General features: G+C 43.7%; 1 protein-coding gene and 1 non-coding gene across 3 annotated transcripts; both read left to right on the top strand.

Moving 5' to 3' along the window:
* The first annotated feature begins 16142 nt into the window (after nt 1–16142).
* On the top strand, nt 16143–16303 carry LOC121496391. The gene has a single exon (XR_005989211.1). It is a non-coding gene; the product is annotated as a U1 spliceosomal RNA (small nuclear RNA).
* A 28395-nt stretch (nt 16304–44698) lies between these two features.
* LOC121494854 (zinc finger protein 709-like) lies at nt 44699–71687 on the top strand. 2 transcript variants are annotated; one of them, XM_041761852.1, is made up of 4 exons: nt 44699–44934; nt 68271–68397; nt 68595–68655; nt 69379–71687. In XM_041761852.1, the coding sequence occupies exons 1-4, from the start codon at nt 44932–44934 to the stop codon at nt 71111–71113; spliced, it is 1926 nt and encodes a 641-aa protein (XP_041617786.1). In that variant the 5' UTR covers nt 44699–44931; the 3' UTR covers nt 71114–71687. The 2 variants fall into 2 exon arrangements, with proteins under 2 accessions (XP_041617786.1, XP_041617787.1); XM_041761853.1 differs by lacking the exon at nt 68271–68397.
* The last annotated feature ends 402 nt before the right edge of the window (nt 71688–72089 follow it).

Raw genomic sequence — 72089 nt, 5'->3', positions numbered from 1 at the left:
GCCACCCAGGGATCCCTATAAAACAATTTCTTGCTGTAGAAATAATAGTTACTATTTTTACTGTTTGACAGAAAAAAAAAAAACTTGTGGATTTTCTTGAACAAGAAAAATGTCTTAATTTCCTTTCCTCCTTCCTTCCCCTGTAGACACTGAGTTTAGTGATTTTGCTGGATTCTTCATTACTGGTTTTGTGTCATTTAAAATACCTCTTGTGGCCCTGAGCAATTACAATGGTGGTCAGAGGCCCCAGATCAGTGTGTCTCTGAAATAAGAGCCCCCTGGCCCCCAAGACTACAAAGGGAAGTATTTGAAAGAAACCAGTTGGCTCTTCCTGAGGAGTCTCCCCTGCCGGTGTCCTACCGGCTCACACCTACCTGAGAAGTATCCTTTGTACTAAGAGAAGCAATAGAGCCCTATAAGGTGGGGATGCAAGTACATATGGGAGGGTAGGGGGGATTGCAGCACATATGCCTTATGAGATTGTAAGTGGTTTGAGGGGGGCCTTTTTCTAAACAAAGGATTTGAATCTTGCATCACATTGTAGGTGCACTCAGTGTAATTTATTTACAATTTACTATATTGAGAAAGTCTGCAAAAGTCAGGAGATGCCCCATGTCCTGTTCGTTAGTTTTGAAATTTTTCCTTTTGTGTGGTTTACACTTTTGTAACCATTATTGTTTAAAGGAATGAGATCTTAGAATGGTTTCTTATGTGCAAAAGTTAAAATTAAATCAACAGTGTTAAATAGTAAAATATACATAAATTTCTGTATTTTACTTATTTTTTTAAAGATTCACTTATTTGGGAGAGAATGAGAGAGCATGAGCAGGAGTGGGGGAGGGGCAGAGGGAGAGAATCTTTCAAGCAGACCCCAACATGGGGTTTGATCCCATGACCCATGAGATCTTGACCCTGGTGGAAACCAAGAGTCGAGCTGACTCCAACCGACTGAGCCACTCATGCGCCCCTATATTTATTTTAAATAAATCTGTAAGATGGGAAAGTCTAACTCAAGAAAATCACTCTGAACCTCTCCTGCTCCCTCCAGCACTGTTATTCCGGCCACTCCCAAATACACACATTGGATCATTTCTTGAGCCTCCTAGTAAGGTTTCTTTATATCCAACAAGCAATTGTGAATGTGTATTTTTCTTACCAGTGTTTGTCCTTGTAATGAGCAGTCAAGCTACATTTTTGGATGTTTGAATGCTGACAGCTTAAGCTTCATCCAGCCCTCTGCACCTGAACCTGCATCCGCCCAGAGCTGATGAGAAAGCCTGGGTGGTCTCTCCTCTAGAGCAGGAAGGAGACTCCAACCAGAAAAACTCCTACCTGTATGCAGATTTCTTGCCCCTGCCTCACTCCCCAATCCTAGTGAACTCCATACCCAGCCAGGCTCCTTTCTGTTCTTTGAAACCATTTTAGAGCTGCCCACCCTGCTCTGAGACCTCTGTATGTGAGTCCTAAGCTTTTTCCTACTGTCTGGGTGTCTGTGTGTGTTGGGGGAGGGGTCTACATAGCTATATCCCTCAACTTTTTTTTTTAAGATTTTATTTATGTATTCATGAGAGACCAAGAGAGATAGGCAGAGACATAGGCATGAGGAGAAGCAGGCTCCCTGTGGGGAGCCTGATGTGGGACTCGATCCCAGGACCCCAGATCACAACCTGAGCAGAAGGCAGACACTCAACCACCAAGCCACCCAGGAGTCCCCCCCGCTTTTTAAGATTTATTTGAGAAAGAAAGAGAAGGGGGTGGGGCGGGCAGAGGGAGAGAGAATCTCAAGCAGACTCTGCAAGGACACATGGCTCTATCTCAGGACCCTGAAATCAAGAGTTGGTTCAACTGACTGTGCCACCCAGGAGCCCCTACCCCTCAACTTCTGAACCACTCCTGTGCACATAGCCAAAACAGTTGATGCTGTGAGTACCATGTCCACACATGACCACCATTCCATGGATCTGTCTTATTCTGGGTTGCACACTTGCTCTGCTGCCTGACAGTGGCAAACACTATTAGATGCTGGGGAGTTCATGCTGTGTGACCTGTGGTGCCTTATGTTGCACTGGTGACCCTACCAAGTCTCCGTTCTAGATATAGCTGACCATAGTTGGCCATTGTAAAAGTTTGAGGCATGCCCACCTTTACATGTGATGACAAAGCTATTTGTCCTAAACCTTAAATAAAAAGAACCTGCTCACCCTGCTCAGGAGCCAAGACTTTGGAAATTATTCCCTGTGGTCTCCTTATTTGCTGCAAATAAAGTTTCCTTTATGTGACAACTCCCCCTGGTGTAGTCTCTGTCTATAACTCACCAAGGAGCAAGTTCATGCTAGTTTGTTTACACGTTCTTGTCTTAATGCATTAGCTAAGACACTTCCAATACAGAGTTGACTAGGATTGGTGAGAGGGGACAGGCTTGCATTATTTCTGTGCTACCGGAAAGCATCTATTTCTTCCAGAGTAGCGCACTTGTATTAGACAAGAGCCTACTTGATATAGAGACAGGTATGGGCAGAGGGGAAGCATTCTCTACTCCGGTGGTTTACTCTCAATCTTTTAGTGAGCCTATGTCTGCAGGCTTGACATTCTGAGATATAATAAGATATTTGGCCTTTGTCCCCGATTCCTTGCAAAAACCTCTTAAAGTGCTTGGAATTGCATGAGTGATAAGGGTGACGGAGTATCTTTTTTTTTTTTTTCTTAAAGATTCTACTTATTTATTCATGAACGACACAGAGAGAGAGGCAGGACACAGAGGGAGAAGCAGGCTCCCTGCAGGGAACCTGATGCAGGACTCAATCCTAGGACCCTGGGATCACGCCCTGGGCCAAAGGCAGACGCTTAACCGCTGAGCCACCCAGGCATCCCTATCTTTTGTTTTGTTTTATTTTATTTTATTTTTTAATTTTATTTTTAAAAAAGATTTTATTTATTTATTCATGAGAGACACAGGACCGAGAGAGAGGCAGAGACACAGGCAAAGGGAGAAGCATGCAGGGAACCTGACGTGGGACTTGATCCCGGGTCTCCAGGATCACGCCCTGGGCTGAAGGCAGCGCTAAACCGCTGAGCCACCGGCTGCCCTCCTATTTTTTTTTTTTTTTAGTTTTTATTTATTTATGATAGTCACACAGAGAGAGAGAGGCAGAGACACAGGCAGAGGGAGAAGCAGGCTCCATGCACCGGGAGCCCGACATGGGATTCGATCCCGGGTCTCCAGGATCGCGCCCTGGGCCAAAGGCAGGCGCCAAACCGCTGCGCCACCCAGGGATCCCTATTTTTTGTTTTAATGAGGAAACTATTGGCTAGTTTTTGTTTTGTTTTGCTTTTATTTAAATTCAATTTGCCAGCATATAGCATAACACCCAGTGCTCATCTTGTCATGTGCCCTCCTTAATGCCCATCACCCAGTTGCCTTACCCCCCACCCACCCACCTCCCTTCTACAAACATTTATTTGTTTTCCAGAATTAGGAGTTTCTCATGGTTTATCTTCCTCTCTAATTTTTTCACCACTCAGTTTTCCCCCTTTGCTTATGGTCCCTTTCACTATTTCTTATATTCCACATATGAGTGAAACCATATGATAATTGTCTTTCTCTGACTGACTTATTTCACTCAGCATAATACCCACCAGTTCCATCCACATCAATGTAAATGGTATGTATTCATCATTTTTGATGGCTGAGTAATATTCCATTGTATACCACATCTTTACCCATTCATCTGTCAAAGGATATCGTGGCTCCTTCCACAGATTAGCTATTATGGATATTGCCGCTATAAAAATTGGGGTGCAGGTGTGCCATCATTTTACTACATATGTATCTTTGGAGTAAATAGTAGTGCATTTGCTGGGTTATAGGGTAGCTCTATTTTTTAACTTCTCGAGGAACCTCCATACTATTTTCCACAGTGGTTGCACCAGCTTGCATTCCCCCCAACAGGGCAAAAGAGTTCCCCTTTCTCCCCATCCTCACCAACACTTGTTTCCTGTCTTGTTAATTTTAGCCATTCTTACTGGTGTAAAGTGATATCTCATTGTGATTTTGATTTGTATCTCTCTTATGGCAAGTGTTGACCAGCTTTTAGATAGCTTCAGGATGAGGTTGGACACTGGAAATACCAAACCTTAACTACAGGCTTGGAATGTTCAGGCCCAGCTCCCAGCCTCTGGAAAGAGGACAGGAACTAGAGATTGAGTTAATCACCAATGGCTAGTGAATCCCCATGAAAACCCTGAAAGACAGGATTCATGAGAATTTCTAGGTTGGCAGACACATGCAGGTGCTGGCAGGGTGGCAAGCCCCGCATCACCCCCCCCCACACACACACACACACTTCCACTCCCCTCACCCATATGACCACCTTACTTTCATCTATGGGTCACTACCTTTGTCTGTTTCTGAGTTGTATCCTGTAGAGCAAACAGTATGCAGTATAGTTCAGTAAAGGGCTTTGCTGAATTTTTAGAATTGTTTCAGTAAGTTACCAGCTGTGATGGCACATGGAGGGAATCTGAATGTGTAGATGGCTGAGCAGAAATGTCAGCAGCCTGGCTGGCTCCCCATCTGTGGCTGGCATCTGAGGTGGGACCAGTATGTGGGACTGAGCTCTTCGCTTGTGGAGTCTGACGTGAACTCTGGGTGGTAGTGTTAGAATTGAATTGAACTGTGGGAAACCCGTTTGGTGACACAGAGTTGGAGAAGTGGCACTGGGACAGACACTATGTACTTGGTGTCATGGGGGTGGGGGGCTATGGGAAACCTTGTCATCCTCTGAAGTGTTTCACCTTTGAGAGAAGACTAAGGCTAGGACAGATTCAGTATGGCTAATCCCTTCCTCCCAGGTCATTTAGGCTCTGGGAAAATCCCAGTCAGTTACAGTCTTGTGAAATAGATTGTGTTGAGGCCAGAAAATTTTGGACATATTTTAAAATGGCTACTCTTTGGCCTTTCTTTCTAATTTTGGAGACAGTGCTTTACCCTGTGTTGGAAAAGTTGTTGATTTCACGTTTCTTGACTCTTGTCTTCTGAGGACTGGAAGCCAGCTGCCAAGCTCCTTACATGCCCAACCAGAGACTAGAAGTGTCTTGACTCCTTCTTTTATTGATGTTTGACTGCTGACAGCTTTAAACCCTCATCTCTCTTTCTTCCCCTTGTGCCTCTCATCTGTACAAGGGGATAAGACAGCCCTGATGGTCCTTCCTTTGGTTTTGGCAAATGATTCAATCCACTGTCCTGCCCCTATGCCCCAACTCTCACCGTAGCCCACCCCCAAGCTCCAGGAAAAAACCCAGGCCAGTCTCCTTTCCTTGATCTCCCTGCTTGAAAGGCCTGCTCTGCCCTCTCTGTACACTTGGATTATAGAGGTAAGAAACACTTTCATACCCTCTAGACATGTGTGTGTTGTCAGTGGAGACATCTGAACCAAATCTCGGGTGGGGGTTCACCTGCACATGCACTGACCATAACAGTCATAGAATGGATAACCTGTTGCTTATTTTGCAATCCTTTTTGCTTTATTTTTCTATTGATAAGTCCTCCAGATGTTTTGACTCATCCTTGTATGAATCTCTAAGTACAAATGCACAAAAAAATTCTGGAACATTGATGTAGGGGCTGCTGAGCAAACGGGCAAGAATGAATTCTTGAGATGTTTTTGGTGCAAAAAAGATGCATTTCTGAAAGCACAGGGACAGGACCTGTGGGAAGAAAGAGCTGCTGAGGGATTGTGAGGAGTAACTGATTACACACTTCTTAGGTAGTGGGGGTTAGGGGTAACATAAGTCTCTAAGGAATTTTTGTATGCCGAAAGCAGGGTCGCTAGCACTTTGGAGGGTAGCTATTGTTAAGATAAGGTTATTCTTTCTAGTGAAGCATTAGTCATGAGACCCTTGAGATATGTGTCAGTGGGCCATATGTTGAAAGATGATTGGTATCATATCCTGAGGGGTTGCGGTTATCAGAGTCAACTGACACTAACCAGAGCAAATCTACATTGATAAAACATTAAAGAAAATTCTTAGGGCCACCTGGCTGGCTCAGTTGGTTAAGCATCCAATTCTTGATTTTGTTTTTTTTTTTCAAAGAGTTTTAAATTTTATTTTATGATAGACATAGAGAGAGAGAGGCAGAGACACAGGAGGAGGGAGAAGCAGGCTCCATGCCGGGAGCCCAATGTGGGACTCGATCCAGGGACTCCAGGATCACCCTGGGCCAAAGGTAGGCACCAAACCACTGAGCCACCCAGGGATCCCCCCAACTCTTGATTTTGGCTCAGGTTGTGATCTCAGGGTTGTGAGATTGAGCCTCACATTGAGCTCCGTGTTTCCCTCTGCCCCTCTCCCACTTTCAATTTTTTTTTAAATTTTTATTTATTTATGATAGTCACAGAGAGAGAGAGAGAGAGAGAGAGAGAGAGAGAGGCAGAGACATAGGCAGAGGGAGAAGCAGGCTCCATGCACCGGGAGCCCGACGTGGGATTCGATCCCGGGTGTCCAGGATTGCGCCCTGGGCCAAAGGCAGGCGCCAAACTGCTGTGCCACCCAGGGATCCCCCTCTCCCACTTTCAAAAGTAATAAACCTTTTAAGAAAAAAAAGAAAAGAAAATCCTGAGGGAGTTATAGGAGTGTTACGCCCTATATGTCTCAGGGATTTATCAGTGGGCTGCATGTTGTAAGGAGACTTAATTTCAGCTACGTTTCTCTTGCCTTGTTCTCCCCATCAGACATTGTTGAAAAATTTCTGGGCTGTAGATAGTGATCAGGTCATATTATAGGAAATAACTGGATTGTATCACTCAATCCTCAACTATTCTCGCATAACTTTCTGAATTGTTCACAGTGGTCTTTAGCACTTGGGATTATTAAGTTGACTAATTTTTGTTCTAACCACTGAAATAGAGCTGTCCCAGTTACCTAACGGGTAAGGCACTGGCATCCTAGTCACTCTGATATGGGATCTACTGGGCATTTTATTGGCCTGTTACCTCATTACCAAGGTGATGAACGTTCTTGCAGATATGATCTTTCATCTTCTGTTAGATATGTTTTGCTGATTTTCCCAATTTTGTTTTATTTTTTTAAAGATTATTTATTTATTTGTTCATGAGAGACACAGAGAAAGGCAGAGACATAGGCAGAGGGAGATGCAGACTCCCTATGGGGAGCCTGATGCAAGACTCCATCCCAGGACCCCTAGATGAGCCAAAGGCAGATGCTCAACCACTAAACCACCCAAGTGCCCCTTCGCATTTTAAGTGGTGTGTTTCTTTTCACCCTTCAAATTAACCCTTTTCCTGGGTTAATTTGCTGATATTTTTCTTTTCCTTTTTGTTTATCTTTTTGCTATCATTTTTAAAAAATTTTTTAAAAGATTTTATTTATTTATTCATGAGAGACAGAGAGAGAGAGAGACAGAGAGTGAGAGAGAAAGAGAGAGAGAGACACACAGGCAGAGGGAGAAGCAGGCTCCATGCAGGGAACCCGATGTGGAACTCAATCCCAGGTCTCCAGGATCATGCTCTGGGCCGAAGACAGGTGCCAAACCGCCGAGCCACCCAGGGATCCCCTAAAAAAAGATTTTTTAAAATTTATTCATGAGACACAGAGGGAGAGAGGCAGAGACACAGGCAGAGGGAGAAGCAGGCTCCCTATGGGGAGCCCAATGCAGGACTCGATCCCAGGACCCCGGGATCATGACCTGAGCCAAAGGCAGACGCTCAACCACTGAGCCACCCCAGTGCCCCATCTTTTAGCTATCTTAATTTTAATGTTTTGTATTTGTCAGTCTGTGGCCTTATAGCATATTTTTGCTTACAAGACAATGCTTTCTCTATTCTTGTATCAAACTTTTACCAGTGACTTCTACAAGTGTCTTCGTTTTATCTTTCATATTTAAATCTACAATGGAGGGGAACCCTGGGTGGCTCAGCGGTTTAGCGCCTGCCTTTGGCCCAGGGCACGATCCTGGATTCCTAGGATCAAGTCCCACGTTGGGCTTCCCGCATGGAGCCTGCTTCTCCCTCCTCCTGTGTCTCTGCCTCTCTATCATGAATAAATAAATTTTAAAAAAATAATAAATCTACAATGGATTGGGTATTTCCCATAGAATAGAAGGGAATATAACACATTTTTCCAAATAGATATCATTTTGTCTCTGCCCCATGTGTTAAGGTGTTCATGGTATGTGCCATTGCCCTAAAATGCCTGCTCTGTCCTTGACCAAATTTCCGTATTTAATGCCAGCCCATGGAAGACACTTCCTTTACCTTGGTCTGTTTTTCCCTCTGCTGTGTTATCTGGAATACCATAGGTTAACAATCCTTGGTGTATGTTAGGTAGACCACCACCTTGTTCTTCTGAAGACTTTGTCCACTTGTCAGAATTCATTCCTCATATTAGGTCTGGAGGAAAACCTAAAGACTCTTTGTGGGGATTTATGGAATTTTACAAAGATACCATTTGCAAGAGATGACATCTGGGTGACACTTCATTCTTAGACTACATGCAATCTTTTCACTTATTTGATTCTGCTTTGATTGACATTTTCCGATAACAATTTCTATTTTTTCTCATGCATGTCATTAAATAGCCTTTATTAGTCTTGTTTAGTACTGAATCAAATTTGGTGTGGAAGAAACCAGGAACAAGATCCCAAATGTTATCTAACACAGGATGGGCTCTGTTCTCCAAGTAAGAAATTGTGAGCACACCTGGGAATTGTTGTCTACCAGAGAGCTCAGTAGAGACTCGGGGCTCAGAATTTTTTCTGGGGGCTGATCCTGTGGGCTTACTGGCACCGTGTGCCCAACGTGTAACAAAGCTACTGACCCTAAAGGAGAAAACAGGAGTTTGGTATCTCCCAAATAGTTTTCATAAAGATTTCAAGGCACTCCTATCTCTGAGGTGTTGGGTCACTCCCCAAATCCCAGTTCCCAGATACCAGGGACATACAAGTTTTGTGAGGAAGCGTTTCTAAGGACCTCCTGATGTTGACTTCTATCGGCAGAGTAAGGTGTAGAACTTTGTTACGGTGGATGCTACAGAGTTGTAGAAAAAGTAATTGGGGCGGACCCAGGCAGCTGACTTTACTCTTTGAACTCACAAGAGAAGAATTACTATTCTGCTTTTTGCTCTACTGAATACATCATCTCTAGCATCAAAATTGCTGAGTAGGAGCCTTTTCTCTGTTCCCTGCCATAGAACATCCATGGGCTATTTATCTCTTGCAGGAACCAGCATTTAAGAGAATTATGCCTCTGGGGGATTCCTATGCTTGGGATGGTTGTTCTGCTGCTGTGCTCCACATGGGAGCTCTCAAAATGAGAGTGGCTGGGAGGACAGCCTCTATAGAGGGGTGGTCAAGTACAAGTATCAGCTGTTGCTAAAATTACAATAAGGGGATTTTATATTTTTTTGAGAAAAGCACTGTTGAAATCTTTGTGTTTTGTAATCATGTGCAAATTCAGCATCAAAGGACTGTGAATTTCAGTGAATGCCCTTGCAAATTCCAAGTCTTTACTTGTTCAGCAAGGTCATCAAGACCCAGGTTACAGTGTTATGAACCTGCTTGAAAGACCATTTCTGTGATCTTATCCCAGTCTTATCTCATTATACCCTGAGGCTCACGAGTATAGGGGTATTGTAGATGTCTAGGTTGTTATGATGGTGTTCTTCCTCATGTCTGAGCTCTAACTCTGAATAACTCCCTAGCCTCGTGAAATGAGACAGGGAAAAGAAGGTAAAACAGCATGATAAATATTACATGAAAAAATTATAATTTACTCCTCCACAATGTGGAGGAATGTGTTCATTTAGCTAGTTGGATCTGACTACTAATGACCTGGAGGACTTCGGGACAATCTGGCCAGCTGGACCTTGTTACAAGTTAGATTTCCACAGGCCTCCTGGTTTCTCATGTTTGAGAATGGGACTAGAAGAAAAAGCTTCCAGCCCTTCACTGTGCTTTTATTCATTAAACTCCAATCAGGGGCACCTGCATGGCTCAGTTGGTTAAGCGCCTGCCTTCAGCTCATGATCCCCAGGTCCTGGGGTCCAGCCCCAAGTGGAACGCGCTGTTCAGCAGGGAGCCTGCTTCTCCCTCTGCTCTTCTACCACTCATGCTCTCTCTTGCAGTCTCTCTCAAATACATAAATAAAATAATTTTAAAAAACTTAAATAATATGTGGTGCTGTGCTTCATTAAGTGCTTTATGATATGGTGGTATTAAAGGAGGAGATTGAGGGCAGCCCGGGTGGCTCAGCGGTTTAGCACTGCCTTCGGTGCAGGGCCTGATCCTGGAGGCCTGGGATCGAGTCCCACGTTGGACTCCCTGTATGGAGCCTGCTTCTCCCTCTGCCTGTGTCTTTGCCTCTCTCTCTTTCTCTCTCTGTCTATCTCTCATGGATAAATAAGTGGAATATTAAAAAAAAAAATAAAGGAGGAGACTGAAGACTTTCTTACAAGGTTTTGATGTGCTTAAAATGGAAATATCAATTTTATTGGAATATCATTTATCCAAGTTGTTCTGTACCTGACAGTAAAGACCAATGAAGACTTGAAGGGATCACAATAAAAATGTAGCAGGGGTAGGCTCTTTTGAATTTGTCCCAGAAGAAACTACAGAGATGTGATGCAGGAAAACTTCAGGAACCTGGCCTCAATAGGTAAGGGTGGGGACACCTGGGTGGCTCAGTGGTTGAGTGCTTGCCTTTGGCTCAAGGCGTGATCCTGGAGTCCCAGGGAATCCCACATCGGGCCCCTGCATGGAGTCTGCTTCTCTCTCTGCTTATGTCTCTGCCTCTCTCTCTCTCTGTCTCTCATGAATAAACAAATAAAATCTTTTTAAAAAAATAGGTAGGGGTGGGATCCCTGGGTGGCGCAGCGGTTTGGCGCCTGCCTTTGGCCCAGGGCGCGATCCTGGAGACCCGGGATCGAATCCCACGTCGGGCTCCCGGTGCATGGAGCCTGCTTCTCCCTCTGCCTGTGTCTCTGCCTCTCTCTCTCTCTCTGTATGACTATCAAAAATAAATAATAATAATAATTAAAAAAAAGACTGACGGTAAAAAAAAAAAAAAAAATAGGTAGGGGTGATGGCATTCCTACTTGCTTATGAGTCCATTCAAGAACCAGTGTGAGTTGCTCATCTATGCTATTCCAAGAAGTGAAATGTGGAAAGGGAATATGTTGGCAAATAAACAAGGCATATGATCATAGCTATTCTTGGACTTAGAATCTAATAATTTTAAATAATTTTTTATAATTTATTAAGTTATAATTTAGTGATTAGATATTAAATATTAAATATATTTAATTATTATATTTATTATAATTTATATGAGATTTTGGCCCAGGTCATGATCTCAGGGTTGTCTCTGTGCTGGGCATGGAGCCTGCTTATGATTTTCTCTCTCCCTCTGCTTCTCCCCCCACCCTTTTTAAGTAAATAAACAAATTTTTATAATTTATTTTTTTTAAGATTTTGTTTATTTATTCACGAGAGATACAGAGACATAGGCAGAGGGAGAAGCAGACTCTGGCAGGGAGCCCAATGTGGGACTCGATCCCAGGACTCCGGGATCACACCCTGAGCCAAAGGTAGACGCTCAATCGCTGAGCCACCCAGGCATCCCACAGATTTTTATAATTTATGCTGAAGAAGGCTATTGTTCATTTTAGGAGAAAAATGACAATGAAGGTCAGGATGAAAATACTGGGACAAATCTGAGGTGAGTCCTACTTACATGAGAAAGCAAGGTCCAGGAGAGAATCTAGAGAGTTCATGATATTTTAAAATAAGCAAATAAAACAAATCAGCCCAGCTTCAAATTTGCAGATTCTTAGAATACTTTCATTGAAAATTTTTTATCAGGGCAGCCTGGGTGACTGCCCTTCAGCCATTGTCAATCCATTCAAATGCATGAAAGGATGCTCACTGGACAGAGACCCTATGAATGTAAACACTGTAGGAAAGCTTTCATTTATTGCAAAATTTTAAAAAGATTTTACATTTTTATATTTACATATATATATAAATTCCAATTTTCTTTCTTAATAAAACACTACATTTCATTGGCTTGAAGAACCTGGTTTCATAACAGTTACCACATACTTTTTAAAGATATTTTCCATTTATTTTTACTTTTTTTTAATTTTTAATTTTTTTCTTTTTTTAAAATATTCTATTTATTCATGAGAGACACACAGAAGAGGTAGAGACATAGGCAGAGGGAGACTTATTCTTTATGCTGTCAATCAAGCATATACTCCAAACCAACCACTGCCTGCTAGACTTCCATTTGACCTGAGCATTGGGATCTACAGTTGTTTCCACAGTTCAACTTTGAAGATCTAGCACAGTTTGGATTTCCTGCAAGTCATGCATCCACCAGGAAACAGATTTATACAGTCGTGATTGAGGGTCTAAGCACTACTCCTTTCTCTAGATTGTATTTAGATAAGGTCTAATTTATATAGTAAACACCTTGTTCTGTTAATACCCCTGGTGACTGTGTGTTACTGATTCCACTATGAGAGCTACATGGTGCAGTCCGAAAGAACTATGTGGGTGTTTTTTCTTCTTCTGCACTGTGTAGTGACTGTTGTGACCTAGTCCTTCCCTGTGAAAATTGATACCTTCCTCATAACGTGTTACTTATGTATAATTCCTCCAGTATGTTTTCAATTAAGTTGGATTCTATGTGATTAAAAGTATGTGCATGCTTTTCTCTAATGAATATTTCCATACTTTTTTCTTAGAAATATGTTTTCCATGCCTTTGTATGCTAAGAAATATTATGTTTCTTATTTCCTATGGGGACATGTCCAGTTGAATTTTCATGGCAACTTGCAGTAGTCTCCATTTAATCATTATACATTTTAAATCAATATTATACCTTTGTAAAAGTTCAAAAGTGATATTGTCTCAAAGGCTAAGTATTTTTTCCTCAAATTGTATTTTTTATTTTTTATATTTAGATGTAACCAATATATGTATTTTTTCAAACAAAAGGTCTCACATGTTTATTACTGAACCAACCTACTGGTACAGAAACATAGTAACAGAGAAAAATCATTTCCCCCAACAAAATATGTCTACTGTTCCAGTAGTAAGGATGTTTACAGAGTGATACGAGCACGTGACTTTCATGTTGAATAAATATGTGTGCCATCTTACATGAGTTCTCTTACAGACCCAGCTGGGTTCTTCTCCAGTGCCTCCTTTTGGAGTTGTGCCTCATTTTATTACTAGGCTTTATCTGAATCTGCTGGGGAATAGAAGATTCTGCTTTTGTTTCTTGGCCACGAATCAATTGATCCTGGAAGTCTTGTGAGAAGACATGGGTGAAGAACAGTCAACTGCCCACACCATGATGGCGGGGAGAAAAGGAGAGAATCCAAGATATTTTTTAATAGGCAAAGGGATAAACCATCACTGGTTCATTTATAGGATGAAATATTGTTCAGTAATGAAAAGAAATTAGGTTATCAAGCCACAAAGACATGGAATAACCTGAAAATTATTGCTAAGTTAAAAAAGCCAATATGACAAGGCTACATACTATATGATTCCAAGCTGGCACTGTGGGGAAGCTAAAAATATAAGACACCAAAAAGATCTTTGGTTGCCAGGAATTTGGGGGCAGGCAGGAGGGATGAATGAATGACTAGCAGAGCACAAGAGATTTGTAGGACAGTGAAAGTATTCTGTGATACAGAAATGATGGAGACATGCCATTTTACATTATCCAAAGCCCAGAGATAGTGTGACATAGAGTCAACCCTAATGCAAACTATGCACTTTCATACCTCAAAGTTGGCTCTTCAAAGTAGCAAATGTACCATAGTAACACAAGATATATAGGATAAATGAGGGTGCCTGGCTGGCTCAGTCAGTAGAGGATATGACTCTTGATCTTGCGGTCATGAGTTTAAGCCCCATGTTGGATGTAGAACTTACTTAAAAAATAAAAATTAAAAATTTTATATATATGTAATAGATGGTGTCCAGGCAGAGGGGTTATGTGGGAAGTCTCTGCACTTTCTGATCAAGTTTTCTGAAGACCTAACTGCTCTTTAAAAAGAAATGAAGTTGGGGTTGCCTGGGTGGCTCAGTTAGTTAAGCGTCTGCCTTTGGCTCAGGTCATGATCTCAGGACCCTGGGATTGAGCCCTGTGTTGGGGCTCCCTGCTCAATAGGGATCCTGCTTCTCCCTCTCCCTCTGCCTGCCGCTCCCCTTGCTTTTGTTCTCTCTTTCTCTGTGTCAAGTAAATAAATAAGGTCTTAAAGAAAAAAAAAAAAAAAGGGATCCCTGGGTGGCGCAGCGGTTTGGCGCCTGCCTTTGGCCCAGGGCGCGATCCTGGAGACCCAGGATCGAATCCCACATCAGGCTCCCGGTGCATGGAGCCTGCTTCTCCCTCCGCCTCTGCCTCTGCCTCTCTCTCTCTCTCTGTGACTATCATAAATAAAAAAAAAAAAAAAAAAAAAAAGGTTGGGACGCCTGAGTGGCTCAGTAGTGGAGTGTCTGCCTTTGGCTCAGGGCATGATCCCGGAGTTCTGGGGTCGAGTCCTGCATCGGGCTCCTTGCATGGAGCTTCTCCTCCCTCTGCTTATGTCTCTGCCCCCCCCCCCTCTCTGTCTCTCATGAATAAATAAATCAAATCTTTTTTTAAAAAGGTGATTTCCTCTTGGGGGGTTGGCGCATCCTGTCCCTGCCTGCCTGTTCCAACTATCCATCATTAGTACATACTAAGAGAACATCTTAATGTGTGGCCAAGTGTGATGACCCCTGGGTCCAGTCCTTCGTCAGAGATATCCTTTTTTTTTTTTTGAAGATTTTATTTATTTATTCATGAGACACACACACACACACACAGAGGCAGAGACACAGGCAGAGGGAGATGCAGGCTCCCTGCAGGGAGCCCCACACAGGACCAGATCCCAGGTCTCCAGGATCACACCCTGGGCTGAAGGTGGTGCTAAACTGCCGAGCCACTTGGTCTGCCCCATCAGGGATATCCTAATTAAGAAATGAAAGGGCAGCCCGGGGTGGCTCGGCGGTTTAGTACTGCCTTCAGCCCAGGGCCTGATCCTGGAGACCCAGGATCGAGTCCCGTGTTGGGCTCCCTGCGTGGAGCCTGCTTCTGCCTCTGCCTATGTCTCTGCCTCTCTCTCTCTCTCTGTGTGTCTCTCAAGAATAAATAAATAAAATCTTTAAAAAAAAAAAAAAGAAAAAGAAAAGCAACAGATGGGCCTGAGCTCCATGATGTACGAACGTGGTGATATTGTCTCAAAGGCTATGAACTCCTATTGTTTTTGTTTTTCTTTTTTTTTGGGGGGGGGGCTTGTGCTCCCCTTAAACGCACTAGTACTCGGGAAGTGCCTGGAATAGGGTATGTGCTATGCAGATAGGGCGGGCACTTCCTTTTCTTTTTTTTTTTTTCTTTTTAAATTTTTTTTATTGGAGTTCAATTTGCCAACATATAGCATAACACCCAGTGTTCATCCCGCCAAGTGCCCCCCTCAGTGCCCATCACCCAGTCACCCCAACCCCCCACCCACCTCCCCTTCCACTAAGTCCCATTGTTTTTCACTCAGGTACTCCTAAGGAGCTACCCAGGAAGCCCAGAAGTCTGGGAAAGAGGAGACCTCCTCCAGCACCTTGGTGTCAGACAAGAGTTTGCAGAAGGGCAGGGCACTCCCTCCTGCAGATGGCTATCCCAGAGGTCGAAGGTTTGGCTCCATCACGTCTCAGGGAGAGTCTGGGTAGTGAGCTGAGCCTCTAAGGTCCAGTTTCCAGGGCCCAAGGCAAAAAGGAAGGTGGGATAGGTGGTCACAGGGAGCTATCCACAAAGTAAATAGCTCTTGCTAAGTGGAGGTATTACTCTGTTAATGACTTATAGTAAAGGGCCTAAGGGCATATTTTTACACCAGAAGACAATGGACCTCTTAAGACCATCTTGGATGACTCCAGGAGACTAGCGAGGAAGTAAGTGAAGCCTCCTTAGAAGAGTCTCTGTGGGTGCTACCCTGGGTGCCAGTTGCTTGGCAGTTTGAAAAATCTCCAGCATTTTGTGGTAAGAGTGTTGAGTCATGCTGGGCCCATGTGCAAGTAACAACATAAATGGGTTAAAAAAAAATTGTAAACCTGGGAGGGGAGACACCTACGATTATGAAGGTGGTTTTCCCAGGGCAAGGCTGATTCATTGCACTCCGGATGTGCTGGCCCCCGTGATTTCCCCAAATGTAGGAAACTAGACTATATAATTTGTGGTAGTGGGGGCATTCGTGCTTTCCCCTAAAAAAAATTATAAACAAGAAATAGCAAAATAAATCAGTAGATGTTGTAGGTGCTGGTGAGAACGTCAGGTATTTCTTCATGGCACCCTGGAAGGAGCAGGGTGCCTCAGATTAGCAAGTCATTTCCAGAAATATAACAAATTGTCAGAGCCTCAATTACACACATGTGGCAAGGTCTCATAGCTTTTTGTCATCTCTTCTCAGTGACTGTGTGTCCTGAATATTGTCAGAGGACGATGTCACTAATGTAATGTGGCACCCGTTTTCTTGGAGAGCTGGGATGCAGTTCCAATCGTGCCTGCAATGACTGTGGGAGGGCAAAGCTGTTGAAGATCCATGAGGATAACCCAGTAAAGGTGTATCGTGTCCCTTCAAAGTGAAGGCTATTGAGACAGGCACTGAACAGAACAGACCATGCTGAATCCACGATGGGGCGATAGCTGCCTGTTGCTGATCCGAGGGTGTTGGTAATTTCCATAGATCTAGGGACTAGGCATAGAGGTCTGTTGGGTGCAGCCACAGCTACAGGGTGGTGGTGATAATCCACTGGGAGGTCTCATCTGTTCCTTCCAGATCTAAGAACAGGCCAAATTCGGCTGCTCAAAGGAGAGATACCAGTAATAATCTATCCTTCACCAATAGGCCTTGTATATGGTTTCAACCTTTCAAGGGCCAGTACAATTTCCACTGGGCCATATTAGCCACTTTATTTGAAGGATAAGGTTCATGGGGTCCCATTTTTCCAAAATCATTTGTAAGTGGCAACGGCTTTATTTAATTTTAGTTTACAAATCATTTGTTCAGAGCTTCCCAGCTCACTATGAGTTATTATAGGACAGTGGGTGCTATGACCATGGGGGTTTAGACAGGATCATAGAGGCCGCTTTCAGGCAACAGGCTTGAGCAGTGGAAACTTAAACAAAGGAAACTGCCCCCAGTGACCATGGAGCTAAATGAAATAGGCCTATTCAGTGACCCACCTTGAAATAGCAATGGGCCCTAACTGACCAATTACAACCACCCTATAACTGTGACCACTCACCATTGCCTCGAGGTGGACAGACTCTGCTGTCCTGCCCACTGCTCCCTTGCAGTGTATTCAATAAACTTCTATCTCTCTCTTTCACTCTTTTTAAGATTTCATTTATTTGAGAGAGAGAGAGCCCACAAGCAGGGGAGGGGCAGAGGGAGAGGAAGAAGCAGACTCCCAGCTAAGCAGAGAGCTTGACAAGGGTGGGTGGGGAGGGATCAGTCCTAGGCAGGATCATGACCTGAGCCAAAGGCAGCTGTTTAACCAAATGAGCCACCCAGGCACCCAGAGACCAAGTACTGATTAACTGAAGGTTTCTGAATTAGTGCATTACATCAGAGAGCAAAATTAATCCAGAATTTTACCTTGCAGAGGCTAAAAGCCAAGCAGTGTGCCTTTATCTGCTATGTCATGTAAATAAAGTTTCCAAACACCCTCCTCTCCTTGGGGCCAAATGGAAACTGAGTGTTTTCTGGATTTCCAATTTGTCGAACTGGTCTTTTGTTTCAGTATTTTATTTTATTTTTTTAAAGATTTTATTTTTTTATTCATGAGACACACAGAGGCAGAGACACAGGCAGAGGCAGAAGCAGGCTCCATGCAGGGAGGCCGACCTGGGACTCTATGCAAGGTCTCCAGGATCAGGCCCTGGGCTGCAGGTGGCACTAAACCGCTGAGCCACCCGGGCTGCCCTTTTGTTTCATTATTTTATATATTAGTTCCTTATTTTTGACCATCCCTGTTTTCTTTTCTTTGTCACTAGATATACTTCACGGGAGGGGGTGCCTCTCTACCCTGGCATTTACACATTTTCCCTCCAGAGCCTCCAAGCAGCACCATCAGGGTTAGGAGTCTCTCCCATGACAACTGGTCACTTTACTGGGTTTAAGGTTTAAGGACCATGCGTTTATGTCAACTTTGAACTAATCCCTTTGCTGGGCCAGGGGGACCCTGAGTGTTGTCCCCCGGAGCCTGAGGCTCAGGATCTCTGCTGCAGTAGAGGCAGGGGCCCAAGTAGCAGAGATAAATGAAGGGTCCCAACCAACTTCTTGATAGCAGGAGTGTGGGTGTGGACTCAGCCTGCCACCTGCTGGCTGCCTTTGACCTTTAATTTCTCTACATAAATGACTATTTCAAGAGTGACCACTTGATGGGCCCTCCTGGGATGGGAGGATATATAGTCTCCTGGGCCACCCCACCCTCAGGGATACAGGGCCAACCCAGCCTCTGTGACAGAGGTCACAGCTTCACCCTAACACAGATATAAACCAGCAAATACATCTACCAGGACCTCTTTAAGGAGGGCCTCAGTCTTACATGCCTTCTCTCAAATGCTTAGGGATTTTGTAAACTGCCAACTCTGGTAGGCTGAACACAGAACTGAGGCTTGGGAGGGTCACCAGTGTGACACAGGGGGAGGGCAGCACCGGTGACAGCAGGAGCTTCTAGCAAGGAGCCCCCCCAGAACATGCTGCCATCAGGCATCAGAGCAGGTGAGCAAGTCAGAGCAAGAGAAGCAGATCCACAGCATAGCAGTCATGTCTGGACAAGGCTCACGGGGGCCAATAATTATGGTCACCTGCACAGGAGTGGCTCAAATGTTAAGATAGATGACAGTGAACACCCCTTCCCCTGGCCCTGACACGCACACACACACTCACAGAGGGTAGGAACAGGCCTAGGGTCCACAGAACAGGACTATCAGGGGAAGGTAGGCCGGTCTCTCAAGCAGCTCTGAAATGGCTTCAGGATGCAAGGAAGGACAGCTGGCAGAGTGTTCACTGTGGGACGTGAGAGAGGAGACCACCCAGGCTTGCTCATTGGCTCTTTTTTTTTTTTTTTTTTAAAGAGATCTTCTTTATTTATTCATGATAGACATAGAGAGAGGAGGGAGAGAGGCAGAGACACAGGCAGAGGGAGAAGCAGGCTCTCTACCGGGAGCCTGACGTGGGACCCGATCCCTGGTCTCCAGGATCACGCCCTGGGCCGAAGGCAGGCGCCAAACCGCTGAGCCACCCAGGGATCCCCCTCCCTCATCGGCTCTTCCAGCTAGAGCACAAGGGGTGAGGATGGAGATGTGGGGGAGCACAGAGGGCGGGATGAGGCTTAAACTGTCAGCACTCAAACACCCAAAAATACAAAGTCTGACTGCTTGTTACGATGAATAAGTGCATTAGAAAAACATGTATTTACAATTGCTTGATTTTATTCTTTTTTTAAAAAGATTTATTTATTCACGAGAGACACACACACACCCAGAGAGAGGCAGAGACACAGGCAGAGGCTCCCCAGGGCTCAATCCCGGATCCTGGGATCACGCCCTGAGCCACCCAAGCATCCCACAACTGCTTGATTTTATTTTATTTTTTAAGATTTTATTTGTTTATTCATGACAGACATAGAGAGAGAAGCAGAGACATAGGCAGAGGACATAGGCAGAGACATAGGCAGAGACATAGGCAGGCTCCACACAGGGAACCCCACGTGGGACTCAATCCCGGGACCCCAGGACCACACCCAGGGCCAAAGGTGACGCTAAACCACTGAGCCACCAGGGCTGCCCAATTGCTTGATTTTAAATGAAGAAACCCAAACAGGAGCCTCACGAATTGATCAACACAGTATATTTGGAGGGTGGCTGGAGTAACAGCACTGGGGGGACCAGGAGAGGTTCTCAGTGATTTTGTTCTTGTGTTCTCTCTCTGTCAAATAAATAAAAATCTAAAAAAAAAAAAAAAAAGAGCCCAAGTGCTGAGGGAAACCAGAGCCGAAGGGCTGCCCTGGTCAGTCAATAAAGGAATCCAAAGGAAAGAAACCCTGGACTCAGCACAGATGAGCAGCCTGCTTCTGGAACACAGGACAGAAGGAAGCCATATTCAGAAGGTTCCACATTCTAGACTCTCCTGGTGGAGACAGAAGCCCTGGAGTGGCTCAGTCCCTGGTGATGGAGGGTAGGGACACCTGAGCAGTCACAGGAATGACCTCTGGGTGCCCCGCACACCCTCCCCTCCTTGGAGCATGACAGATCCGCTCCATCCCTCAGGCTCCTGGCCTAACAGGTGAGGAAACTCTCAGCAGAATTCAACTCAAGGTTCTGACCCAAATAACTGCCCCAGTCCCTGACCCTAATCCAGAGTCCAGAACTGATTGTCAGACTTTTTAATCTAAACAAATTGCCCTATACTGCGGATGCAAATCTCTAACTAACCTATGGGAGTTTTAAAGCTTCGGAGAACCTCTGTGGCAACTTCAGAAAAGGCATAGGTTTCCCCCCACCCCGCCCCACCCCTACAGGTGTATTCCTAGCCCCCCCCTGGGGGGGGGGCTCTGTAGCTTCTCAGTGTAAAGGGCTCCTTCTCCTGTGGGTGTGAACAGGTAGGATGTATGGAGGCGGAGGCTCTGAGGAAGAGCAGCCGCGACTTCAAGTATTTACCCCTCCAGGCTCCAGGGGGGTGGTTCGCTTAGAGCCCGAGACCTCTGCCCCATACTGGAGTTGCTTCGGACAACGAATGTTATTTTATTTTTATGTAATCTCTACACCGAACATGGGGCTGGAACTCACAACCCAAGATTAAGAGTCACATGAGGAGTGCTATTTTTTATTTTTTAAAGGATTTTATTTATTTTTTAAGATTTTATTTATTCATGACCGACACAGAGAAAGGCAGAGACACAGGCAGAGGGAGAAGCTCCTCAAGGGGGAGAGGCACTGGATCTGGGGCTCCAGGACCATGCCCTGAGCCGGATGCAGATGCTCAACCACTGAGCCCCCCAGGTGCCCCAAAGATGTTATTTACCTGAGAGAGCGCACAAGCATGGGAGCTGCGGAGGAAAAGGGAGAAGCAGACTTTCCACTGAGCAGGGAGCCCAATGCTGGCTTGGGCTTGATCCCAGTACTCAGAGTAGACGCTTAACAGACTGAGCCACTCAGGCGCCCAGGAGTGTTATTTTTAAATTTTTACCTTTTTATTTTAGCAGAGAGGGGCAGAAGGGAAGGTGACAAGGACAAGCAGTCCAGTCATTCATCATCCTCCCGAGATACTCAGGCGCCCCATGTCCAGTGTTATTTTAAATGACACAAACCCAGCCTTTGAACACTCCAGCAAAATTTTTTTTTTTTTATTTTTTTAAATTTTTATTTATTTATGATAGTCACAGAGAGAGAGAGAAAGGCAGAGACACAGGCGGAGGAAGAAGCAGGCTCCATGCACCGGGAGCCTGATGTGGGATTCGATCCCGGGTCTCCAGGATCGCGCCCTGGGCCAAAGGCAGGCGCCAAACCGCTGCGCCACCCAGGGATCCCCTTTTTTATTTTTTTTTATTTATTTATTTTTTTTTTTTTTTCACTCCAGCAAAATTTATGTGGAAAGAGGGAAGAAGGGATCCCTGGGTGGCTCAGCGTTTTAGCACCTGCTTTCTGCCCAGGGTGTGATCCTGGAGCCCCCGGATCGAGTCCCACATCGGGTTCCCTGCAGGGAGCTTGCTTCTCTCTCTGCCTGTCTCTGACTCTCTCTCTCATGAATAAATAAATAAAATTTTTTAATAAAAGGGAAGAAAATTGTAAGGCACTTTGCTAGCTCAACAAGAAAGCCCCCCAAGTATCTATTGCATTCTGAAAGGGAAAAAAAAAGTTATTTCCATTGGGAGAAATTTTTATACACCATTAATCATAACTGCACACAAGTCTGCAAATTTAAACCCTTTAAATCCTTTTGAGCTCACCCCAAATGAAAGAACAGAGTTCAAAATTTTACTAACCTGATCAAAGGAAGATTAAAGGGAAATAAATAATATTTAATACGTGCAATATAATCTTGGAATATTTTTTCCCCGAAATTCACCAATTTGCCTCTTTGGAAATATTTTACACCGTGGTTTTTTGTTTTTGTTTTTGTTTTTGTTTTTTAAGATTTTATTGGGCAGCCCTGGTGGCGCAGCGGTTTAGCGCCGCCTGAAGCCCGGGGTGTGATCCTGGAGATCCGGGATTGAGTCCCAACTCAGGCTTCCTGCATGGAGCCTGCTTCTCCCTCTGCTTGTGTCTCTGCCTCTCTCTCGCTCTCTCTGAATAAATAAATAAATAAATAAATAAATAAATAAATAAATAAATCTTAAAAAAATGTTTTATTTATTCATGAGAGACACAGGCAGAGGGAGAAGCAGTCTCCCCACGGGGAGCTCCAAGAGGGACTGGATCCCTGGACCCCAGGATCATGCCTTGAGCCACCCAGGCGTCCCTTACACCGTGTTTCGAGTTGTGATTACATACATTTTTATTTATTAAAAGCTGAGACTGGGCAGCCCGGGTGGCTCAGTGGTTTAGCACTGCCTTCAGTCCGGGGTGTGATCCTGGAGATCTGGGATCGAGTCCCACGTCGGGTTCTCTGCCTGGAGCCTGCTTCTCCTTCTGCCTGTGTCTCTGCCTCTCTCTGTGTGTGTGTGTGTGTGTGTGTCTCATCAATCAATCAATAAATCTTAAAAAAAAAAAAAAAAGCTGAGACTAAAGGTAATAAATCTGGTAACTCAGGTTGGGGTAACGCTGACAGCACAGATCACCCAGGAAAGTTTCAAAGACTAACCTCCCCCCAAAGGACCTCCCACAGGATGTCTGTGCCCAGTAAAGATCCTGGGAGGAGGGGCACAGGATTCCCTACAAGGTAGTTCCACGAGATTATTCTTGGCGTTTCTCTCAAGTAAAACAGCCAGAGATAAAAACCAAACCTGTTAAAGGGAGTCCTCCACCGACCGCGGAGGACAGATCGTCGCTGATGCTGTCAATCCGAAGAGCGGAGTCTGCGTCTGGGGAGGCGGGGCGGGATCTGGAAACAAGCATTTATTGCCAGTCCCAGGAAAGGACAGGCTGGGACACAGGGTCGTGGATTTGATCCTCTGCTTCCCAAACATTTGGAACACTCAGGAGAAAACGGGCGCCCCCAGGAGAATGGAGAGACTGAGGAGCCCACAGACCACAGCACCGCCCGCGCACGAACCCGGGAGACCGAGTCACGACTGTCCCCTGACGACCCTCCCCGTGGTCACCGTACGATCCGGGGAGATGCGGCCGCGCGCAGGGACCGGACGCGACGCCGGGGTCCCAGCTGCCGGCCCCGCCCGCACGCGGCGCGCGGGAGGGGACTGAGGTCCGAGCGGCGCCCCCGGGGACTCGGGTCCACAGACTCCGGTGATGGTGGGGCGGGGGTCCCCGCCACTCAGTGTTGAGGTCGTTTCAAACCTGCCCATCAGCCCCCCGTCAGGGCACCCCAGGAAGCACGCTCACCACTAGGTTTCCTGGGTGCCCCCGCGTCCTTCCTATGACCCCGACGACCAGCGCACATCCCTGCACGATAGGAGCGACGGCACAGCAGCTTGGGACCTGGAAAGGCAGGCGACCGCGCCCTGCGGCGCAGGGAGGCTGGAGGTAGCCGCGCTGTCTGGGGGGGTGGGGGGGAGGGTTGTTGCAGAGGGGCCCCCCCCACCTGCACCGCCCTGGCCCGGATCGGATTGTTTGCGACCCAGCCCCCCGCCACCCACGCGTGTGACAACTGGTCTGAGGTTACCTGAGCCCCATGGGAGCCTAGAGTAGTCCTCTGCAGGGGGGTTTGCATTGAAATGGAAGGCTCGCGACGCCTGGGTGGCTCTGCTGCTGAGCGTTTACCTTCCGCTCCCGGCGTGAGCCCAAGATCTGGAATCGAGTCCCGCGTCGGGCTCCCTGCGAGGAGCCTGCTTCTCCCTCTGCCTCTCTCTCTCCTCTCTCTCTCTCTCTCTGTGTCTCTCATGCATAAGTAAATAAAATCTTTTTAAAAATGAAAAATAAAAATATTTATTTATTTATTCATGAGAGACACAGAGAGGCAGAGACACAGGCAGAGGGAGAAGCAGGCTCCTCGCGGGGAGCCCGACGCGGGACTGGATCCTGGGACCTCAAGATCGGAAGGCAGAAGCTCACCCACTGAGCCGCTCAGGCATCCCGAGATCTTTTTTTAATGCATTTTTTGGACTGAAGGAAGAAAAAATAAGAAAAGATTATGTAAATGCAAGATGTACCTGGAAAATATTAATATGCGCAAAAAAGATTGGATTGCAAGACTATTTTTGCATTACAAAACTCTTAAAGCATTTGTCTAGCCAAGCCTTCCTTAACTACCAGGTTCGTAGGAAAATTACTTTCAACACACAAAGTAGAGTATTCAGCGTCCATCAGGGAGGGCTCTCTAATTCAGACAAGTGACAATACAGAAACCACAGAAAAGGATGGATGGTGAGCACTTAAAATACATAAATAAACATTTAAGATGAAAGCAAACATGGGGGGCACCTGGGTGGCTCAATGGTTGAGCGTCTGCCTTGGGCTCGGAGCGTGATGCTGGGGTCCTGGGATAGAGTCCCGCATCGGGGCAGGCTGCTTCTCCCATTGCCTATGTCTCTGCTTCTCCCTCTGTGTCTCTCATAAATGAATAAATAAAATCTTTAAAAAATAATTTAAAAAATAAAATCTTAAAAGAGGGGCGCCTGGGTGGCTCAGTGGTTGAGCATCTGCCTTCCGCTCAGGTCATGATCCTGGAGTCCTGGGATTGAGTCCCACATCGGGCTCCCTGCAGGGAGCCTGCTCCTCCCTCTGCCTGTGTCTCTGCCTCTCTCTGTGTCTCTCATAATAAATAAATAAAATCTTTTAAAAAATAAAATCTTAAAAGAAAAAAAAAGCAAACATGGGTATGTAGGGGTAGAAGAAATGTCCTCCTTTCCTCCAAGCCTCTTACAGCTGGTTTAGGAATTAGGTTGACACGAGCGGATTAATAGGAGAAAAACCAGTTTTATTATGTGTACAGGGAGACCAGTAATGAAACCGAGACCCAAAGAAAACACAAGTGCAGTCAGTTTTTATACATTTTAGACAGACACATTTCTAAGGAATTGACAGTATAAAGAAAACAGGTATTTGGAAGGTTGTTTTGTTTTTGTTTTTGTTTTGGCTTTTCTTTATTTTTTTTAAAAGATTATATGTATTTATTTGACAGAGCACAAGCAGGGGGAGAAGGCAGGGGAAGGGAGTGGCAGGCTTCCTGCTGAGCAGGGACCTGATCCCAGTGCCCGGGATCCTGACCTGAGCCGGAAGCAGCTGCTTAACTAACTGGAACAACCCAGTCACCCCTGAAAGTTTTAATTAGTAAGGAATTCTAGGGGTGCCCTGCTGGCTCAGTCAGAAGAGCATGCGACTCTTGATCTTGGGTATGAGTTTGAGCCTTATGTGGGGTGTAGAGATTCCTTTAAAATAAGTAAAATTTGGGACACCTGGGGGGCTAGCATAGCAGTTAAGCGCCTACCTTGGCCCGGGGTGTGATCAAGTCCCACATCAGGTTTCCTGCATAGAGCCTGCTTCTCCCTCTGCCTGTGTCTCCGCCTCTCTCTTTGTGTGTGTCTCATGAATAAATAAATAAGATCTTTTTTAAAAAATAAGTAAAATTTAAAAAATAATTCCTTATCTTAAAAAAAAAAAGATTTTATTTGTTTATTCATGAGAGACACAGAAGGAGAGGCAGGGACAAAGGCGAGAAGCAGGCTCCCTCTGGGGACCCTGATGTGGGACACTCTATCCCAGGACCCGGGGATCATGACCTGAACGGAAGGCAGACACTCAACCCAGGCGCCCCCCCAAAAGAAGGAATTCTAAACAGAATTTGGGCTGAGGTAGTAGATTAGAAAAAAAGTAACAAGGTTTGTTTCTATGGCTTTCTTATCCTTAAAGTCCCCATTTCTGGTGATAAGGATATCTTTTTACTTCTTAGTAGAGGGATGGTATCTTTCTTTTTTCTTTCTTTCTTTCTTTCTTTCTTTCTTTCTTTCTTTCTTTCTTTTTCTTTCTTTCTTTCAAGATTTTATTTATTTATTTGAGAGAGAGAGAGCTTGAGAGAGTGCACACAAGTGGGAGGAGAAGCAGAGGGAGATGGAGAAGCAGGCTCCTCGCTGAGCAGGGAGCCAGTCATGGGGCTCAATCCCAGGACCCTGAAATCACGACCTGAAGTAAAGGCAGAGAGATGCTTAACCATCTGAGCCACCCAGGTGCCCTAGGAGGGTACTTTTCATATGGGAGATTTGTTTCATGTCTAGGGGGAACAGAGGAGGGGCTGGGTGTCCTTGTACTGTTCTGTCCACTTCCCAAGTAGTTCCAATTCAAAATCAATATGCCATTGAGGTACATTTTAGGGCAGTCTGCCCTGGGCCCCCCTACAGGTATGGGGATGGAAGACAAATGTACAAACACATTCTGACAAGGTGGAAACCATGTAACTGTGAGAAGAAAAGGGAGCTAGAGAAATGGGGGATGTATGTAGAGGCCATCCGAGGGGATTTAAGGGATCGAAACCCAACCCTGATAACCAGATAGTGACCAGTTAGATAAGAAAACAGAAAAAAAGACATTAGAAAGAGATAAGTACAAAGACAACCACTAGAACAAAAATGGAAACTTTCTTTGTGGTGTTTCTCTTGATGGGCTGTGGGGCAATGATCCGTGATCCATCGAGTGGGTGGAAGTGACAAGAATTTACCTGTGGCAGAACAAAGGAGATTATCCTCAAGGGAGCAGCAGGCAGGACAGCAGAGGACAGGCTGTCTGCCACAGGGCAGTGGGTGGGGGCTGTATGTAAAGAGAGAAGGTGTGGCGGTATGGTGACATAGGAAATTCTCCCTTCCTTGGGAACTGTGCCTGGTTTTATGTAGCCCACGGGTGAGTTAGTCTATGGGTATTTTGAGGTGGGTCCCCCATGGGCCTGTTTGTCTTCAACCTGGGGGTCACTTGTGTCTTGATCAAGTTTCCATTGATTCAAGCCTGTTGTCTAAAAGTGGACTCTACATTCTCAAATTGCAAAAAAACACAGAAAATATCTCAGAGAGAAAAACAAAATCTAGGTAATTGTAAGTCTTTTGATATCTAGAAAAAAATGATACCATAGTCACAAAAAGCACACCTACTACCCATGCTTTGGTACCTACAACTATTACTTTCTTTTTTATTATTTTTTAAAAAGATCTTATTTGGGGGTCAGTTGGTTAAGCATCTGACTCTTGATTTCGACTCAGTTTGTGATCGACAGATGGTGGGATGGAGTCCTGCGTCAGCCTCTGCACTCAGCGCAGAGTCAGTTTCCCATTCTCTCTCCCTCTCCTTTGTCTGCCTATCGCCCTGATCACGTGAGCCAGAAAGAAAGAAAGAAAGAAAGAAAGAAAGAAAGAAAGAAAGAAAGCCTTTAAAAAATCTTATTTTGGGGGTGCCTGGGTGGCTCAACAGTTGCGCATCTGCCATTCTCTCAGTCAGAAGAGCATGTGACTCTTGATCTTGGGTGTGGGTTTAAGGTCGTGATCCTGGGGTCCTGGGAGCAAGTCCCGCATCAGGCTCCCCCACAGGGAGTCTGCTTCTCCCTCTGCCTGTGTCTCTGCCTCTATCTGTGTCTCTTATGAATAAATAAATAAAATATTTTTTTTTAAATTTTTTTTAATTTATTTATGATAGTCACACAGGGAGAGAGAAAGAGAGGCAGAGACATAGGCAGAGGGAGAAGCAGGCTCCACGAGCCCGACGTGGGATTCGATCCCGGGTCTCCAGGATCGCGCCCTGGGCCAAAGGCAGGCGCCAAACCGCTGCGCCACCCAGGGATCCCTAAATAAATAAAATATTTTATTTTATTTTTTTTTAAATAAAATATTTTAAAAAATATTATTTTTAATGTGTTTTTGTTTATATTTTATTTATTTATTTATTTGAGACCGAGAGAAGCATAAGCAGGGGCGGGTGGGGAGAGAGCTAAAGGCAGGCAGAGGGAGAGGAAGAAGCAGGCTTCCTGCTGAGCAGAGAGCCCAACATGGGGCTCTATCCTAGGACCCTGATATCACAAAGCCCAGGACCCTGAGATCATGACCTGAGCCAAAGACAGACACTTAACTGAGCCAGCCTGGTGCCCCCTCCCAGGACTACTACTACTTAACAATAACAACAAAAAAGTAATAATAGCATGTGTACATCCATGTTTATAACAGCATTTTAAATAAAGATTTTATTTATTTATGAGACACATAGAAAGAGAGAAACACAGGCAGAAGGAAGAGAATCAGTCTCCATGCAAAGAGCCTGATGTGGGACTTGATCCCCTGGATCCAGGATCATGCCCTGAGCCAAAGGCAGATGCTCAACCGCTAAGCCACCCAGGCATCCCTATAACACCATTTTTTTAAAAAGATTTTATTTATTTAATCATGAAAGACACACACACACACACACACACACACACACAGAGAGAGAGAGAGAGAGAGAGGTACAGGCACAGGCAGAGGGAGAAGCAGGCTCCATGCAGGGGGAGGATCACACCCTGGGCCGAAGGTGGCGCTAAACTGCTGAGCCACCCCGGCTGCCCAATATAACACCATTTTTTTTTTAACAATACCTAAACGTAGGAGCAGCCCAAGGATCCATCCACCATTGAATGGATAAACAAAATGTGGTATAGTCATACAATGGAATACTAGTCAGTCTTAAAAAGGAAGGAAAATATGCAGTGTGCTACAACAGAGATGAAGATTGAGGACGTTGTTGTACTCTATGAAATAAGCCAGTCATGAAAAAAAGAGATCAATATTGTATAATTCTACTTCTAGGAGGTACTTAAGTTAGTCAAAATCACAAAAACAGGGGCATCTGGGTGGCTCAGTTGAGTATCTGCCTTTGGCTCAGGTCATGATCCCAGGGTTCCCTGCAGGGAGCTTGCTGCTCCCTCTGCCTGTGTCTCTGCCTGTATGTGTCTCTCATGAATAAATAAATAAAATCTTAAAAATAAAACAAAATCACAGAAACACAAAGTATAGTGGTTGCTGGGGCTGTGGGGTGGAGGAGAAAGGGGAATTAGGGTTTAATAGGTATGGAGTTTCAGATTTACAAGATGACATTAGTATAGGGACGGGCGGTGTTGGTGGCTGCACAGCAATGTGGATGTGTTTGATATCACTGACGTTGCACCTAAAAATGGCTAAGATGGTAAATGTTACGTGTATTTGAAGCCAATAAAAAAGGAATTTATGTGAGAAACAAAGGCAGAAGAGAAATTAAATGTCCTCACTACCTATAGCCCACTGACAAGTCCTTGAAACAGGCAAGGTGACATTCCTCTAGGGACTCAACTGCCTCGTTAATATTTTGCTAAGGGCAAAAGGCAATCTTAGCCTGATCCCCAGGATCCTGTAAGTCTACTTTGACATATAAAAATTTCTTTAGAAATTTCCTTTATCTTGAAATCCCCCAACACACGTGTAGACAATCATCCCCCAAACATATGACCCACTGATACACATCTGAAGGGTCTCATGTCTAAGGTTTTATTAGATGGTAATAAATTACCTTTTCCCAACAATAGCTAGCTCCCTCAGGGTTCTGGAAACTGCTTCCAAAATTCCTTAGACAGGCTCCGTGCGTGGACCCTGCTTCTCCCTCTGTCTATGTCTCTGCTTCTCTCTCTGTGTCTCTCCTGAATAAATAAATAAAATCTTTAAAAAAAATTCCTTAGAGACTTACACCCTTCCTAGCCCCCTCCCAACTTGAAAGTATATAATGGACCCTCCTCATGACCCCAATACAACTCTTTCTTCTTTCTGCCCATGGCTCCTGTCTCCATGTGTTAATAAAATCACCTTTTTGCATAAAAGACGTCTCAAGAATTCTTCCTCAGCCATCTGTTTTGAACCCTAATGTCTTTTCCTGCATAAGAATAGTGACTTTTTAATTTTAAATTTTAATTTTTTTAAAGATACACAGACACACAGGCAGAGACACAGGCATAGGGAGTAGCAGGCTCCCTGAAGGGAACCTGATGTGGGACTCGATCCCAGGACTCCAGAATCATGAACTGAGCTAAAGGCAGATGCTAAACCACTGAGCCACCCAGGTGCCCCCAGACCATGACTTTTTTTTTTTTAGAAAAGAGTATTTATTTATTATTATTATTATTTTTATTATTTTGAATGAGAGAGAGAGCGAGAGAGCGCACAAGCAGGGGGGAGGGGGAGAGGGAGAGGGAGAAGCAGGCTCCCCCTGTGTAGAGAGCCTGATGCTGGGTTCAATCCCAGGATTCTGGGATCAGGATTCTGAGTTGAAGGCAGGCACCCAACCAACTGAGCCAACCAGGCACCATGACTTTTCAGAGAAATTGCTGATTGTAGGACTGAGAAGGAAATATAATAGATGAACATTGTATAAAATGGTATAAAATCGGAAGCCAAATGAGATTACTCCCAAAGGCCAGAGTTGTAACAATTTGATCAAGAAAAGGAAGAATGTAATATTGGGTTCTAACCCAAAGTATAAAACAAATATCCAGGGGATCCCTGGGTGGCTCAACAGTTTAGCGTCTGCCTTCAGCCCAGGGTGTGATCCTGGAGACCTGGGATCAAGTCCCCATCAGGCTCCCTGCGTGGAGCCTGCTTCTCCCTCTGCCTGTGTCTCTGCTTCTCTCTCTGTGTATCTCTCATGAATAAATAAAATCTTTAAAAAAAATAAATGGAATGAGTGGCTAGAAACAAAAGCGTAGGAGATGAGTGAATATCCCATACAGAAAAATTCCAAATATTGTGTGGAGATATTCCTCTTGAAGGAGATGAGGCATGAGGCATAACTTCCACTCCTGAAGTGTGTGGTCTCTGCATAATGGATACCTTGCAAAGAATACGGTATGGAATGCAAACAAGAGGAAACTTTATTTTTTTAAAGGTTTTATTTATTTATTCATGAGAGACACAGAGAGAGAGGCAGAGACAGAGGCAGAAGGAGAAGCAGGCTCCATGCAGGGAGCTTGATGCAGGACCAGATCCCGGGATTCCAGGCTCCAAACTGCTGAGCCACCTAGGGATCCCCAATAATAAACTTTATAATGGCCAAACCCGAGGAACACAACCTTGGCCCGATGTTAAAGGTCAAGATAGGCCCTGATGAGTCATTCTATAAGAACACACACTTGGGATATTTTGATTTATAAAAAGAAATAATATATTTGGTCTTTGGTCCCTGGCCTGGAGCTCTTAAAATCCCTTGGCATTTCCTGTGCTGAAGCAATAAAGGTGTCTCTTGTTATGTTAATGAGATGACTTTTGAAAAGCCCTTAGGTTACCTAAGAATGGGGCCTGGTTGCCAGGGGAACCAATCACAAGGCTAGAGGGTTATAATTTGCTTTCTCAGCCCCTGACCTCCAGGGAGGTCCTAGAGGTTGAATCAATAGCCAAAGGCCAATGATTTAATCAATCGTGCCTGTGTAATGAAAACCTCACAAAAACTCAAGAGGGCAGGGTTTGGAGAGCATTTGGGTTGGTGAACGCCTGGAGATTTGAGGAGAATGCAAGGCCAGTAAGCTTCCTGTCCCTTTCCCCATACCTTGTCCCCATCTCTTCCTTCTGGTTATTCCTGAGTTATATCTTCTTATAATAAACCTTAGTACAGTGTTTCTCTGGGTTCTGTGGGCCACGTTAGCAAATTAATCCTTAACCGTCCCCCCTCCCCCGCCTTTGGGTTCCATAGAAGTACCTCTTAACCTGATGCAAGTATTTGTACCATATAGGTCTAACTTTGGGGGACCACCTGCATCACTGCCTCTGGAAATGAGGCACAACTTTGAAGTGATTTGTTCCATTCTCAGGGCTGAGAGACTGGATCAATGAGTTTTGGAGCAATCTACCAACTAAGGACAGGTTCAAACCTACATTCTCCAGGCGGCCCAAGATGTTAAAATATGCCACAATATGAGACACCTGGGTGGCTGAGTCTGGTAAGCGTCTGCTTTCAGCTCAGGTCATGTTCCCAGGGTCCTAGGATTGAGCCCTACATTGGGCCAGAGAGCCTGCTTCTTCCTCTCCCGCTCCCTCTGTTATGCTCTCTCTCTCTGTCAAATAAATAAAATCATTTTTTAAAAAGTTTTTTAAAATGCCACAATATTATTGAAATCTTTGAACAGATTCCTAAGGCCCCCCATGATCTCTTAGTTTTGTTGTGGAACCTTTCAAGTATGGGACAATGACTAGAGACTGGACTTCAGACTAGTCTATATAAATATCATAGGATTTGCTACTCTAATCCTATTTATTTTTATTTTTTTTTAAGATTTTTAAGTCATCTCTGCATCCAGGATGGGGCCCAAACCCACAACTCTGACATCAAGAGTCACTTACTCCATCAACTGAGCCAGCCAGGTGCCCCTATATCCTACTGAGATGTGTACTTTCTGGGTTACAATATGCTCTAACCCTGAATTTTAGCATATCAGCTACATCAGCAGGTAATATTCTCACCTTTGACTCTGATACCTGTGAGTCACAGAGCGGGTTGTAGTGTAAGCCTGGATTGGTTTTTGTTTTCTGTTTTTGTGATGCAAGTGCCTAATTTAGGTTTTGTTTGCCAGGGCATTCTCTTCAAAGAGGCATCCACTTCAAAGACAATATTTTGACTAAAACACATTGCCAGCCACACGACTAGGTAAAGACCCAGGCCATCTCCCCTCCACCCTGGCTCCTTTGTCTTAGAGATCTTGGTTGATTGCAGTAACTATTTGGGGCACTTGTCTTTTGTCTCCTGAGCTTAAAATCCCTGCTCTTTTGTTTTCAATTCATCAATAACAAGTGAGCCGGAGAAACCCTAGGCCTCCTCCCTCACTTGATAAAAGCAGAATCCCTGGTTTTCATTCTCTTTCTTTCTACTGGTGGCCTTGCTGTATGGCCCCAGGTGTATTGTATAATTTCTAGAACTTGTAAGTAGTAAACCTTTATTTTTTTCAAAGTTTCCAAATCAATGCTGAGGAAAGGTATCTTGCAATTATAATAAGAGTCACAAGATTCAGGGGCACCTGGGTGGCTCAGTCGGTTAAGTGGTTGCCTTCAGCTTGGGTCATGATCCCAGGGTCCTAAGATCGAGCCCCACATTGGGCTCCCTGCTCAACGGGGAGTCTGCTTCTCCCTCTCCCGCTGTCACACCCCTGCTTGTGCTTACCTGCTCTCTCTAATAAATAAATAAAATCTTAAAAACAGGGATCCCTGGGTGGCGCAGCGGTTTGGCGCCTGCCTTTGGCCCAGGGCGCGATCCTGGAGACCCGGGATCGAATCCCACATCGGGCTCCCGGTGCATGGAGCCTGCTTCTCCCTCTGCCTGTGTCTCTGCCTCTCTCTCTCTCTCTGTGACTGTCATAAATAAATAAAAATTAAAAAAAGTAAAAATAAAAAATCTTAAAAACAAAACAAAACAAAAAAGAATCAAGATTCGGTCCAGTTGTGACCTTTGGAAAGGGGAATATCTGTAGGAAGTTCACCTGGGCACAGGTGACTGCCCCAGACATTTATAACCAATAGCATTCTATCAACAAACTATAAGCACAAATATAAGCGAAATAAGAGGAAGTCAAATGCCATAAGATCTCATTTATATATAGAATCCAGAAAAACCCTGAAAATAAACCAACAACAAAAATTGAACTCATAGCTACAGAAAAAACACTTCTGGTGGCCAGGGGGCGCTGGAGGGAGGGGAATTAGTAAAGGGGGTGAAAAGGTATAAACTTCTAGTTATAAAATAAATAAGTTATGGGGATAATTTAATAATACTGTACTGCATACTTCTTCCTTCCTTTCTTTCTTTTCTTTCTTTTCTTTCTTTTCTTTCTTTTCTTTCTTTCTTTCATCTCTACACCCAACATGAGGCTCAGACTCACAACCCTGAAATCAAGAGTTGCATGCTCTACCAACTGGAGTCAGCCCCTCTACTGCATTTTAAAAAAAGATTTTATTGGGCAGCCCGGGTGGCTCAGCGGTTTAGCGCTGCCTTCAGCCCAGGGCCGGATCCTGGAGACCTGGGATTGAGTCCCACGTCGGGCTCCCTGCATGGAGCCTGCTTCTCCCTCTGCCAGTGTCTCTGCCCCTCTCTCTCTGTGTCTCTCATGAATAAATAAATAAAATCTTTAAAAAAAAGATATTATTTATTTAGTTGACACAGAGAACAAGCAGGGGGAGCAGCAGAGGGACAGGGAGAAGCAGACTGAGCAGGACTCTGGGATCTTGACCCGACAGGAAGGCAGATGTTTAACCAACTGAACCATCCAGGTGCCTCTGTACTGCTAAAAGTAAATCTTCAAAGTACTCCTCACGAGAAAAAGTATTTTGTAACTGTGTGGGAAGGGATGCTAACTACACTGACTGTGATCATTTCAATATATACTGATAACAAATAATTCTGTTGTACACCTGAAACTAATGTAGGGGCTAAGGGCAGGAAGCCAGTGCAGAAACAACAGTCTGACCCCAGCTTTGTCTCCGGAAAGCGGGAAGTAAATCCTCCATGTGAAAGGTACCCTCCCTGCACTGGATGTAAAGAGACATCCTTATCACCAGAGATAGCGAGTTTGAGTTTGAAGCCAAGAAGGCTGTATAAACAAACCTTGTTACTAATTCTGTTTAGAATTCCTTACTAATTGAAGCTCCTGAACATAAGTGTTCTTTGTCTTGTCAATTCTTCACAGACTTACTGTCTTTGGGGTAAAAACTTTCTGTCTTGGCATTTTAGGTCTTGATTTTATTAAAAAACATAATAAGACTTTGGTTTTTTCCTCCCCTCAATCCGTTTCCCATCAATTTCATTCTTAGACAAGCAGAAAGAGCCTTGAAAGAGAGAAGGACATTTTTCTTCCTCAACACTAATATAATGTTCTATGTCAATTATACCTCAATTAAAAAAAATTTTTTAAAGTGCTTGTGGGGCACCTGGGTGGCTCAGTGTTTGAGTATCTGCCTTTGGCTCAGGTCGTGATCCTGGATCCTGTGATTGAGTCTCACATCGGGTTCCCCAAAGGGAGCCTGCTTCTCCCTCTGCCTTTGTCTCTGTCTTTCAGGAATAAATAAATAAAATCTTTTTTAAAAATCTTAAAAGAAAAAAAAGTGCTTGCGTTCCCCAAAATGCTCATTTTAAATGTCATGCTGCCATTCAAATGCAGTTTTAAAATTTAATGGCTTAGATGACACCCAGTATGTGATGTGCATTAAAGTTGGATTTTTTGTTGTTGTTGTTGTTTGTTTTATGATTGATTGTCTCTACCGGGACTCAGAGAGAAGTCAAGGCTGTTTTACAAATGGAGAAACATTTTCAGGAGAAGATATGATCACATTGTAATTCTTCTCTTTGGGGTTTCCATAAGCACCATAACAGCATCCGTTCTGTGTAGTACATCATCAGTTCTGTGTAATAAGACCCAAGTAGAAAGGCAGTTGTACTGCAACATGGGCATCATGCAGAACTTTTTCTGTTCTGGGCACCGCTCAAAACTGGTAATTCTTTGTGTCACCCAGTAAATGAGTCTGAGTAGCAGGCTCAAATGTCTACAAAAGCTAAATATTTCCACTGACTTACTTATTTTAATTTTTAAAAGAGATTTTAATTTTTTTATTCATAAGAGACAGAGAGAGGCAGAAACATAGGTAGAGGGAGAAGCAGACTCCCCATAAGGAGCCCAACGCAGGACTTGATCCCAGATCTGGGGATCACGCCCTGAGTGGAAGGCAGGTGCTGAACTGCTGAGCCACCCAGGGGTCCCTTCCATTGACTTTAGTAACAACTTTCTGGAGGGCAATAACTCGACTCACACGTTACGGATGGTAATTCATCCTGTTCTCAGACAACTGAAACCCTGGAAAATGCACAAACATACATGGGCCATGCACGTTCATAGCATTATACCCTGATATCTGATTTGCATATATCTGTACTCTTTTGACAAAGATAAGCATTGTGGACAAGACAATGAACATATGCTGGGGGGACTGCCAAGAAATGGAAAATCGTATCTCATGAACACTGGCAGAGAGGCAGAGAGCAGAAGCTGCATACCAGGTGCCACAAACCTTGTTCATATCTTCCAGGCATGGTACCACTATGGGAAACAGTCATTAACGTCCCCACCTATTTAACTTGTGCTATTCTAAACTCACTCTCTATAGTTCTGTAATAAACAAATATGCAAATTAAAGAGAAAGGTAGTTGAAAAAAATTCCTGTATCTTTCAAGTCTTTGATGATAAAACTTATCTCTGAAATTCCTCCCTGGATAAAGCCTTACTTCTGGGTTACTGTCTTTGCTGGAGAACAGATCAAGAAGCACCTACTTGCTTGTCCCACAAGACTATCCCTCAGTAAAGTATTAGGAAACAAACATAGATATCAATAAGTATATCTATTTCCGCTATATAGCCTGGGCCTAATGAGCTAATCTATTTTTATAATTTTATTAAGCATTTATATTTCAATTGGGTTTGATTTGAAACTCTTTTTAAAGAAGATTTTACTTTTATTTACAAGAGAGAGAGAGAGAGAGAGCGCGCGCGCGCGCACACAGAGGGAGAGGAAGAAGCAGGCTCCCTGCTGAGTAGGGAGCTTGATCCCAGCATCCTGGGATCATGACCTGAGCCAAAGGCATATGTTTAATCCACTGAGCCACCTAGGCACCCCTAAACTCTTAATGATATTATCTTTCAGTGCCCCCCCCCCTTGGGTGGCTGAGTGGATTAAATGTCTGCCTTTGGCTCAGGTCATGATCCCAGGGTCCTGGGATGGAGCCCCACATTGGGCTCCCTGCTCAGTGGGGGTGGGGTGGGGGGGGTGTCTGCTTCTCCCACTCCCTCTGCTACTCTCCCTGCTTGTGCTCTCTCTCTGTCAAATGAATAAAAAAAATCTTTAAAAAATAATAAAAATCTTACTTTCCCCTTTTTTATTGAAAACATTTTCCTGGGTGGTGTTTCTATATTTTTTATTATTATCAATGATATAGTTACATTTCCAGTTTTTCAAATGTATTTATCTTTTATTTACATTTTTTTTCTTTGTATGCCATGACTTTCACTGCCCAAATATACAAAAACACTTTCTGATTTCTTTTAGTTTTTTTTTGTTTCATCTTTTTATTTTTTTAAGACTTTATTTATTTATTTGACAGAGAGAGAGAGAGAGAGAGAGAGAGCGAGAACACAAGCAGGGGGAGCAGCAGGTAGAAGCAGGCTCCCTGCTGAGGACGGAGCGAGATGCCAGCTTGATCCCAGTACCCCAGGATCATGGCCTGAGCCAATGGCAGCCGCTTAACTAACTGAGCCACCCAGGCACCCCTGTTTTATCTTTTTACCCATTTAATTTTTTTTCTTAAGATTTTATTTATTTATTCATGAAAGACAGAGAGAGAGAGAGGCAGAGACACAGGCAGAGGGAAGACCAGGCTCCATGCAGGAAGCCCGATGTAGGACTTGATCCCCGGACTATGGAATTACGCCCTGAGCCAAAGGCAGATGCTCAACTGCTGAGCCATCCAAGAGTCCCTCATTTAACTTTTTTATGCATATAGAATTTATTTGGATATAGCAGATAGGAGAGTTATAGACTGGCACAAGTTATCATATATTTTGCTACATCCTTCTGTCTGCTTATGACCCTTTAAGGGATCATGTGACTAGTCCAGTTTCTTAACATTGACACTACTATTTTTTTTTTTTTAATCAGAAAATGTTCTGTCGGAGGACACACTGTATTGTGTCTTGAAGGATCACTAGATGTCTGCAATAGCAGCACTACCACCTCCCTGCATCATGACACCCAAAGGTGTCTCCGGGTGTTGCCAAATATTCCTGAGTGGCAAATCCCCTCTCTGCCCCTGACAACCAACTGGTCAGTTCCTGTGGTGGCAACAGACCATGAAATGATCACTTCTCATTATTTTTGTAATGGGTACCTCTGGGGAAATCTGAGCTTCATTCTTTATTTGCACTAATTTCCTGACCCTTTGGAGTTATTTGCAGACCTGTCATTTAAAATTATGTCATGATGGGGCAGAAGAGAAGATTCTGAGGCAAATTTGATTGGAAATTTCTTTAATTTTGTGGCTGTATATAAGGAGATCTGCATCATGAGTTCAGGACTCTTCTGTGCACCAAAGTTGATTACATTACCATGGAGGCAATGCTTCTGTCCTTCCTTAGAAGCCACTAGACTTCCCTCCACGTAGATCACATGGCATTAGACTGCCACCTCCACACTTTATATATATTTTGCAAGATGTGTTTTTAGTCCAATAATACATGTTATGTGTATGGTATGCATTTACACAATGTTTGACTAATCAACTCCTTCATCAGTGGTAGTAGTTTTCCAGTTGTTTCATCTTTAGTTTGCTAAGTAAACAATGCTGTCCCCTCCAATAATAATATTTGCTTCCTCCATCCTATTCTTCATATTGGTCATTGTGTTTTCTGACAAGAAGTTAGAATTGAAAGCTAGGATTAGTAATTGGAGTGTGGATAAACTTCTTTGTTTTTTTTTTTTTGTTTGTTTTTTGTTTTTAAATTTATTTATGATAGGCACACAGAGAGAGAGAGGCAGAGATACAGGCAGAGGGAGAAGCAGGCTCCATGCACCGGGAGCCCAATGTGGGATTCGATCCCAGGTCTCCAGGATCACGCCCCGGGCCAAAGGCAGGTGCTAAACCGCTGCACCACCCAGGGATCCCAATAAACTTCTTTGGATTTTGATTTGATTCCTCCTTTCAATGGGAGGCTCCTCACACACTGGTTCCTCATCATGCTGTGCTCCCAAACATCTTGAATGAGCCCTAGGCCAGCTTGGTACTTACTGTGTCTGAAAATGACCCCAAGAGCTGAGCACTAAAAAGTGGCTAACACTACTATGGCACCCTCCTTAGATTTCAACCAGGAGCAAGGGAAATTGATTCCATAGTGGGGAATTTCAATAAGGCTAGAGGGGAGGAATCTGTTCCCAAGTCGCACAAAGGAGTCCACTCTACACAATGCACCATTTGTCCCAATTTCCTAATGAGATGTGAAGTCTATTGGGTGGCAAAGGTTGGTCTGAGTCAGACAGCCTGGTGCTGAATCTGAGCACCTCTACTGATGGCCTTTGTAATGTGAGACAGGTCACTTTGTCCTGCTACACCTCCATTTCCTCTCTCATCAAATGGGATCATATTAGTGCTTCCTTGCTAAGAAGTCTGTGAAAATAAAGAGTAATGAGCTGATCTACCTGTGGTGCAGAGTGGAGTGTCTTACCCTCAGTTAGCCTCCCTAAAGTGTCTGATATTAGTGTTAGCATTCCTGTTACTACTCTCATTGTCATTGTCCTCATCATCTCTATAAAGACTTAGGAAGCAAAACTTCTCTCAATGGTGTCTATGATATTTTACATTGCAAAGAATCAATGTCCCTGGAAATGGAAGAGTTCACCTGACCTGTAAAACTCCTGAGAGATAACGATTTTAATAACATTCTGTGATGACTATTTTGATTTCTTTTTAAAAAAATATATTTTATTTATTCATGAGAGGCACAGAGAGAAAGGCAAAGACATAGGCAGAGGGAGAAGCAGGGACCGTGCAGGGAGCCTGATGCAGGACTCACCCTGAGTGGAAGGCAGACGCTTAACTGCTGAGCCACCCAGGCGTCCCAACAATTTTGATTTCTTGTTTGGGTGGTACTTTCCTGTACTTTGAAACCTTCACTAAGCAAATGCTACGATTACCCAGTTTTGGTAATTTGTGCCTTCTCCATCAGATAGAGCAATTTGGTTGATTCTTCCTCCCACTACTACCTCAAACACCATGTCAATATTTCACAAAGACCATGAAGAATCAGTTTTTTGAATAATGCACATTTGTGTTCTGCCATTTACAAATAGCTCTTCTACTACAAGAAGGACCAACTGTTCCTTTGTCTTTCATTCAGAGCCAAGAGCAGCTTTTAGAACCTTGGGTAACCCATTCCATTAGGGAGATAGTTCAGGGTCATAGAGAAAATATCTCCATATGTACAAAGAACTCCCTGAGTTTCATAAGTGGAGCTCCTTGTTTTGTGTTAGGGCATCATCTTATTGATGGGTCTTGAATTTTCACAGACTTTCCTCAGTGCAGGTGGATGCAACAACACTCTAGTAAATTCTGTCCCTCCTGTTTGCCATGACTAGAGATCAGCAATTACTTTCTCTTAATAAGCACAACCTCAAGATAACACCTTTGGTATGCCAACCACAGTGATTAAATAGCCTTTGGGAGCACTATGATGTGACCTCAGGACAGGACCAGACTGTCCCTCTTGTTACCTATGAGAAGCAGAACAATTCATGGCTATTAATGGTGCATCATTTCATCATTTTCTATCCAGATGGGGCCACTACTGGAACTGCACAAATCCTATAGGTGCAAATGAAAGTAGTGTGGGGAAGTGCAGAGATGAAATGTAGCTTCCTGGGATTCCTGGGTGGCTCAGTGATTGAGCCTCTACCTTCAGCTCAGGTGGTGATCCCAGAGTCTCAGGATGGAGTCCCACATCCCTATGGGGAGCCTGCTTCTCCCTCTGCCTATGTCTCTGCCTCTCTCTCTGTGTCTTTCATGAATCAATCAATCAATCTTAAAAAAGGAAAGAAAGAAAGAAAGAAAGAAAGAAAGAAAGAAAGAAAGAAAAGAAAGAAAGAAGAAAGAAAGAAAGAAAGAAAGAAAGAAAGAAAGAAAGAAGAAAGAAAGAAAGAAAAAATATAGCTTCCTCAGCATCACATTCCTGAAGCTCAAGGATGTGAGAGAGGGGAGCCAGACTTTTGCATCTTCTCCAGCAAATGCACATTCTTAGTATGGTAGATCTTTTATCTGAGGTGGAGATGAGAAGAAATAAAACAAACGGACAACTAGAGGTGTTCCTGATACTAAGAAATTGTGACTTTCAAGAAAACTGCTCTTACATTTTTGTTTTCCAGATAGTTCTGAAAGGAGAGATGAAAAACAGATCCTGAAATGGAAGTATTTTCTGAAACCATAAAAATCCTGGAAGAAAGCACAGGCAATAATTTCTCTGACATCAGCCGTAATATTTTTTCTAGACAGGTCTCCTGAGGCAAGGGAAATAAAAGCAAAAATAAACTATTGAGACTACAGCAAAATAAAAAGCTTCTGCACCGCAACAAAAGACAACCCATGGAATGGGAAAAGATACTTGCAAATGATGTATCTGATAATGGTTCGTATCTAAAATGTATAACGAATTTATAAAACTCAGGGTACCTGAGTGGCTCAGTTAGTTGACGCTGACTGCTGATTTTGTCTCAGGTCATGATCTCAGAGTTGTGAGACTGGGCTCTGGGCTCAGCTTGGAGTCTGCTTGTCCTTCTCTGTCCCCTTCTACCCCTTGCCCCTAGTGCTCTCTCTCTCTCTCTCTCTCAAATAAATAAAATATTTAAAAAAAGAATTTATAAAAAACTCAACAGCAAACACCAAATAATCCAAATAAAAATGGGCAGGATACATGAACAGACATTTCTCCAAAGAAGACATCCAGGGGCAGCCCGGTGGCTCAGCAGTTTAGCGCTGCCTTTGGCCCAGGGCCTGATCCTGGAGACTCAGGATTGAGTCCCACGTCGGGCTCCCTGCATGGAGCCTGCTTCTCCCTCTGCCTGTGTCTCTGCCTCTCTCTCTCTCTCTCTCTCTCTCATGTGTTTCTCATGAATAAATAAATAAAATATCTTAAAAAAAACCAAAGAAGACATCCAGATGGCCAATAGATACATGAAAAGATGCTCAACATCACCCACCATCAGGGAAATGCAAATCAAAACCACAATGAGATATCACCTCACACCTGTCAGAATGATGAAACTAGAAACACAGGAAAAAGAATATTGGTAAGGATGTGGAGAAAAAGGAGTCCTGTCGCACTGTTGGTGGGAATGTAAACTGGTACAGCCACTGTGGAAGACAGCGTGGTGGTTTCCCAAAAAATTAAAAATAGAATGACCCTGTGATCTAGTAATTGCACTACTGGGTATTTACCCAAAGAATACAAAAACACTAATTTGAAAGGATATATGCACCCCAGCGTTTATAGCATTATTATCTACAATAACCAAATTATGGAAGCAGCTCAAGTGTCCATTGATAGATGACTGGATAAAGAAGATGTAGGGGGTGCCTGGGAGGCTCAGCTGGGTAAGCATCTGACTTCAGGTCATGATCTCAGGGTCCTGGAATGGAGCCTCAGGTCTCCTCAGGTCAGGCTCCCTTCTCAGCGGGAAGTCTGCTTAGAACCTCTCCCTTTGGGCAGCCCCGGTGGCAGCGCAGCGGTTTAGCACCGCCTGAAGCCCGGGGTGTGATCCTGGATCCCGGGATGGAGTCCCACGTCAGGCTTCCTGCATGGAGCCTGCTTCTCCTTCTGCCTGTGTCTCTGCCTCTCTCTCGCTCTCTCTGAATAAATAAATCATAAAAAAAAAAGAACCTCTCCCTTTGCCCCTCCTCTTGCTTGTGCATGCATGCTCTCTCTCTCTCTCTCTCAAATAAATAAAATCTTTTAAAAAAGATGTGATATATATGTACATGGAATATTACTCAGCCATAAAAATGAAATCTTGCCATTTATAATAACATCAGTGGAGCTAGAGAGTGTAATGCTGAGCAAAATATGTCAGAGAAAGGCAAATACCATATGATTTTACTCATGTGTAGAATTTAAGAAAGAACAAACAAAAAAAAAAGAAAGAACAAACAAATGAACAAACAAGAAAAAGGAGAGAGATCAAAAACAAATTTTAGCTATAGAGAAAAAAACAGTGGTTACCAGAGGGAAAGTGGGTAGGGGATGGGTGAAATAGGCAAAAGGGGATTCGGAGTACACTTCCCTTGATGAGCACTGAGTAATATATGAAATTGTTGAGTCACTATGTGGTACACTTGAAATGAATATAACACTGTATGTTAAATATACACACACATATACAAAAATAAATGGAAGTATCTTCATCTCCCAATTCTTTTTTTTTTTTAAGATTTTATTTATTCATTCATGAGAGACACAGAGAGAGAGAGAGAGGCAGAGACATAGGCAGAGGGAGAAGCAGGCTCCGTGCAGGGAGCCCGACATGGGACTGGATCCCAGGTCTCCAGGATTGCGCCCTGGGCCAAAGGCAGGCACCAAACCGCTGAGACACCCAGGGATTCCCCTCCCAATTCATTAAAAAAAAAAAAAAAAGATTTTATTTAATCATTTATTTGAAAGAGAGAGAGAGCACACACAAGCAGGGGGAACGGGAGAAACAGGCTCCCATGGAGCCTAACATAGGGCTTGAACCCTATGGGATCATAACCTGAGCGAAGGCAGACACTTAACTGACTGAGCTACCCAGATACCCTCCAGCTCTCAGTTTTTTTTTTAAGGATTTTGTCTATTTATTTATTCATGAGAGACACAGAGAAGCAGAGACAAAGGCAGAGGGAGAAGCACTCTCTGCAAGGAGCCTGATCTGGGAGTGGATCCCAGAACCCCAGAATCACTACCTGAGCCCAAGGCAGATGCTCAACCACTGAGCCACCCTGAGATCAGTTATGGTCCTTTAGCTCTCCCCTTCAGTTGTCACCTGATAGATGGTTCCAGGGATGCTTCTCAGTCCCTGGGCATGGTGGAGATACTGCTGCCGTGTGGGAGGATTTAGGTGGGGGCAGTTTGACTCAGATAATCTTTTTTTTTTTTTAATTTTTTTTAATTTTTATTTATTTATGATAGTCAGAGAGAGAGAGAGAGAGGCAGAGACACAGGCGGAGGGAGAAGCAGGCTCCATGCACCGGGAGCCCCGATGTGGGATTCGATCCCGGGTCTCCAGGATCGCGCCCTGGGCCAAAGGCAGGCGCCAAACCGCTGCGCCACCCAGGGATCCCTGACTTCGATAATCTTAAAGGTGACCTCAGGGAATTGAGAGGAACCGATCAGAAAAGGTAGGTGTGTCTGCTGTATACAGAGGATGCCTGTCACGGAGTGATCCCATCATTGTCAGAATGAAGCCTACTCTCTAGGATCCTAGACTCACCAATCAGCAGGATTGTTATTTTATCGATACCCAGTTTTCTGATAAGATGGATTAAATCGTGTAATCACAAGAAAGGGATGGATCAATATTCTTCACGTCAGAAGCATTTTCTAAAAGTTAACCCACTTTAAACCCAGAAGTCACTTTTCATCTGAAGCGATGGTTTGTGTTTGGTCCCAACGATGTTTTCCTGAATCTGACTGACGTTTTGGAAGAACGCCCACCCAATGCATCCCTGGTTATCTGCTCGTGCACCTTTTTGGCAAAACTGCCATGTCAGACCCTGGTGGTCAACAAAGAGCTAGACTAATTATTGCGTCTGGAGAGCTGACGTCTAAGTGTCTGTGTCTGCAAAGGGAAGGTCAGTCTTCTCGGTGTGAGGGCAGCTCCAGGTTCCGGCGCACACGTTCCGGGACAGGGAGCCTTCTGGCCGCGGTGCGGCTCGGACACCTAACCTCCGGCCCCGCTGTCACTCAGGCGTGAGGGGGCGAGGCCTTGCGAGCTGACCAATCAGGGGCGGCGGTGGCGGGGGTGGGTGGGGCGACGCTCCGCCGCCACCCCGGACGTCGCGGCTCCTTTCAGCCTCCCTGGGGATCGCGGGTCGCCCGTATTTAAAGGTGCCACGTTGCTCTGCCGCTGATTCTTTCGCGCCGTGAGCCCGACCGTGCGCCGTATTCTAGGGAGGGCCGCCGGGGAACCCAGGAGACCTTGCAATGGTGAGCGTGCCTCGTGGGGTGCAGAGACGGGCGCTGAGGGGCCGGTTGGAACCGGCCGGAACTGGCTGTGGCGGGACCCCCGCGGTCACCTCCGGAGTCTGCGGGTCCGCGGCGCCCCCCCCCTAGGGCTGGCATCCCCTCCGGCGCGCGGCTCGGGGCCTGGGCCGGCAGCGGGGGACCGTGACGTCCGGGCTGTCCCGTCCTGTGCGCGGCGACTTCGGCCCTGGAGCCTCAGGGCAGCTCTGCGCCCGCAGCCGCGTCTCCTCCGACTGTGCGGTGACGGGGAGGAGAGTCGTCAGGGGACCGTCGTGACTCCTCATTCGTGCGTGGGAGCGGCTGTGGTCGGTGGGGTCCCCGGTCCCTGCTTTCCCCCCCGCGGGGGGCCCGTTTGCTCCTGAGCGTTCCAGATGTTTGGGAGGCTGGGTCTGCAGTCTCGGCCCCTGCCCCCTCAGCCCAGCTCTCCCCTGGGCACGCAATAAATACCTCCTTTTCCAGTTCCTTCCCGCCGGCCCCTCACGCCAGCTTCCCTTGGCCAGTTCACAGCATCGTTATCAACCATTGGTCCCACGGGTCTGTTTCAAACAGGTCCAGTATTTTAGTTCATTGTTTAGCCACAGTCCATGTAGCTAGTTGTTTTTTTTTTTTTTTTCTTTTTCTTTTTTCTGTGTGGATATTTTACTTGAGAGAAACGCCGAGAATAATCACCCGGAGTTACTTTGTATGAAATCCGTGTGCTTCCCCACCTCCCCCAGGACGTGTCCTGGGCACCGACACCCTGTGGGAAGTACTTTGGGGGTGTGTGTGTGGTACCTCTTTGAAACTTTCCCGGGTCTTCTGTCCTGTCAGCACAGTTCAGGCTCGCGCTGCCCCTCTCTGAGTAAGTCGCTTTTAAAAGATTTATAAAAAAAAAAAAAGAAAGAAAAAAGATTTTTTATTCATTTTATTCTAGTCTTTTTCAGTTTTTAAAGATTCACGTACTCAGTAAGAGCTTGAAAGACAGTATGAAATATTTCCAAAGAGGCAAAAAAGAGGTAACCTCAGAGAAAAATATACGCCAGGACTACATTGTGCGTATTAAAAGATTCTTGTCCCCCCCCAAAAAAGATTCTTGTTTCCCATTTCACGCCCCAGCATGGCTAGTAGTGTTCTGAGGTTGGTTCTTTTACTTCGGATGAGTTCAGATGGATTTCCAGGGCTTAGATTTGCAGACCAGAAGTGTTCAAGTATGATTAAGAGTTTATAAAACACAGTTACTTGCCGTGTAAGTAGTAAATAACACCCTTTTCCCCCAGGAATGCAAGAATTACTTGGTGGAGGTTCTTGTTGAACTAGCAGAGTGCCTTACAGTTTTCGTCCCTCTTTTCCACATAAGTGCACTGGGTTTGGGTTCATTTGCTGGACTCTTCAAATTGTGGGTTCTGGTGATATAAAACACTAGTGGTGTCCAGCTCACTTTCAGGAGGAAGCAGAAGTTTGAGGTCAGGGTCTCTAAGCCGAGATTCCCTTATTAGGTCTTGTTTTTTTTTTTTTTTTAAGGTGAATTTTGTACCCAACGTGGGGCTTGAATTTACAATCCCTGAGATGGAGGGTTGCATGTCTCTGGATTGAGCCAGCTAGGTCCCCCTTAAGCTAAGATCCCTTTAAACCGGAGAAGGCAAATAACTTTTGAATGCCCAGTGGTTCTGGGGGTCCTTCTTCTAGCGGTGTCCTACTTGCTCACCCACCAGGGAAGGAGCCGTTTATTCTGAGAGAAGCTACCCACTCGTGGAATTCTGGGGTAGCATTTGCATCAGTGGGTGGTTGGGGTGATGAGGCAGTAATGCCTTTCTGAAGTTGTAGCTGCACTCAGAGTATAAATTATGTACACTGAAGAAGTCTGTGAAAGTCAGGAATTCTGTGTCCTGGATTAGGGTCAGTGACTGGGGAGGTTACTTGGGTCAGAACTTTGAACTGAGTCCTGCTGAAAGTTTCCGCACCTGTGAGAATGGAGGCCTCAGGGAGGGAGTGGATCCATCATGCTGCGGGGTGGGATGGGTGTACAGGGAATCCCAGAGGTCATTCCTGTGACTGCTCAGGTGTCCCTACCCTCCGTCACCAGGGACTGAGCCACTCCAGGGCTTCTGTCTCCACCAGGAGAGTCTAGAATGTGGAACCTTCTAGAAGTACCTCTTTGAAACTTTTCCCTTTGAAACTTCTGAATGTGGGCTTTCCTTCTGTCCTGGGGAAGCAGGCTGCTCATCTGTGCTGAGTCCAGGGTTCCTTTCCTTTGGATTTCTTTATTGATTGACGAGGGCAGCCCTTTGGCTCTGGCTCCCCCCCTCCCTCCGCCAGACTTGGGCTTCTACACTGTAAGTTGATTGAGAGATAGAGTGTGAAGAAAGGTAGAAAATTCTGGAAACCAAGTAGAATCTGTGATCTGTTTAATCACATGAATGTTAAGATATAAGATGAACATGTTTAAGTTCATCTTAACATGTTAAGTCATTTGTTATTTTTAGATGAGTTTTTGTATGTGTATGTTCTGAGGCAACATTGTAAAAAAAAAGATGAGCTGTCATGGTGCTGGAGGAGGTCCCCCCTTTCCCATCCCCTTTGGCTCCCCGGGGAGCTCCTTGGGCATACCTGAGAAAATCAATGGGAGTTCCTAGAGTTCAGGGACAACACCTCCCCATTTATACATGGTGCTTAGGCAAACTCACTGCTTTTCATGCCTTCTCAGCTGGGATGTAAAGCTGGGATGTAGAACAAGGCATTGAATGGAAGTTGGTCCTCTCTTCTAAGTCTTGGGATGCAGGCCTCAAGGAGCGCCATAATGGGTTATTGACATGAGTTCAGATATGAATGAAAGATGTTCTGTTTCTGTCATCAGGGATGAATATTAATGCATCTGTCTTCATCTTTTTTTTGGCTTGTAGACTCTATTTTCCAAAAAAAATTTATTTATTTATTTATTTATTTATTTATTTATTTATTTTTATTTTTTTCAAAAAAAAATTTTAAAGATTTTTATTTATTCGTGAGAGACACACACACACACAGAGGCAAAGACTTAGGCAGAGAAACAGGTTCCATGCAGGGAGCCCTATGTGGCACTTGATCCTGGGACTTCAGGATCACGCCCTGGGATGAAGGCAGGTGCTCAACCTCTGAGCCACCCAGGCATCCTAACTTTACTTTTTCTAATTTTTAAATTTATTATTTTTTAAAGATTTTATTTACACATGAGAGACACACACACAGAGAAAGGCAGAGAGAGAGAGAGAGAGAGAGAGAGAGAGAGGCAGGCACTAAACCGCTGAGCCACCCAGGCTGCCCTATGTGTTTTTAAAGAACAGTTGTGTTTACAGAAAATTTGATCAGAAAGTGCAGACTTCCCATATAACTCCTCTGCCTGGACACTGTCATATATATATATATATATATATATACACATATATATGAAGAGTTCATAAGAAGAAATATATACACACATATTTCTTTTTATGAACAGCATTTTTTTAACATTAATTTTTAAAAATCTCTACATCCAATGTGGGGCTTGAACTCATGACCCAGGGATCAAGAGTCGCATGCTGTTTCAGCTGAACCAGCCAGGCATCCCTGTCGTATATTTTATGTCTTGTATTACTTTGGTGCATTTGTTAAATTTGATGAGCCAACTTTGTTTTTTTTAATTTATTTATTTATTTATTTTTATTTTTTATTTTTTTAATTTATGATAGTCACAGAGAGAGAGAGAGAGAGGCAGAGACACAGGCAGAGGGAGAAGCAGGCTCCATGCACCGGGAGCCTGATGTGGGATTCGATCCCGGGTCTCCAGGATCGCACCCTGGGCCAAAGGCAGGCGCCAAACCGCTGCGCCACCCAGGGATCCCGATGAGCCAACTTTGAAGTAGTTTACTTTAGGGTTGACTCATACAATCTAAGGTCTTGAGCTAACATGAAAAAACATGTTTTCATCGTTTCTGTAACATAGAGAATATTTTTATTGTCCTAAAGTCTCATGTGTTCCCCACCCCTCCACCCTTGTTCATCCCCTGGCAACCAAAGATCTTTTAGTATCTTTTACTTTTTTATCTTTCCCAAAATGTCATATGCTTGGAGTTGTACGGTGTGTAGCCTTGTCATATTGGCTTCTTTCATTTAATATGATTTTAAGGTTTCTCCATGTGTTTTTGGCTTTGTAATCTCATTCCTTTTTATAACTGAAGAATATATCATTCTGTGGATTTACCAGTGATTGTTTATCCATTCGCCTGTGTTTGTTTTGTTTTGTTTTTTTTGAGTAAACTCTGTCTCCAATGTTGGGCCTGACTGAACTCAACCTCAAGAATCTAGAGTTACGTGATCTACCAACTGAGCCAGCCAGACATCCCCATTTGCCTGTGTTTTGTGCTGGTCTCAGCTTGTCTGTACCAATTGCTGTGGTTGGACTGGTCCTTGTGGTTCCTATTATGCTTGTAAGACTCTCTTCAGCAATAACCAATAGGAAACTTTGAAAACAATTTTTTTTTTTTAATAACCTAGAGGATCTGGAAATTAGCACACCCAGGGCTACACATCATCCATGTCCCGATAGACAGTACACAGGCTTGCTTTCTTATTTTATTGGTCTAAGGGGGAGCTGTGGTTTTTTTTTTTTGTTTTTTTTGTTTTTTTTTTTAGCTGTGGTTTTATTGACTACTCATTATTGGTGAATTAAAACTTAAGAGCAGGAATTTTAATCACAAGAGAAAAAAACAAGTGGCCTGAATGGCCAGTTACTGTAATCGACCAAGATCTCTAAAACAAAGGAGGTGGTTTGGCTCTTTATCTAGTCATGTGGCTGGCAATGTGTTTATTCTAGATACTGTCTTTGAAGTGGATGCTTCTTTGAAGTGAATGCCTCAGCAATCAAAGCTTAGGTCAGGCACTTGCATTACAAAAAAGAGAAAACCCAAACTGTCCCGGCTTATGTTACCATCTGCCTTCTGAAGCCGAGGCCTGGAGTCAACGGTGAGAACTATAACTAACGGCCTGGTTAGCTAATCTGCTAAAAGTCAGGGATAGGATTTATCCAAACCCAGAAAATACACCTCTAAGTAGGATTAGAGTAGCAAATTCTGTAATAATTGAACAGACAATAGTCTGAAGTCCAATCCATAACCATCTTCCCAAACTTGAAGAGTCTCATAATAAAACTAAATCAGTGGTCTCAGGGGCCCTGGAAATCTGTTCAAAGAATTGGGTAATATTGTGGAATATTTTAACATCATGGGCCATCTGGTTTAGGTAGGTTTGAACTTGTCCTGAGTTGGTAGATTAGTTCTTTTTTTTTTTTTAAATTTATTATTTATGATGGTTACAGAGAGAAAGAGAGAGAGAGAGGCAGAGACATAGGCAGAGGGAGAAGCAGGCTCCATGCACCGGGAGCCCGATGTGGGATTCGATCCTGGGCCTCCAGGATCATGCCCTGGGCCAAAGGCAAGCGCTAAACCGCTGCGCCACCCAGGGATTCCTGGTAGATTAGTTCTGTGGCTCATTGATATAGTCTCTTAGTCCTGAGAATGGCTGATCAGTTCAGGTAAAGGTTGTGTCTCATTGATGCAAGTTGGTTCCCAAAGTTAGGCCTATATGGTACAAGTATTTGAGTTGGGTTATTAGGAAGCATTTCTGTGGAAACAAAGGAAAATCTGGTTAATGATTGGAGCAGATTATAATTTCAGTATCTGAGTTTTGAAAGCAGGCAGTCAAGATGCTTCTAGATGTTAGGATTGCAGCATCATTAGACAGAGTGAGGGCAGGCAGGGGTAGGCTGATAGATTTCCCTGCCTTGTAGTTTGAATGTTTTGTGGTCTTTCTGAGTGGCCCACACAGCACTGACACTGAGATTGACCATATATATATGGTCAATATATATGTTGACCATTATTGTTCAACCACTGTTGAACCACTGTTGTAGTGGTTTCCTTCAAGTTTATGCCAAATTGTCCCACTTTGGCTTGTCTGCTCTTTCCAGGTCAGAAAAATGGGAGAAAAATTGGAAACATTAGTTTGGAGAGTTGTAGCCAGATATTGGAGGAAACAAGAATTTAGCAACCAGTTTAGTTTATAGGTAGGAAACAAAACCTCAAAGATAATGAACATAACTAGAATCTAGTATCTATAAAGGGGTATTAGTGACTTAATTTTTCTCTGTATAGTCACTCCCTTTGCTATCAAAGAGAACGATAATAAAACTAATTTGCTTGCAAATTAAGTCAGTTTTAATACATTTGGTCCGATATTTCACATAAGTGCAATAAGAATAGTGCTTGGCCATATAGAATGTCTTTTTAAAAAAGATTTTATTTGGGCACCTGGGTGGCTCAGTAGTTGAGTGTCTGCCTTTGGATCAGGTCGTGATCCTGGGTACTGGGATGGAGTCCCACATCAGGCTTCCCCACAGGGAGCCTGCTTCTCCCTCTGCCTATATCTCTGCCTCTGTGTCTCTCATGAATAAATAAATAAAATCTTTTTAAAAAAATTTTTTTTAATTTATGATAGTCACAGAGAGAGAGAGAGAGAGGCAGAGACATAGGCAGAGGGAGAAGCAGGCTCCATGCACCGGGAGCCTGATGTGGGATTCGATCCCGGGTCTCCAGGATCGCGCCCTGGGCCAAAGGCAAGCGCGGAACCACTGCGCCACCCAGGGATCCAAATAAATAAAATCTTAAAAAAATAAAATTAAATACTGGGATTCTTTAATCTTTTGTTTTCTAGATACAAGGAAACCCTTCCTCTTAAGCTAGCTATGACTTACAGCAATTTGGTAAAGAATACCTTTGGGAACAAAGATGAAACAATCACCTTTTCTCCTACGGGATCCCTCTAGAATTCAGAAACTTTTAATGAGCATTCGTATTGTCATGATGATATAATTAATTTACATAAAATCAAAGAATCTAGTCTCCTTGTAAAAGAACACAATTTAAAACAGTGATTATGTTACCAAGTCTTGACTGCTTAACAGAAACCTACATAGATTCAGATATGACCAGACAGCTTTATGGAGCCAATAAAGCCCCATGGAAAAATCAGGCTTGGTACCTTATGGGGTTCCCAGCAGCCTTAATAGCAGGTTCGTAGGGAAGGTCACTTCCTGGCAGGTGCAGGAACTTCAGGATATTTTGAGGACCTCGAGAAAGGAGGAATTAAATCAGTGTGTTGCAGGCAAAGTCTGATGGTCTAAGAATCCCAGTATTTTAAATAAAAAGTCATAAAAATTCTAATCATCTTTATCAGTTAACTTAGTCCTATGTAATTAGTTCTTGATCTTGATCCTTGGTTAGCAGTTTTACAGATCCAGTTTTTCCTTATACCTGTGTGAATTCTTACCCAGTTCAGTGGAATGGAATGAAAGTTATCAGAGACCTGTATTCTTGAGTACTTGTCAGAGTCCTTTCCATGAATATTTCTGAAGCTGAAACACTTCTGCAAAAGTATCATCAGAATAAAACGGCTGTCCGTAAATGACAAAAGACTTAAAAATGGCCATGGTTAAAGATCTGGTGAGAGTTCGTTATAATACAAGAAAATTTGTTTCTGTGGCACACAGTATTCCAAGATACTAACTAGAATTAGGGGTGATAACATTATCCAAGACATGGCAGATTTTTAGGAATTTCATGTAATTTCTAGAACGCTTACCTTAGTAACATTCACCTGTATCTTAGGACCTAAGAAAGTTTATCATCACTGATTTGACAGTGCTTCCGTGTAATTTAACATACTCGCCAAGCCTAATTAGTGACCTGTTTTTTTTTTTTTTTAAGATTTCATTTATTTATTCTTGAGAGACACACACAGAGAGAAAGAGAGAGAGAGAGAGAGAGAGAGAGGCAGAGACATAGGCAGAGGGAGAAGCAGGCTCCATGCAGGGAACCAGATGTGGAACTCAGTCCGGGGACTCCAGGATCATGCCCTGGGCTGAAGGCAGACTCAACCGCTGAGCCACCCAGGCATCCCGACCTCTGTTTCTTCTGTCTGCAAGTGATGCTGGACATTTTTCGTTCCTTCCTGGGGTGTTTACATTTCAAAGGCATAGTAAGATTTACATCTTCAAGGGACAGGGAAGAGTTTAGTGCCTTTTGGATGGTTTTGACAGTTCCAGTTAAATTGTAGTAGTGCCACCCTATAATTAGGGGGAGCGCCTTGCAAGGAATAATTCTCTGGACTCAAGGTCCAGCGGGGCTTCTTCAGGGTGGGAAATGGAGAGTTTGGGTTGAGGAATTCATAAATCCATTGGATCATGCCAGTTTTGCACAGCAGGGAGGAGGACTTTCATAACGTTTTCCCTTCACTGTGAGCCTTCCCTGTGGTCACTATAATGTCAGGATGGGCCTAGAGTGATGCAACACATACCCAGGTCTGGAGACCGTCTCTGGCATGAATATTGGTGGCTCTGGGAGCCTTTGCCTTCTCCTTTCCCTCTTTCTTCTCGTGGGAGGCCTTGATAATCCCTTACCGGGATTCCATTGGTGGCCGGGGATGCCTTGTGAGTGTGTTTCTTGGTTCTGTCCTCTAAAGGGCAGAGCTGATGGAGCGTAGGATCTGTAGTATCTCAGTGGAAAGAAGCGTAGAGCCCGGATGGATCTTTAAGAAACTTACTGGATTTTAGGGGTTTTGGAGATAGCAGCCAGTTGATGTGTTTTAGCAGCTGTGAGTAGCAATTCAGAGCCTGTTCCAACTAATCAGAAACCGCGCAAATTAGCCAGCTAAGTCCCCTCTCTCCTTCCTGCTGCATAAAATTTTCAAGGAACGTTCGAATTTTAGTTAAGGCAGTTTTTGATCTCAGTTTCTACTTCTAGATTTTCTCCTGTTACGTTCATCTGGTATGTTGTTCCCAGACACTTCTGGAGATGTCGCTGTGAGTGAACCCTCTTAGCAGTTTTCTTCTCCAGGGTGTCCAAGGGACTTCTGCTGTCTCCTTCCACCTGTGTGATACACACAGGGTCTTAAGAGAAAAGCCCTTAGGCCTCTAGAACAAAAGGCCCAGAGTGTTGGCACGCCCAGGAAATGTCCATGGGCTTCAGCATTTATCAAGGAGCCAGTGTCCCTCTTCTGGATTCTTAGGTAGAAACCAGATATTGATGACCTTTATATTTCTCCATTAATTTTTTTTTTTTAAACAACACTCTGTCAGGGATTGGTCCTGTATTCCATCAAGTCAGGGGATGAAGAGCCATAGCAGTGCTTGGGGGTGGTGACACAGACACTAAAGGCCTCTGTTGTGTTTTTCCTCTGGTGGTACCATTGGTTTCTTTTTGCAGGACTGTTTAACTCTTCTGGGCTTGGACTCCCAGTCTAGGCATGACCACAGACTCAGTGGTCACAGCTGGAGTTCTCTTGAACTGCTCAAATACAGAAGTATTTTTCCTTGAGCCTTTTAGCCTAGAGCCTCTTTTTGGGACGTGCCAATAGCCTTGTGATTCAAAGCTCTCTCAGCCTCCAGGCATGGAGGATTCTTATGCATATTAATAGTCCTTTAATAGGCCTTTAGAATTAGCAATCTAATTGTTCCATTAGAACAGGAGGCCTCAACTCTTGCTGCTCCAGGGAGATCATTTGATTAGTGTGGCAGCTGTGACCTTTTAAGGGGTAGGATACAGCTGGCAGTGCAAAACAGAGGCAACATGTAAAAGCACTAGCAGTGTGACAGGCTCCCAGCAAGCAGGGCTCCTTTCCTGGATGGCAGAAGCAAGGTGCCGGTAAAGGGCATTTTTCTTAATGAATTTTGAGGGCAATCATGTGGTCCTTCCAATAGTGCCCATTGTTCTGTGGGGGTCTCAGCCTTTCAGTAACTCAGTGTGTTGTGGTTGGATCGGCCCTTGTGGTTCTTGAGATTGCAAGACACTTTGCAACAATAACCATCAGGAGACTGAGAAAAACGGGTTTATTAAAGAACCTGTTAATTACACAGCACACCTGGGGTCACACAACGATTTCAGATTAGTTGGGAAGGGGGCAGGGAGGACACAGGAGGCTTGGGATCTGCCTCTATTGGAGTAAGGATGGGTGCCTAGGGTTTCATGAGCTCTCTCTTGGTTGATGAATTTATTTATTTATTTTTATTTATTTTTAAAAGATTTTATTTATTCATGAGACACACACAGAGAGAGAGAGAGAGAGAGAGGCAGAAACATAAACTGAGGGAGAAGCGGGCTCCCCACAGGGAGCCAGTTGTGGGACTGGATCCCTGAACCCAGGATCATGCCCTGAGCTGAAGGCAGATGCTCAACTGCTGAGCCACTCAGGTGTCCCTTGGTGAATTTAAAACATCAGAGCGGGAATTTAAAGTGTTGGAAAGAGAAAAAACAAGTAGCCCAAATAGTTACTGAAATCAATCAAAGGATCCTTTGGTGGAGGGCAGCCGCCTGTTACCTAGTGAAGCTGACAGGCTGGCAACGTGCTTATTTGAAATGCCCATCTTTGAAGTGAATGCCTCAGCAATCTGCTTAATTCAGGCTCTTGCATTACAACAAACAAACAAAAAAAACAAGTATCTGGGCTTACCCAGGAGCCTGGTGATCACGATAGGAGGAAACAAATTTAGCATCAAGTTTAGATTTATATATTAGGAAACAGAACTAGAAAGAACATACTAGATCAGCTATGCAGGGTATTAGTGACTTATTTTTCTCTGATAGTTCATCCCTGCAAGGAAGTAATAAACTAATTTGCTGCAAATTAATCATTTGTACATTGGTCTGTATCACATAAGTGCAATAAGAATAGTTCCCATATAAATGTCTTTTTGTTTTATTGAATTTTCAGAGTTATGTCTGCCTTTGGATCAGGTCGTGATTGGGTAGGATTGGAGTACATCAGTCTTCCCACAGGGAGATGCATCTCCTCTGCCTTATCTCTGCTCGTGTCTCTCATGAAAAAAAAAAATTTTTTTTAATTTATGATAGTCACAGAGAGAGAGAGAGAGAGGCAGAGACATAGGCAGAGGGAGAAGCAGGCTCCATGCACCGGGAGCCTGATGTGGGATTCGATCCCGGGTCTCCAGGATCGCGCCCTGGGCCAAAGGCAAGCGCGGAACCACTGCGCCACCCAGGGATCCCAAATAAATAAAATCTTAAAAAAATAAAATTAAATACTGGGATTCTTTAATCTTTTGTTTTCTAGATACAAGGAAACCCTTCCTCTTAAGCTAGCTATGACTTACAGCAATTTGGTAAAGAATACCTTTGGGAACAAAGATGAAACAATCACCTTTTCTCCTACGGGATCCCTCTAGAATTCAGAAACTTTTAATGAGCATTCGTATTGTCATGATGATATAATTAATTTACATAAAATCAAAGAATCTAGTCTCCTTGTAAAAGAACACAATTTAAAACAGTGATTATGTTACCAAGTCTTGACTGCTTAACAGAAACCTACATAGATTCAGATATGACCAGACAGCTTTATGGAGCCAATAAAGCCCCATGGAAAAATCAGGCTTGGTACCTTATGGGGTTCCCAGCAGCCTTAATAGCAGGTTCGTAGGGAAGGTCACTTCCTGGCAGGTGCAGGAACTTCAGGATATTTTGAGGACCTCGAGAAAGGAGGAATTAAATCAGTGTGTTGCAGGCAAAGTCTGATGGTCTAAGAATCCCAGTATTTTAAATAAAAAGTCATAAAAATTCTAATCATCTTTATCAGTTAACTTAGTCCTATGTAATTAGTTCTTGATCTTGATCCTTGGTTAGCAGTTTTACAGATCCAGTTTTTCCTTATACCTGTGTGAATTCTTACCCAGTTCAGTGGAATGGAATGAAAGTTATCAGAGACCTGTATTCTTGAGTACTTGTCAGAGTCCTTTCCATGAATATTTCTGAAGCTGAAACACTTCTGCAAAAGTATCATCAGAATAAAACGGCTGTCCGTAAATGACAAAAGACTTAAAAATGGCCATGGTTAAAGATCTGGTGAGAGTTCGTTATAATACAAGAAAATTTGTTTCTGTGGCACACAGTATTCCAAGATACTAACTAGAATTAGGGGTGATAACATTATCCAAGACATGGCAGATTTTTAGGAATTTCATGTAATTTCTAGAACGCTTACCTTAGTAACATTCACCTGTATCTTAGGACCTAAGAAAGTTTATCATCACTGATTTGACAGTGCTTCCGTGTAATTTAACATACTCGCCAAGCCTAATTAGTGACCTGTTTTTTTTTTTTTTTAAGATTTCATTTATTTATTCTTGAGAGACACACACAGAGAGAAAGAGAGAGAGAGAGAGAGAGAGAGAGGCAGAGACATAGGCAGAGGGAGAAGCAGGCTCCATGCAGGGAACCAGATGTGGAACTCAGTCCGGGGACTCCAGGATCATGCCCTGGGCTGAAGGCAGACTCAACCGCTGAGCCACCCAGGCATCCCGACCTCTGTTTCTTCTGTCTGCAAGTGATGCTGGACATTTTTCGTTCCTTCCTGGGGTGTTTACATTTCAAAGGCATAGTAAGATTTACATCTTCAAGGGACAGGGAAGAGTTTAGTGCCTTTTGGATGGTTTTGACAGTTCCAGTTAAATTGTAGTAGTGCCACCCTATAATTAGGGGGAGCGCCTTGCAAGGAATAATTCTCTGGACTCAAGGTCCAGCGGGGCTTCTTCAGGGTGGGAAATGGAGAGTTTGGGTTGAGGAATTCATAAATCCATTGGATCATGCCAGTTTTGCACAGCAGGGAGGAGGACTTTCATAACGTTTTCCCTTCACTGTGAGCCTTCCCTGTGGTCACTATAATGTCAGGATGGGCCTAGAGTGATGCAACACATACCCAGGTCTGGAGACCGTCTCTGGCATGAATATTGGTGGCTCTGGGAGCCTTTGCCTTCTCCTTTCCCTCTTTCTTCTCGTGGGAGGCCTTGATAATCCCTTACCGGGATTCCATTGGTGGCCGGGGATGCCTTGTGAGTGTGTTTCTTGGTTCTGTCCTCTAAAGGGCAGAGCTGATGGAGCGTAGGATCTGTAGTATCTCAGTGGAAAGAAGCGTAGAGCCCGGATGGATCTTTAAGAAACTTACTGGATTTTAGGGGTTTTGGAGATAGCAGCCAGTTGATGTGTTTTAGCAGCTGTGAGTAGCAATTCAGAGCCTGTTCCAACTAATCAGAAACCGCGCAAATTAGCCAGCTAAGTCCCCTCTCTCCTTCCTGCTGCATAAAATTTTCAAGGAACGTTCGAATTTTAGTTAAGGCAGTTTTTGATCTCAGTTTCTACTTCTAGATTTTCTCCTGTTACGTTCATCTGGTATGTTGTTCCCAGACACTTCTGGAGATGTCGCTGTGAGTGAACCCTCTTAGCAGTTTTCTTCTCCAGGGTGTCCCAAGGGACTTCTGCTGTCTCCTTCCACCTGTGTGATACACACAGGGTCTTAAGAGAAAAGCCCTTAGGCCTCTAGAACAAAAGGCCCAGAGTGTTGGCACGCCCAGGAAATGTCCATGGGCTTCAGCATTTATCAAGGAGCCAGTGTCCCTCTTCTGGATTCTTAGGTAGAAACCAGATATTGATGACCTTTATATTTCTCCATTAATTTTTTTTTTTTAAACAACACTCTGTCAGGGATTGGTCCTGTATTCCATCAAGTCAGGGGATGAAGAGCCATAGCAGTGCTTGGGGGTGGTGACACAGACACTAAAGGCCTCTGTTGTGTTTTTCCTCTGGTGGTACCATTGGTTTCTTTTTGCAGGACTGTTTAACTCTTCTGGGCTTGGACTCCCAGTCTAGGCATGACCACAGACTCAGTGGTCACAGCTGGAGTTCTCTTGAACTGCTCAAATACAGAAGTATTTTTCCTTGAGCCTTTTAGCCTAGAGCCTCTTTTTGGGACGTGCCAATAGCCTTGTGATTCAAAGCTCTCTCAGCCTCCAGGCATGGAGGATTCTTATGCATATTAATAGTCCTTTAATAGGCCTTTAGAATTAGCAATCTAATTGTTCCATTAGAACAGGAGGCCTCAACTCTTGCTGCTCCAGGGAGATCATTTGATTAGTGTGGCAGCTGTGACCTTTTAAGGGGTAGGATACAGCTGGCAGTGCAAAACAGAGGCAACATGTAAAAGCACTAGCAGTGTGACAGGCTCCCAGCAAGCAGGGCTCCTTTCCTGGATGGCAGAAGCAAGGTGCCGGTAAAGGGCATTTTTCTTAATGAATTTTGAGGGCAATCATGTGGTCCTTCCAATAGTGCCCATTGTTCTGTGGGGGTCTCAGCCTTTCAGTAACTCAGTGTGTTGTGGTTGGATCGGCCCTTGTGGTTCTTGAGATTGCAAGACACTTTGCAACAATAACCATCAGGAGACTGAGAAAAACGGGTTTATTAAAGAACCTGTTAATTACACAGCACACCTGGGGTCACACAACGATTTCAGATTAGTTGGGAAGGGGGCAGGGAGGACACAGGAGGCTTGGGATCTGCCTCTATTGGAGTAAGGATGGGTGCCTAGGGTTTCATGAGCTCTCTCTTGGTTGATGAATTTATTTATTTATTTTTATTTATTTTTAAAAGATTTTATTTATTCATGAGACACACACAGAGAGAGAGAGAGAGAGAGAGGCAGAAACATAAACTGAGGGAGAAGCGGGCTCCCCACAGGGAGCCAGTTGTGGGACTGGATCCCTGAACCCAGGATCATGCCCTGAGCTGAAGGCAGATGCTCAACTGCTGAGCCACTCAGGTGTCCCTTGGTGAATTTAAAACATCAGAGCGGGAATTTAAAGTGTTGGAAAGAGAAAAAACAAGTAGCCCAAATAGTTACTGAAATCAATCAAAGGATCCTTTGGTGGAGGGCAGCCGCCTGTTACCTAGTGAAGCTGACAGGCTGGCAACGTGCTTATTTGAAATGCCCATCTTTGAAGTGAATGCCTCAGCAATCTGCTTAATTCAGGCTCTTGCATTACAACAAACAAACAAAAAAACAAGTATCTGGGCTTACCCAGGAGCCTGGTGATCACTCTTTCTTTTATGTGCAGTTTCCCAGCGACACAGAATTTTCAGATTGTTTTCATGTGCTTCTTTATCATTTCTTTCTTTCTTTTTTTGAGATTTTATTTATTCATTCATGAGAGAAAGAGAGAGAAATAGAGGCAGAGAGAGACACAGGCCGAGGGAGAAGCAGGCCCCATGCAGGGAGCCCGATTCGGGACTCCATCCGGGGACTCAAGGATCATGCCCCGGGGCCCCAAAGGCAGGTGCTAAACCGCTGAGCCACCCAGGGATCCCCCTGTACCATTTCTGTATCACTGCAGAAGTGCATGTTCTGATCTAGTTCCCATTTTTAATTGGGTTGTTTGTGTTTTGTTGAATTTTAAGAGTTCTTTGGATGTTTTAGATACCAGTTCTTTATTAGGTAAGTGATTTACAGAGATTTTCTGCCAGTCCAGGCTCGTGTTTTCATCTTAACACTGTGTTTCTCTGAGCAGTTTTTCATTTTAATGAAAACAAATTTTTTTTTCTCTCTTGGATCTTGCTCTCATTGTTGTGTCCAAAAGGTGTCCAAAAGGTACTAAGATACCCTAGATTTTCTCCTATGTTACATTTAGGAGTTTTGTAGTTTTACATTTTACACTAAATCTATGATCCATTTTCATTTAATTTTTGTAAGAGGTATAAAACCTACATATAGATTTTATTTTAAAATTTTATTTATTTTTATTTTTTGCTTATGGTTTAGTTCTCCCTGCACTATTTGTTGTTGTAAAGGCTGCATTTCCTATTGAATGGCATTGCCCTTGGTCCTTTCTCAAAGATCGATTCTATATACTTGCATGGATCTATAGAAGGTAATTGACTTTAATATATTGACATTTTTTCCTTCAGCCTTTCCTGATTACTCTCAGTGCAGTTGATGCTTGGACACAGTCTTGAACTCTGTGGGTATGCGGATTTAAAAAAAAATTTAGGGCAGCCCGGGTGGCACAGCGTTTTGGTGCCGCCTGCGGCCTGGGGTGTGATCCTGGAAACCTGGGATCGAGTCCCACGTCAGGCTCTCTGTATGATGCCTACTCCTCCCTCTGCCTGTATCTCTGCCTCTCTCTCTCTCTCTCTCTCTCTCCCTCTGTCTATGAATAAGTAAATAAAATCTTTAAAAAAATTAAAGAGGTGATAGCAAAAGCCACAAGGTATTTATTTATTTATTTTTATTTTATTATTATTTTTTTTCACAAGGTATTTATTTACAGGTGCACACACCCGTCTCTCCTGGACTGAATCAAAAGTGACTGGCACAGAGGTAGTGCTTGCTGCCTTCTGAGTACCAGTGGGAGGGGTGCTGCGGCTCTCAGCACAGCAGCCCCTGGGGACCCTAGGACTGGGCAGGGCTGCAGGTCACTCGTGTACTAACCCGGTGCTCAGGTGGAGTGCTGGAGGCTGGTCTTCAGGAGGCTGGGCTCCTGAAATGGGGGAACTCGCCAGGCGGTGGGGGTGGGGTGGGGAGGTGGGAGAGGTGTGGTGTCAGCACTGCACTAGAAGGCCCACCTAGTGCCCCCACCCACTGAGTCCTATGCAAGCAGGTTGGCCTCCGGTACAGCCCTTGGGCCCCTTCTAGGCCCAACAGGGAACCTTTCTGCAGCAGGGCCTGGCCCAGGTTCTCCTGGGGCAGGAGCCCTCAGATGTGGCCATAAATGCTGACGGGCATGGGCCTGTGGTGTAGCTCTCCGCAGGTGGGCAGGTGGGCAGGTGGGCAGCTGTACGGTTCCTCCAGGCTGCTGTTGCCACCCTCAGGCCTGAACTGTAACTGCTGCTGAGCTGAAGCTACTAGGCCATCTTGGGCGGGTCCCACAGCCACTACACACCCCTCCGTGCCCAGACCTGATCCAGCCCAGCTGGGCCTACCCATTGGCAGATTTTTTATATTTATTTATTTATTTATTTATTTTTTATTTATTTTTTAAAGGATTTTATTTATTTATTCATAGAGACAGAGAGAGAGAGAGGCAGAGACACAGGCAGAGGGAGAAGCAGGCATCATACATGATGTCCCATGATGTGGGACTCGATCCAGGGTCTCCAGGATCATGCCCTGGGCTGCAGGCAGCACTAAACCACTGTGCCACCGGGGCTGCTCATTGGCAGATTTTTTAAAATAATTTTTTCTTTATGATTTTATTACCTTTTATCTAGCTTACTTTATTGGAAGAATATATCATATAGTAACTAAAACAAAAAATACATGTTAATCGACTTTATGTTGTCATTAAGGCTTCTGGTCAACAGTAGTTGTTTTTGGGTAGCCAAAAGATAGACAAAGATATTTGACTGCCTAAGGGTTGGTGGCCCTAACTACCTGAGTTGTTCAAGGATCAACTGTAGTTTATTTATTTAAAAAAAAAAATTTCATTTATTTATTCATGAGAGACAGAGAGAGGCAGAGACACAGGCAGAGGGAGAAGCAGGCTCCATGAAGGGAGCCCGATGTGGGACTCGATCCCGGGACCCCAGGACCATGATCTGGGCCAAAAGGCAGGCGCTAAACCACTGAGCCATGCAGGGATCTTCTCAACTGTAGTTTAAAGGATTTTTCTTGTCACTTGGGACTCTTGGAGATTTTCTCAACCAACAGTCTTTTGCCACACAAACAGTTGTATTATTTATTTATTTATTTATTTAAAAAGTTTTATTTCTTGCTTCCCAGTCTGCATACTGTTTTGTTTTGTTTTTCCTTTTTGGGTCTAACTGCATTAGTTAAGCGTTCCAGCACAAGGTTTACTAGGAGTGGTGAGAGAGGGCATCACTGCATTCTTCCTGATGTTACCAGAAAACATCTAGCTCTTTAAGGGTACTTCATTTCTATTAAACTAAAGTCCAGTTGATGTAGAGGCAGGTGTGGGCAGAGGGGAAGCATTCTCCATTCTAATGATTTGGTCTGAATCTCTAGGGAACCTCTGTACCTGGACTTTACTAGTGAGTAAGATATGTCATCTTTGTCCCTAGTTCCTAACAAAAATCTCCTGAAGCCCTTGGAATTGCTCAAGTGATAAGGGTGATAGTATCTTTTATTTTTTTTATAATGAGGCAACTCTTGGTCAGCTCTTAGATAGCTTCAGGATGGGTATTGGACACCAGGAACACAAAGCCTTGATTAGGGGTTGGGACTTTGAGCCCCAGCTCCCAGCCTCTGGAGAGAGGAGTCTATAGGGTTGAGTTAATCACCAATGGCCAGTGATTTAATGAATTGTGTCCATTTAATGAAATCTCTGTCAAAACTATTAAAGACCTGATTCAGAGGGTATCCTGGTTGATGAACACATACATTTAGGTGCTGGGGAGTTGGCGTGTCCAGAGAGGAGGTGGCAGTTCTGCAACCCCCCCCACCCCCACTTCACTCACCTATATGACTACCTTACTTTGACCTATCACAACCTTTTGTCTGTTTGAGTTGTATCCTTTATAGTAAACCAATATATTTAAGTAAAGGGTTTTGCTGAGTTCTTATATCGTTTTGGTAAGTTACTAGATGTGATGGCACATGGAGGGAATCTGAATGTGTAGATGGCTGAGCAGAAATGTCGGCAGCCTGGTTGGGCTCCCCGTCTGTGGCTGGCATCTGAGGTGGGACCAGTGTGTGGGACTGAGCTCTTCACTTGTGGAGTCTGACATGAACTCTAGGTGGTAGTGTTAGAATTGAATTGAACTGTGGGACACCTGTTTGGTGTCACAGAGTTGGAGAAGTGGCACTGGGACAGACATCACATACTTGGTGTCATGGGGGGGGGGGACCTTGTCATCCTCAGAAATACTTCACCATTGAGAGAAGACTAAGGCTAGAAGAGACTCAAGTTAGCTATTTCCTTCCTCCCAGGTCATTTAGGCTCTGGGAAAATTCCAGTCAGTTACACTCTTGTGAAATAGATTGTTTTGAGGACGGGCTTTGTTAAAAAGCATAGAATATTCTGGACATGTCTTTAAATGTCTACTTTTTTTGTCTTTCTAATTTTGGAGACAGTACTTTACCCTGGTACCTCAGTTCTGTGATGGAAGAGTTGATGATTCACATTTCTTGGCTCTTGTCCTCTGAGGACTGGAAGCCAGCTGCTAAGCTCCATACATGCCCAATCAGAGACTAGAAGTGTGACTCCTTTTTTGATGTTTATTGAGAGCTTTAAACCCTCATCTCTCCTTTCTCCCCTTATGCCCCCCATCTGTACAAGGGGACAAGACAGCCCTGGGGGTCCTTCCTTTGGTTTTGGCAAATGATTCAATCTATTGTCCTGCCCCTGTTCCCCAAATCTCACATTAGCCCACCTCCAAACCCCAGTAAAAAATCCAGGCCAGGCTCCTTTCCTTGATCTTCCAAGGCATTTCCCACCTGCTTGAGAGGCCTGCCCTGCCTTCTCTGGACACCTGCATTATGGAAGCAAGAAACGCTTTCATATCCTCTAGGCATATGTGTGTTGTCAGTGTAGACATCTGAACCAAATCTCAGGTGGGGGTACACCTGCCTGTGCAGTTGACCATAACAGTTATAAAATAGGTAACTGGTAAATACTTTGCAATCCTGTTTGCTTTATTGTTCCATTGATAAGTCCTCCAAATCTTTTGATATTAATGCATGCCATCCTTGTAGGAGTCTCCGCGTGCAAATGCACAAAAAAAATTCTATGGACATTGTTGAAAAATTGCTGGGCTGTAGATAGTGATCAGGTCAGATTTACAGGAAATAGTAGATTAAATCACTTGACGCTCCTCCATTCTTACAATTTATTGAATAACAATTCACAATTCATAATGGTCTTCGACACTTGGGATTAGTAAAATTGATGAGTTTTTTTTTCTTCTCAGAATTTTTTGTTCTGATCACTGTGAAATGGCATCTACTGGACATTTTATTTATTTATTTATTTATTTATTTATTTATTTATTTATTTATTTATTTATTTATTTTTTGCTGGACATTTTAATTCCAAATTACCTCTACCAAGGTGATGGAAATTTTTATTTATTTTATTTTATTTTTTAAAAGATTTTATTTATTTATTCATGACAGACATACACAGAGAGAGAGAGAGGCAGAGACACAGGCAGAGGGAGAAGCAGGCTCCCTGTAGGGAGCCCAACCAGGGACTCTATCCCAGGTCTCCAGGATCACACCCCGGGCTGAAGGCGGCGCTAAACCACTGGGCCACCAGGGTTGCCCAGTAGACATTTTTAATACACGTATTTCATCTTCTGTTCAACATATTTGTTTTCCTTTTGAATCTGCATCTGTTCATATTAACTCTGGCAGTTGATCTTTCATATTGCAGGTGTTGCTGATGCTTTTTCTTTTCCCTGTTTGGCTTTAATTATCTTAATTTTAATATAATAGAATTTGTGTGTCTCCGAGTTTATGGCTTGCTGTTTTTGTTTTTGTTTTTGTTTTGGCTTGCTCTTTTTCTAACGAGGAAATTCTCCCTATTTTGTGTCAATAAAATATCTGTGAATTCTAAAAGTTTCCTAGTTTTATCTTGCACAGTTATTTTTTTTAAGATTTTATTTATTCATTCATGAAAGACACACAGAGAAAAGCAGAGACATAAGGCAGAGGGAGAAGCAGGCTCCGTGCCAGAAACCCGATGTGGGACTCCATCCGGCGACTCCAGGATCATGCCCTGAGCCAAAGGCAGAGGCTCAACTGCTGAGCCACCCAGGAGTCCCTATCTTGCACATTTAAAGATTTTTAAAATTATTTTTTATTTTATTTATTCATGAGAGGCAGAGAGAGAGAGAGGCAGAGACACAGGCAGAGGGAGAAGCAGGCTCCACGCAGGGAGCCCGACGTGGGACCGGATCACGGGTCTCCAGGATCACGCCCCGGGCGGGAAGGCGGCGCTAAACCCTGGGCCACCGGGGCTGCGGTATCTTGCACATTTAAATCTAAAGTGAATTGGGTATTTTCCATGGAACATTGGGGAATACAATGCATTTTCCAAGTAATTAACAGTGTATGCCTGCCTTTTAATAGTGTTCATGATATTTGCAACTTTGCTACAATGTCTCTGTGCCCTTGACTAATTTCATATTAAATACCAGCCTATTGAAGGCACTTTCTACTCTTGTCTGCTTATATCTCTGTCTGGAATAATATAGCTTAAAAATCCTTGATGTGTATTAGGTACACCACCACCTTGTTCTTCAGAAGTCTCTGTCTGGTTCTCAGCATTTGTTCCTTCTATTGGGCTTGTATGAGTACTGTTGACTACTGAAGAATCTGTTTTGGGGACTCTGGAGTTTTATAAAGGTACCATTTGGGAGTGGTGACATCTGAGGGATACTGAATTCTTGTTAAGAACAGTTGGCATCTGTTCACTTATTTCATTCTACTTTGACATTAAGCAACAATTTTTGCATTTTTCCATGAGGATCATTAAATATGCTTTAGTCTCCTTTGATACTGAAATTGATGTGTATAAGTTAGGAGAAAGTTTTCAAATGTCATCTCTTAGTGTAATCACATAGGATGGGCTCAGTTCTTCAACATGTTGTGGGTATACATGTAAATTATTGTCTACCAGGGAAATTTTTTTTTTTTAAGATTTTATTCGTGAGAGACAGAGAGAGACAGAGACAGAGACACAGGCAGAGGGAGAAGCAGGCTCCATGCAGGGAGCCCGATGTGGGACTCGATCCCAGGTCTCCAGGATCACACCCTAGGCTGAAGGCGGCCCTAAACCGCTGAGCCATCTGGGCTGCCCTACCACAGAAGTTTAATAGAGACTCAGTACTTGGAATGTTTGTTGGGCCTGGTCCTGTCAGCACTTGTTTGCCAAACCTGTAACAAATTAGATTCTCAAAAGGAAGATAGGAGTTTATGTACTGTAATGTTTGCATAAGTGCTTCAGGCACACTGAGGCAGTCTTATCTGTAGGGTTGGTGGAGTCACTCCCAAAACCCCAGTTCCCAAATACCAGCACAGAATGAACTTTGTCTTTGTCATCCAGGATTTCTAAGGGTAAGCAATCTTAGACCTGCTAATGTTCACTCTCTTCCTCACACTAGATAATAGAACTGTTTGTGAGCATGCTCTCCACTTCCCATGTGGAAAGAGTTGTTAGAACTGACCCAGGCAGCTCATTTCTCCCTGGATTCACAACAAAAGAGGTGTTCTTAGTTTGCTGTCACTCTACAGAATAGGTCAGTTCTAGCATTAAAATTGCTGGGTGGAAACTTTTCTCTGTGCCTTAGATGCAGACATTATTGTGTCAATCAACATGATTGATCTCTTTCAGGGACCAGCATTTAGGGGAATTAATCCACTGAGGGATTCCTATGTTTGGGTTGGACCATCCTGCTGCCTTCCCAGCAGAGGAACTCAGAAATGGGAGGAGAGCCTCTAGAGTGACTGGTTGGGGATCACTTGCAACAGAAATCAGAAAAAAGGGATTTGGTGAGGTTTTTGGAGGAAAGCACCATTGGACTCACATCGTGCAAATTCATTATCAGTACTAACATGGAATTCAGTGAAGTCACTTGTAAATTTCATGTCTTTACATACTCCTCAAGGTTACCAAGCCCTAGTTACAGTCATACAATTCTGTCAAAAAAATCTCTTCTGGGATCTTATCTCAAGATCTGTGCCTTTGTGTCTTAAAAATTGGTAAGAGGCAGCTGTGAGGCTTATGAATATATGGATTTTGAGGATGTCTGAGTTGTCATGCCTTTTCCTCATGTCTGAGTTGTATATTCTAAATATTTCCTGGTCCATGAAATGAGACAGAGCACGGAAGATAAAATTGATTCTTTGATAAATTATATAAACAAATTATAATTATACTCTTCTGTGAAATATTCTTGTTCATCCAGCTGGATATGACTGTTTGTAATGATCTGGAGGACTTCAGCACACACTGGCCAACTGGATCTTGTAACAGTTTGGCTTCTCCTGGCTTCTCATGTTTGGGGATGGGAATAGAAGAAAAAGCTTCCATTTTTTCCCTGTTTTTGTTCATAAAATATCATGCATTTGTGACCCTGTGCTTCATGGAGTGCTGTGTGACATTGTGAGTATTTAAGGAGGAGGTGAAAGTTTTTCTCACAAGGAACTGATGGTCTTAAGATGGAAATAGTTCTTTGATTCATACAGCATTTCTCCAAGATGTTCTGTTTCCTGACAGTAGGGAGCAATGGAGGTTTAAAGTGATGACAATAAAAATGTAGCAGTGAATTCCTGTGGTCATGATGCTGTTAAATTCATGAGGAAGCGAGTGTGACCAGAGAGGAAGAGTCTGATGACCGAGTCATACAATAAATGTTGAACAATCAGTCTTATGTGAATTTCTTATGAACTGAGTATAGATCACCAGTGTTGTCCATCTCACTCCTCCTCCTGTACACATATATGGGATATTTTAGGACACAGTGGCCTTTGAGGATGTGACTGTGAACTTCACCCTGGAGGAGTGGGCTCTTCTGAATCCATCCCAGAAGAAACTCTACAGAGATGTGATGCAGGAAACCTTCAGGAACCTGGCCTCAATAGGTAGGGATGACATTATTCTTACTTACTTAATCAACCAGAGATCCAGCATCACTCGCTCATCAATGCTGTTATAAGAGGTGATAGGTGGAAAGGGCATATGTCAGTAAATAAATCAGCCATGATGACAGTTCATGATGGACCTAGAATCTAAAAAATATTCTTTTATAATGTGTGCTTTTTCTTGGTCTGTATTTTAGGGGAAAAATGGGAAGACTGTAACAGTAAAAGTCTGTATAAACATCATCAGACAAATCTAAGGTAAGAACTGTGTCCCTGGGGGTACCTGGCTAGCTCAGTTCGTAGAGTACACAACTCTTAATCTCAGGGTTTTAAGTTCATGGCTCATGGAGCCTACTTAAAATTAAGAAACAAAACCAGTGTTCCCATGAGAAAATCTTTGTCATATTAAAAAAAAAAGACAAGCAAATAAAATGAATCAGAGCATTTCTAAGTTTATTTATTTTTAGGATATTTTCATCAAATTTTTTTTCCCTAATATGACCTAGATGTTCAATGTTTGAAAGATAGTAACATGTGGAAAAATATCCAGAAACTATTTTTATTTTTAAAAATATTTTATTTATTTATTTGACAGAGAGAGAGAGAGAGAGAGAGAGAGAGAGAGAGCACAAGCAGGGGGAACAGCAGGCAGAGGGAGAGGGAAAAGCAGGCTTCCTGCTGAGCAAGGAACCCAATCTGGGGCTGGATCCCAGGACCCAGGGATCATGACCTGAGCCAAAGGCAGACACTTAACCGACTGAGCCAACCAGGTGCCCCACAGAAACCCCATTTATGATTATCACTTTTGATAATAGCAATGATAATCTCCTTGCAGAACACTTAGGATATACTCACTTTCAAACAGTGCGAAAGCATAGGAAACATACACATTTTTTGAAAAGTGGTAAAAAGTCATTGAGATAATTTAATAAATAGGAAAGTATTAAGCCATTAATAACATGCTTCTCATTTTTACAACAGGCATGTGATAGAGAGACCCTGTAAAAATAAAGAAGGTAGTAAATGTGGAGAATCCTTCAGCCAGAATCCAAATCATAAGCAGATAAAGAAAACTCCTACTGGAATAAAACTACGTAAATGTAGCTTCTGTGGACAAGTGTTCAGACATCATTCATCTTTTAGCAGGCACATGATCTCTCACACTGGCCACAAACTTTATGAATATCAGGAATATGAAGAGAAGCCTTATAAGTGTAAGGAATGTGGGAAGGCCTTCAAGCATCGACAGTCCATTCGAGTACATGTAAGGACTCACACTGGAGAGAAGCCTTACAAATGCAAGCACTGTGGGAAGGCCTTCAAGCATTGCCAGTCCATTCGAAAGCATGAAAGGATTCACACTGGAGAGAAGCCCTATGAATGCAAACAATGTGGAGAAACTTTCAGGTATCGCCACAACTTTCAAAAACATGAGCGAACTCACACTGGAGAGCAGCCCTATAGATGTAAGCACTGTGGGAAAGCCCTCAGTTGCCTTAGTTACTGCCGAATTCATGAAAGAACTCACACTGGGGAGAAACCATATGAATGTAAACAATGTGGGAAAGCCTTCAGTTATGCCAGTTACATTCGAATACATGAGAGAACTCACACTGGAGAAAAGCCCTATGAATGCAAGAAATGTGGGAAAGCCTTTAGTTGTCCAAATTATTTTCGAAAACATGAAAAGACTCACACTGGAGAGAAACCCTATGAATGTAAGCAATGTGGTAAAGGCTTCAGTTGTCCAAGATCCTTTCGAAGTCATGAAAAGAGACACAGAGGCGAAAAACCTTATGAATGTAAAATATGTGGTAAAACCTACAGTTGTCCTGTATACTTCCGAAATCATGAAAGGAGACACAGTGGAGAAAAATCCTATGAATGTAAAATATGCGGTAAGTCCTTCAGTTGTCCAAAGTATTTTAGAAAACATGAAAGAAGTCACACAGGAGAAGAACCCTGTGAATGTAATGAATGTGAGAATACCTTGAGTCCTCTCACTATATTTCAAAGACACATGATGAAGCACACTGGAGATGGACCTTATAAGTGTAAGGAGTGTGGGAAAGTCTTCGATTGTCCAAATTACTTTCGATGTCATGAGAAGATACACAGTGGAGAAAAGCCATATGAATGTAAGGAATGTGGCAAAGCCTTCAGTTCCTCCATGTCCCTTCAAAACCACGAAAGAAGTCATAGTAGGAAAAAACCTCATGAATGTAAAGAATGTGGTAAAGCCTTTAGCTTTCCATGTTCCCTTCAAAAGCATGAAAGAAGTCATACTGGGGAGAAACCATATGAATGTAAGCAATGTGGGAAAGCCTTTACTTATCTCAGTTCTATGCAAAAGCATGAGAGAACTCATAGTGGAGAGAAACCCTATGAATGTAAACAATGTGGAAAAGCCTTCATTTATCTCAGTTCTATGCAAAAGCATGAAAGAACTCACACTGGAGAGAAGCCCTATGAGTGTAAGCAGTGTGGGAAAGCTTTCATTACCCTCTCAAACGTTCAAAGGCACATGATCAAGCACACTGGAGATGGACCTTGTAAATGCAAGGAGTGTGGGAAGGCCTTCGATTGTCCTAGTTCATTGCGAACTCATGAACGTACTCACACTGGGGAGAAACCCTATCAGTGTAAGCATTGTAGTAAAGCCTTCACTCGTTCTAGTTCTTTACGAAACCATGAAAGAACTCATAATGGAGAGTAGCTATGTGAATGTCAGAAATAGGGAAAAGTCTTCAATTGCTCCAGTTCTTTCTGACTACATGAAATAACTTGCACTGAAGAGAAACTATAAACAAACAATATGGTAAATTCTTTATTCCCTATTATGTTCATATACATGAAATTCATACTAGAGAGAAACTCAATGTAAGGAAAGCTATGAAAGCTTTCATTTATCACACAGTCTTTCAAGGACACGTGAGAGTGCACATGGGGGAGAAACCATATAAAAAATTAAAGAATCAGGGAAAGCCATCGCTGCATTCCCATGGGAAGCCATGGAAGAACTCACTGGAGAGAATTACATTGAATGGTAAACATTGTAGGAAAATGCACTTGCCCCACCTTTTTACAAAACTACGTGAGGATGTATAATGGTTAGGTAGATACCTTATAAATGAAAAATAAAGGAAGCTTTTAATTAGAAAAGGATTTCCAAAGTCACTTAAAAACTGCACTGTAAAGAAACTAACATAAGTAACATGGGTAAGCCTGGTGCAGATTACTGTATAATACTCCCCCAGGTTTGACAACACAATAGAAACATTATTAACATAGCTTTGTTGTCTTCATCAGTGGCTTTTTTTTCCCTCCAGTTTTATTGAGAAAAGTTGACCTATTACTACATAAGTTTAAAACATGTAGTCTGATGGTTTGATTTACATATATTGCAAAAAAGTTGTAGTGGTTCAGTCTTTTTTTAAGATTTTATTTATTTATTCATGAGAGACACACAGAGAGGCAGAGACACAGGCAGAGGGAGAAGTAGGCTTCCTGCAGGGAGCCTGATGTGGGACTTGATCCCAGGACCCTGGGATCATAACCTGAACCAAAGGCAGATGCTCAACCACTGAGCCACCCAGGTGCCCCAACAGTGGCTCAGTCTTAATGTGATTCTCTGTTTGAGGGATTTCTACTTAGTTTTGCAAAAACATTGAGGTGGGAAAATACTGTAGGTA

This window comes from Vulpes lagopus, chromosome 7 (genome assembly GCF_018345385.1).
Source record: "Vulpes lagopus strain Blue_001 chromosome 7, ASM1834538v1, whole genome shotgun sequence".
Taxonomy (NCBI): Eukaryota; Metazoa; Chordata; class Mammalia; order Carnivora; family Canidae; genus Vulpes; species Vulpes lagopus.
Note: the sequence above shows the minus strand (reverse complement) of the source record. Positions and strands in the feature narration are given on the sequence as shown.

Coding starts and splice junctions, on each gene's coding strand:
- LOC121494854 (XM_041761852.1), top strand. Junction 68,398..68,594: donor CAGGAACCTGGCCTCAATAG/GTAGGGATGACA, acceptor TCTGTATTTTAG/GGGAAAAATGGGAAGACTGT. Junction 68,656..69,378: donor CATCATCAGACAAATCTAAG/GTAAGAACTGTG, acceptor TTTTTACAACAG/GCATGTGATAGAGAGACCCT.